This window comes from Helianthus annuus, chromosome 4, assembly GCF_002127325.2.
Source record: "Helianthus annuus cultivar XRQ/B chromosome 4, HanXRQr2.0-SUNRISE, whole genome shotgun sequence".
NCBI lineage: Eukaryota > Viridiplantae > Streptophyta > Magnoliopsida > Asterales > Asteraceae > Helianthus > Helianthus annuus.
This window is the reverse complement of record NC_035436.2, coordinates 44,135,826-44,207,914: the sequence shown is the minus strand read 5'-3', so window position 1 is coordinate 44,207,914 and position 72,089 is coordinate 44,135,826. Positions and strand designations below refer to the sequence as shown.

Below are 72,089 nucleotides of genomic sequence, written 5' to 3'. Positions count from 1 at the left end.
TTAAATGTCTTAAAATTTAAGATAAATTACAAGTCTACCCTAAATATGTAATTTAAATTTGTGTTTAGTTATAAAAATATAAACAGAATGTTGCTCTTTTGGAGAGCGCAATTTTATTTGACCTGTCTTAAACACTGGTTTGACCCGAACCCGTTTTGACTCAAACCAAAATAATCCTTTTTATGAGACTTGTTCTGGCACCACATGCTGTCCGACCTCACCTGAATGATAAATATTATTAAATAAGAAACCACTTAATTAAGTAGAAAAAATGAATAAAGAACTTTATAATACAAATATTAAATTAAAATAACTGATAAATATTAAACATTAAATATTACGAATTAAATAAAAACAAATAAAAATTATGTTAATTTCTTAATATTTAAATTTACATATAATGTTTGTATTTTTCATAACTAAATATTGTTTAAATTAACTGTTGTCTTATTTAAATCTTTAAATAAATACTAAATATTTACATGGTAACAACAACAACAACAACATCAAAAAAAAAAAAAAACAGTATTTAAGGCTGTGGCGGTTAAATTACGCTCTTCAAAAAAGCTACATTTATATTTTTAAAACTAATTTTATTTAAATTAAATTAAGTATTATCTTATTTAAATACTTAAGTATATAATTAGTAAACATTTAATGATAATAATAATAATAATAATAATAATAATAATCAAAATAACTAACAAATAATTTTTCAAAATAATTAACAAAAGGATTTTTTTTCTCTTGTGATATTAATGATTTATATACCTAAATAAGTTTATAATCTAAATAAGTTTATAATTAACAAATTCAAAAAATTAATGCAAGTCTAGAAAAATTATATACCTAAATAAGTTTATAATCTAAATAAGTTTATAATTAACAAATTCAAAAAATTAATGCAAGTCTAGAAAAATTATATACCTAAATAAGTTTATAATTAACAAATTCAAAAAACTTGATTTTGGACTGATCTAGCAACTTGAATCAAACCCCAGGGACGAATTTAGCAGTTTTACCCTTCATTAACGGAGGTTCTAACGGTGTTAATTTATTGGACTGAAATAGCAACAGAAACTAAGCTCAGGGACTGTTTTAACAAAAAAAGTTGATTTTGGACTGATCTAGCAACTTGAGTCAAACCACAGGGACGATTTTAGCAGTTTACTCTATATTTTATAGAAGTCATCAAATTTGTTAAAAAAATGATAAATTTATGGTTAATATTTAACAAGTCCTTTTATTTCCAAAAAAAAAATATATACTATAGAACATGAAATCTATAAAAATACATGTCATAATTATTTTATAGAAAATCAGAAAAATAATATACATGGGTTTATATATTGATGAATCTATTTTTAATATAATTTTTCCATAAATTAGAACCTGATCAAGAATTCATAACAAATTTATGAGACATCCAAAAATCCTCAAAAATTACAGAAACCCAACTAACATGATTATGAACAATACCCTAGATTCAATTTCATTAAAACATAATCATAAGTCAAAAGCCCCGATTTTCTAGAAACTAAGAACCCAAATATTAAAAGAGATCAAAAATAAGATTCATTTTCCCCTCTATCACGAAAATGGATAGTAGGGTCTTATAGAGCATGAAAAATTAGACGTGTTAGGCTTTGGAATTACCTGATTTGGTGAAGAAATAAAGAAGATATCAATTCACTAAGTTCCAAGCCCTTGCTTTGATCCTTGTCCAAATTCATTTGTTAGAGAGTGGATTAGCAAGTTGTAGATATGGAGATTCGTGAAATGTGAAATATGATAAGGGATGTTGTTTGGTTTTGTGTTTAGGCAAAGATGGACGAATTTGGTGTGATGTTTTGAGTTTTAGGAAGATGAAAATAGTATAATGATTTTGGTTTTCATAGCACCAATTATGTGTTGATTATGTGTAGTCATTAAATCCCACTTAATTGGGACAATAAAGATGCCATAAATTCGAGAATAAGAAGAGATGAGGACTCTTCAGTTACATATATTGCGATTTGGAAGAAGATGAACCGCAGACATATGTCGTTTGGTGAACCAAACGACATGGTATGCCGTTTAGGTTTTCTTGCAGACGACATAGGTTGTCGTTTAGAAAACCAAGTATGTCGTTTGGTTGAGATTTGCTTATCGTTAGGCCTAGGTTTCAAACGTGACAGGATATCATCTAAGCATAACTGGTGTTGTTTGGGAAGAGAGGTGATGGGTATCGTTTAAGGTAGGTGAGATGTGGTTTAGTTTATTATTAATTAACTAGATAACACAAAATTTCAAATATTAAATCTTAAACGAGCAATTATAGAAATTTGCATTTTCGTAATAGTTTATTACGATTAGAGTCTGATTTACAAACGGGTCGGGTTTCATTGATCCGTTTGGATGTTACAAAGGGGACACTAGTGTTTTAAGATTAGACGACCATGTTTAGGCCTAATGAAAGTGAGCCACGTGTTGATAGTGACAATATTTTTAGTAACACTAGCATATGTTGTCTTAACCGGGTCTACGCTAGAGAGCCCCCTCGCGCAATAGATCCCCAATTTAAACCTCTCAATGAGAAACCTCTGTCACCCATACTCGAACTTGAGACCTGGAGGGAAAACTCACCCGAGCACACCATAGGTGAAACTTAAATAACGTGAAACTTACGTGGCGCGATAAAACCACACACCATTTGGTCTTATACCAAAATCTTTTGACACCTAATCTCTTGGCAAAATCAAAAATTAGTTGTCAAAATACACATTATCCTTAGTGCAATTGACACAATTAGATTTTAGTGACATTAACATTTATCCTTCTTGATTGGTGTTTCACCAAGTCAGAATTATGTTACGTTTGGACGTCGCTAAGCATTACTAAATCATAAGTTTTGTTTTGTTCTTGGTTATAGTATATGATCACCGAATGCATGTAAAAAAGGTTTTTTTGTCAAACAAACAATAGATTATTGTTGATGATAACTTACATAACTTGTCCATAATTAATTTGAAATGATCAATGTTTACACACCCTGTAAACTCAATTTCACAAGAACATCCAAGACTTCTATGTTAACAGGATCTTCATTTTCTTCCAACACCTTGGCATTTTCTAGCATTAAATTGTGGTTTCCAAGAACGGATAATCCGTATACCCAACAACAGGATCGCGTGTATAAAAGGTTTACCTGTCATACTTGTTAAGAGGAGCATTAAGCTCAAATCGTTTTGGCAAGTCCGGATTAGCCAAAAACAACCGAACATAAGCAACAAGATCGGTTCTGTTTTCAGCCACAGCTTTGTTACCATCTTCCCTGCCATACCCACCAGCAGAAATAAAAGTCCCTTTGAATGCTTTTCTCATAGGGACAAGACTATCAAGGCAATCAACTTTTTCAAATACTGATTGTTGGTGCTCTTGTGTCTGTACTTTGTCTGTATTCGGTCACGATGTAAACGATGTCCTTGTCAGTCCTGTAAGTTGACCAAGTCAACCGTCCTCCTGGTTTGACTTGGCAACAGTTAGTAAATTTGATGTAAGTTGTCTGACTCGAAGGATGAGTGATCGAAGGATAATGTAGATCCTTCGATCACCTCGAAAGATATGCTTGATTGATAGACCTCGAAAGACCATCCTTCGAGGTCCTTGCTGATCCTTCGAAAGCATCGTATTCGAAAGATGATCCTTCGGACCATCTATCGGATCCTTCGGTCAGACCTGCTGTGTATGGGTATATATATACCCATGCAGTGTATGTTAGAAGGCAGATGCACACAGATAGAAAGATAGAGAGTTTGAGAGCATTCTATCCAAAAACACACACACACACTTGAGAGCTCGCAGAACAGATTTGTGAACATAGTGCTTGTAACCGAAACCTTTCATACGTATTAATACAGTGGTGTTAATCGGTGAACCTTGTGTGTTTGTGTTTGTGCTTGTTTCATCCCGGTTTGCTTGCTAGCTTGGATTCCGCACTCGCTAGTGGGTTAGTATAACAAGGTTTAGGTTCGTCATCCTCCGACAAGGGACCTACAAGTGGTATCAGAGCCAAGGCTCTTTACCTTGTTTAAAACCGGGTTTTATTCAAGTTCTTGGTGTGTTTGGACATTTGGTTTTGCACCCGTTTTTGTTGGTTTTACTGGATTTTTAAACTGAAAAACGTGTTCTAAACTAACCGGGAGTGTTCAAAGGCGGGTTGGGTAAATTAAAACTTGTTTTTAAGTGATTTGGTGTTTTCCGGCCAATTTCCGGTCATTATTCCGGTGACTGGTTGTTGTCCATTTTGGGTAAGTTTTGTTTGAAAATCTTGGGTTGGTAAGAAAGTACAGTCTGCCATACCCTTTTGCCGAAAGTTGACCTTACCTATCACATCACCTTTTCACCAACCTTTCACATCAGTGTCAGTGTGTCAGAGTCGCTCGAAAGATATCTCTCGACATCGAAAGACCATCTTTCGATCAAGGAAGGATCGACATATCATCATCTTTCGACCCATCCTTCGGAGTCCGAAACATATCTTTCGACCAGGGAATCTATTCGAAAGACATTTCATCGAAAGATAAGGATATATACTCGAAAGATAAGGATATTTCAAATAGTGAATCCTTCGAGCTTGTGAATCTTTCGAAATCATTGTTCGAGATACAACAGTGATCTTTCGAGCACTGTTGATCCTTCGAACAAGATTTGATCTTTCGATTGTGGTCTGTTGTTGTTAACAAGTTTCTGTGATTTTAGATCTTTCGAACAGGATCTTTCGGCTGTGTGATCTTTCGGAATATTCACTTAGCATTTATTTTGCTTATCAATCATGAATCCGAATTGGTGGAATCCGGCTCCAGATAGTGGTAAATATACAAGTTCAGGTGTCACTCCCTCATGGTGGGGTACACTGGCTCCAGACGATGGAAAATACACGAATACAAGGTCATCTCCTTCATGGGCCGCGTCTCCGGTATCGACATCTTCTCAGGGAAATCAATGGGCATTGGTATCGAATCAAACTCCGAGTATCCAAAGTATCTTACTGAGCGAAAGCGAAACAGGAAGTTTGAATCGACCTCCAAAGTTGATGCATTTGAATGAATATTCAGGATGGGTTGAGAGATTTAAAACATATGTTCTTGGTCAAAATACCAAACTGTGGATACGTTTCACTACAGATTTCGATCAAGCCATAGAGGTTGCTGCTTCAGATACTGCTACGTTTGCCGATCTTCCAGAAGATAAAAAGAAAACCTATGATCTGGAAAAGAAGGCATACGCCATTCTCACTCAGGCGTTAAGCAGGGATATCTACCACCAGTTTGTCAGCTTCAAGACAACAAAGAAGTTGTGGGACGGATTGAAAACCAGAGGAGTAGGAAATGCAGCAACACGTCAAATGCGTCATGATCTTCTCAAGAAAGAATTTGATGGTTTCACTTGTATGGATAAGGAGTCCTTGGGAGATATGACAAGCCGGTTTTATCATTTGCTTACGGAATTGGACAATTATGGTGTAACGACAACTCAAGCTGAAGTGGTGAAGAAGTTTGCTGATGCTTTGCCTCCTCAATGGAGTAGTTTCTTGGAAATCCTGAAGTACAACGGAGTGTTGAGAACCACTAATATCAACGACTTCGTGCAGCTTTTGGAAAACAAGGATCAGGAGGAAACATTAAAGGCAAAAAGAGTTCCAGTGGCGCAAAATCCAGAGATGTATTGTGGAACTTCCAATTCTTCGTCTGCAAGAACCGGCCCACATGCTCCACTTCAAACGGCGTTTGTTACTAGCACGGATATGTATGGCAACCCTGTGCAAGTTCCTGTTAAGCCACCTCCCACCACAGATATGTACGGAAATCCAATACAACCACCTCCTCCTCCTCCTCCTCCTCCTGCTCAACAACAACGTGCATGTTATGGAGGAACATCATCTGCTGGTCAACAATCAAAGTCAGGTACCGTACAGCTCGACACGTCAAGCTTCTCTAAAATCAGTGTAGAAGTAGCTAAGGAACACATGGAGCTGCTTAACACTATAGTGAGCGCGTACTGTGGGTTAATAGAAGGTCAGATTGGCAACATTAATCTGACACAAGAAGATTACAGGCAGATTGATAAAGAAGAGATGGACTTGATGGACATCAAGTGGGCCTTTGCTAGTGCTGTGAGAAGAGCAAAGGATTGGATGGAAAGTACTGGCAGAACCAGCTTGGAAAGTAAGCGAGACACCAAGTATGGGTTCGATAAGCAGGCTGTAAAGTGCTTCAACTGTGGTGAACGGGGTCACTTTAAACGGGAATGTACAAAGCCAGCACAGCACGGGAATCATAACCCCTTCAGAAACCAAGACAACCAGCAGAACAGAAACAATGATCGTACAATGGTACCCGTCAACAACCAAACCAACCGGGCACTTGCGGTTCAGGTGGATGAAGGTTGTGACTGGTCAATCCAGTTGGGTGGTGATGCTCCCGATGGAACAGCATGTTTTGCTCAGATTGTGAAAGAGTTAGTTCACACCAGTGGTGGAGAATCTTCTGCCAGTGGTGGTGAATCGTCTGAAGATGAAGACTCTTCTGGGTACAGCAGAAGTGTTGATGAAGAATCATCCAATTCTGGTGATGATCATGTGGGTGAGACATCGAATGCAGCAATCGATGCAGATATTGATGAACTTTTGGAGGAAGCTGCAGCAGAAACTCAAAGAAGATCTATTCTGGTGGATCAAGCTGCTTATACTTCGTCTTCTCTCCATTCAGCCTTTATGGCTAATGTCGACGGTTCATCAAGTCAGGTATGTGTCGATGAACCCACTGCTGTTAATTGTGATGAATGTGCTAGGTTGCATGCTAGATGTGCTGATATGGAGAAAAGTATGTCTGAGTTGCAAGGCAAACATGATGCTTTACAAGCTAGTTTGTTTGACTTGCAAGACAAACATACTACTGTGAATGAGAATTTGAGTGACTTGCAAAGTAAGCATGACGCTTTGCAAGAAAAGTATGATGTGACTTTTCTCCATAATCAGAAATTGACTGTGGACCTTTCCAAATGCACAGAAGCCAACATGTTTTACGAAAACCATGAAAAAGAATTTAAGTCAATGATTGAGACATTAAAGAAAGATAAAACTGAATTGACAAAATTGGTTTCAAGAAAACAGACGAACATCAATTTGTATATATCTCGTCTTGAGACAATGCAAAAAGAAATGGTGTGTGTAAAAACGGAAAGTGAGGCAATCCAACTCAAGCTAGATAGCTATTTGAGTTCTAGCTATGTGTTAGATCACATCATTGATGTCCAAAAGGAGAAAAGGGACATGACGTGCTTGGGATATAAGAAATGTCCACCTCCTGTGAGACACAATTATGATGCCATGCCAGATGAGGAGGACAGAGTGTTATTTGAACCTTCTGTGCCTCTTGATGTTAAGGAGTTTGCTGCAGGACTCGGATACCAAAAGGAAGTATCCTCAGATTCAGATGTGTCAGCAGATACATTTGTAAGTGCTGAACAGAATCAAGATCCTCCAGTTGTGATTGAGGATGCTGATTCTTCTGATGATGAGTCTGATGATGCTGTCCCAGCAAAGTCTGATGCGGTAGCCAAAAATGAGGACATACCTCTCGAGAATCACATTCTATGTGATCCCCCTGCAGAACCCGCTAAGACTGTTGCAATCGAGTCCTCATCTGAGAATGAGTCGGAGAGTGTGAACTTGCTGTACACTCTAGTTGGTGATGATAAAATTTACTCAGACAAAGATTTTCCCATTAAGAATGTTAATCAATCCTTAATCTGTAAAGTCTTTGAAAATTCGACAAGTAAGTTTTTGGGGAAGACAGGACCACGTGTTACAGTTACACAGTGTCCTCCTATTCCAAAGGCTGAAATTCGAAAACAATTTGGCAACAAGAAATTACCAACAGTGTCAAAACAGCAAAATCACACCAAGCCCAAAGCAAAATCACCGGCTCAAACTCAAAAGAAGCCGAATCAGAAGAAAAACAAGAATGTAAACTTTGTGAAATCGACGGGAACGGACAAAATTGAAATGTTTGAAAATAAATCTAACTTAGATTTTGTCAAGAAAGCTACTGTTTTGAAAAGAAATGAACAAGACAGTTCAAAGCCTAGTACCTCGGGTTCACAAAGTTCAACATCATCAGCTAGACGGACAGATGATACTTCGGGGTTTGTAGAACGAAGATCATGTTTTGAGTGTGGAACAATTGGACATATTATTCGAAATTGTCCATATCTTCATAAGCAAAAAGAAAAGGTTGATGTTCCCCGTGACAACAATGACCGTAAGCGATCTGTTTCTGTAAAACAAGATCCCCGACTTGTAAAAGAAAGGGAAAAGAAACAGAAACACCAACAGGTCAAGAAAATTGAAAAAGCAATTAAAACCGATGTGGTTAACAAAACAGCTGTTTCGGTAAAACCAGAAAATTCAAAAACTTCAGACAATCAAGAAGTTAAAATTTTAAAGAAAGACACTGGTAAAACAAAACAGACATGGAAACCTAAATCGGTTACTGAATCAGGGGGACCATCACAATTCACCAACCATCAAAGACAAGAAGTTATTGTCATTGATGAAAATGGAAGACCCAAGACCATAATGGCTTGGGTCCCCATCTCCAACTAATTCATTTGAGTTCATGTGCAGGGTGTTCCAGGAGGAACTGTCAGTAGTCATTAGATTGTTGATAGTGGGGCATCCAGGCACATGACAGGCGACATGAAGCTTCTCTACGACGTTAAATCTATTAGAGGAGGTTATGTTGCTTTTGCTGGAGATAAAGGTGGATATATAACGGGTGAAGGAATGATATCCAACGGGATTGTCAGCTTTGACAAGATCAACTTTGTGCAACAACTTGATCACAATCTTCTTAGTGTTTCTCAAATCTGTGACAAGCAGTTCTCAGTACACTTTGATGCTAATGGATGTTATGTGCTGAAACCCGGCTTCAAAATTCCAAAAGAATGGATTCTCTTATCGGCTCCAAGGATAAATGATTTGTACGTCCTTGATATGAGCCAAGCTATTACTACGTCCGCACAAGCAACTTGTTTCGTTTCCAAAGCCACTGAAAAAGACACTATCTCTTGGCACAGACGAATGGGTCACATTCACTTACGCAAAATGAATCACTTGGTTTCAAATGAATTGGTGAATGGTGTTCCCCTCAAAAATTTCCATCTTCAAGACGTCTGTGTTTCGTGCCAGAAAGGAAAGCAAACAAAGAAGAAGCACCCTACAAAGAAGATCAACACGGTGGCAGTTCCTCTTGAACGCTTGCATATGGATTTGTTCGGTCCTGTCAAGCACAAGAGTATTCGGGGTGATCAATACTGCCTCGTGATTACTGATGATTATTCAAGATTTTCTTGGGTGGCGTTCATGGCACACAAGAGTGAAACCTTTGGCATTATCAAAAACTTGATCATTCAGATTGAGAATTTGTATAAGTTGAAGGTTAGGCGGATACGTAGCGACAATGGTACTGAATTTAAAAATCATTCCATGACGGAGTTTTGCACTTCAAAAGGTATTCTTCATGAGTTTAGTGCAGCTTATACTCCTCAACAGAATGGTGTCGCTGAACGTAAGAACCGCACATTGATCGAGACTGCTAGGACAATGTTGGTAGAGTCACAGCTACCCATTCCATTCTGGACTGAAGCTGTGGCCTCTGCATGTTACACATTGAACCGAGTCCTTACAGTCAAAAGGCACAACGAGACCTGCTTTGAGCTTCTTCAAAAACGGAAACCAGATTTGTCTTATCTAGAACCGTTTGGAGCTCCATGCACAATTATCGATCCTAATGGAAAGTTTGGGGCAAAAGCAATTGATGGATACTTTCTTGGGTATGCCACCCCTAACTTACGAGTCTGGAATCTAGAGACTAAAAGGGTCGAGGAATGGTCTGAGGTCAGAGTACAAAGGCACACTTTGCCAGTCAAAAATCCGGGTCAACCTTGGATGTTTGAGTACGATGACTTCTTCAATTCGATCAATGTTGAAGCCGTTGAAGAAAATGCTGCGGCTAGGATTTTTTTCGAGAGTGACAATGCAACAGTTTCACCGGTGGTTCGTCCAATTCTTGTCAATCAAGAACCATCTTCTTCGGTGAACAATAATACTCTCAACAATGAGGATTTTCATGATGCAAACGAATTGAACGAATCTTCAGAGGATGATGAATTTCTAGATGCAGATCAAGAGGCCCCTACAACAGCAGTTCATGGTACTTCAGAGGGTACACCTCCAGTGGATGCCCATAGAACAGCTGAGGCTACTGCATCATCCTCTTCGTCAATTCCGGGCCTTGATTTGGTTGTTGATCTTAATCTCAACAACCTGGGTATAAATGTTCCAGTTCCAGATAATCCAGAAACAAGGATTCATATTACCCATCCTCAACAAAACATCATTGGAAATGTGCAAAGTGGCGTTCAAACAAGAAACATGTTGCGAAATAACAACAATGCAGGCTTGTATGCGGCTATTCGAGAATCCGGGCAACAAAACGATTGGTCCTTCGCTTGTTATGTCTCACAGGAAGAACCAAGAACGTGGAAAGAAGCCTTGAAAGACAACGCTTGGGTTGAAGCAATGCAGGAAGAACTGCAACAATTCCAGAAGCTGGGTGTCTGGAAACTCGTTGAGAAACCTGCTGGATACAAGAAGATTGGTACCCGTTGGGTTTTCAAATGCAAAAAGGATGACCGCGGAGTTGTTATCCGAAACAAAGCACGTTTAGTCGTTCAAGGTTTTCGTCAGATTGAAGGGATCGACTACAACGAAGTGTATGCACCAGTGGCACGTCTCGAAGCAATTCGAATCTTTCTAGCCTATGCGTCCTTCAAAGGATTCAAGGTTTATCAGATGGACGTGAAAAGTGCATTTTTACATGGTGTGGTTGAAGAAGAGGTGTACGTCGAACAGCCTCCAGGTTTTGAAGATCCTATCCATCCCGATCGGGTTTGGTTGCTCAACAAAGCTCTCTATGGTCTTCATCAAGCACCGCGAGCTTGGTATGCAACCTTATCACACTATCTGCTGGAGAACGGTTTTCGTAGAGGTCTTATCGACTGTACTCTTTTCATCAAAGAACAAGATGGAGATCTTCTTCTGGTACAGGTATACGTTGATGATATTATTTTTGGTTCTACTAATGATGTCTTGTGTAGGAATTTCGAGCGCATAATGCAGGATAAATTCGAGATGAGTGCTATGGGGGAAATGACTTTCTTCTTGGGCCTACAAGTACAACAAACAGAGTCTGGTATATTCATCCATCAGACTAAATATGTTGGTGACATCTTGAGCCGGTTCCAGATGTCTCATGCAACGCCCATTGGTACCCCATTGCCAACAAATCACGGAATTACTCCTGACTTGAAGGGAGAAGCTGTTAGCCCCTCAAACTATCGCGCAATGATCGGATCTCTTATGTACCTCACAGCATCAAGACCAGATATAATGTACCCAACGTGCCTGCTTGCCAGATATCAAGTTAACCCGAAGGCTTCACATCTTGCAGCTGTCAAAAGGATTTTTCGTTATTTGAAGGCGTACCCTGACACCGGTCTGTGGTACCCTAGGGATAATAACTTTGAATTGGTAGCATTCAGTGATTCTGATTTTGGCGGATGCAAAATCGACGGTAAATCCACAACGGCTGGATGTTAGTTTTTAGGAAATCGCCTAGTCACATGGCAATGCAAGAAGCAGACATGTGTCGCTACATCAACATGCGAAGCTGAATACATTGCTGCCTCAAGTTGTTACTCCCAAGTTCTTTGGATCCAACAACAAATGCGGGACTACGGTTTTGAATTCCTAACTACTCCTATTTACGTTGATAATTCTGCTGCTTTAGATATCACTAGAAATCCTGTGCAGCACTCAAAGACCAAACACATCGAAATCAAATATCACTTCATACGTGATTGCTTTGAGAAAAGGCTAATCGATGTTGTTAAGGTCCACACCGATGACCAACGTGCCGACTTATTTACCAAAGCATTTGACAAATCAAGATTTGACTTTTTATTATTGGTAAACGGCATTAAGGTCAAGCAAGAGTAAAACCAACATCGGAAAATCATTTTTGTAAATATCGTTGTGTTTTAAATTTGTCTTAGTTTATTGATTTTAGGGGGAGTAAATCCAAAAATCTGAAAATCCAAAAACATCGAAAAATTTCAAAAACACAAAAACAATAGAAAAACAAAAATGAGGTTCCTGGCGAGCAAAAGAGAAAATGATAGTACATCAGTGGTCTATCCAAACCTCTTTAAACCTTAAATGAAAAACGATAAAGCAGCTCTATATAAGATGTATCGGTAGGCTCATAATCATTTTAAAGTGTGCAGGGTGATATAAATCTTAATCGACTGAAGACCAGGTGGGAACCATTCATTGGCATATGGTCTTAGTACCGAAATTTCGTTTGATAGATTGCCGAGGTTCTGAGATATTCGGTCTTTATGCTGCTTATCATTTGGGTATCATGGTTGTATCTTTTACCGAAAAATAACGGGGACGCAAGTCTAGATCTTCCATGATACTATACATACGTGTACATATCTCATACTGCATTCGACCTCAATAAGTGATAAACAATCACATGTCCAAATCAAATAAGTGATAAAATATCACAATTATCCGGCTGTCAAGTTCGTCTCTCTGCTGTACGGAAGTACTGACCTGTTCACGAACTTGCACCTGTGCCCTCATGCATATGAAAATCAAGTTCCTCATCAATAAGTGATTATATCACACAGGGCTTGTTTTCAAATCAAAATAAGTGAGAATCTCACATCATATACGGTCAAACAGATGATAATCGGTATACTCACCGGTAAGATGAACTCTCGTGCATACCTTGATACGTGAATGTGTCGTGATGTGGATGAACACCGGTCGGTAAGTATAAATCATACCTTAACGTATCCCCTCGCCATGATTACATCTGATAAGTTGAGCTTAAGTGGACAACAATACCGATAATTGTTATAGGATGCTTATCTTAATGTTAACTAACTGAACAACAAGAGTGTTTTGGCATGACCGTGTACACTGATATGATTCTCTTACCCTCGAAACTCGCAAAAAGAATGTTTGTATATATTTATTTATTTACTGCTTAACTTTTATTGTTTTTCTTTTAAACAGTTTCGTCGTTTGGTGCATATCAGCACGACATTAGCGGTGATGTCGTTTGATAACACTCAAAGGATTTTAAATTGTTGTCTTTTAATTTCAAAAATACCAAAAAGATTTTAGGTGAGTTTTAATATAAACTTTATAAAAGCCAAAAAGATTTGATTTCTACTTTATTTTCAATCGTACGATGTTGGAGCTCGAGTCTTCGTTACCTGAAACCTGACTGAAAACCGAATTGACTAAATCTTCATAAACAGTCAAAATTTGCAGATTTTGAAAGTTAGAATTTAAAATTGATAAATTTATTAAACTTTCAAACTGTCGGACGGTGTTTGATAGTGACATGGTCATCAGTGTGTCATTTGTTTATGTTAACTATATTCCAAGCAGTTGTTCTCATTACGCGTTTAGATTTCTTGCATGTGCAGATTCTAAAGGCTAGGAGAACATGGTCGATGACAAGCTTCGGAATGAAGACACGACGAGAAGGCGCTCAAAAGATGAAGATGATCGAGTTGCCGCTGGCCATCATCAACACCACAAGGATCTCACTTCATAAAGATCAAGTCATTCACGAGCATAACTCGAGGGGGAGCTTATGTTAAGGGGGAGTTTGTCAACACACTTCCTACATGATAACGGGAAGTTTGTTGATACACTCTCTGCTTTCAAGACGTGAAGACTTTGAAGATCCTCCGACATTGAAGACTTGAAAGGACATCAGAGTTTTGAGAACTCGAAGACCAAAGACCATCGAAGTTCGAGACGAGTCTACAACTATAGAAGATAAAGACAAAGCTACAGCCAAGGGGGAGTTTGTTGGTGCTCTTGTGTCTGTACTTTGTCTGTATTCGGTCACGATGTAAACGATGTCCTTGTCAGTCCTGTAAGTTGACCAAGTCAACCGTCCTCCTGGTTTGACTTGGCAACAGTTAGTAAATTTGATGTAAGTTGTCTGACTCGAAGGATGAGTGATCGAAGGATAATGTAGATCCTTCGATCACCTCGAAAGATATGCTTCGATTGATAGACCTCGAAAGACCATCCTTCGAGGTCCTTGCTGATCCTTCGAAAGCATCGTATTCGAAAGATGATCCTTCGGACCATCTATCGGATCCTTCGGTCAGACCTGCTGTGTATGGGTATATATATACCCATGCAGTGTATGTTAGAAGGCAGATGCACACAGATAGAAAGATAGAGAGTTTGAGAGCATTCTGTCCAAAAACACACACACACTTGAGAGCTCGCAGAACAGATTTGTGAACATAGTGCTTGTAACCGAAACCTTTCATACGTATTAATACAGTGGTGTTAATCGGTGAACCTTGTGTGTTTGTGTTTGTGCTTGTTTCATCCCGGTTTGCTTGCTAGCTTGGATTTCGCACTCGCTAGTGGGTTAGTATAACAAGGTTTAGGTTCGTCATCCTCCGACAAGGGACCTACACTGATTTCATCCTAGGTTCCACCATATGGCAGTAAAGAATCTTGAACTCATTCAAAGATTCAGCCATGTAAAGACCTAAAGTTTCCGGATTTGAGTCACCTGATTCCGAGTAGTTTGCAAATGGGGATAATCTTATGCCAACTTTATCTCCTCCAATCTCCTTCACAACAGCATCAACTACTTCAAGAGCAAATCTACAACGGTTCTCTAGAGAACCACCGTATTCGTCTGTTCTGTCATTAATCTCATCTTTCAAAAATTGGTCGATTAGATAGCCATGAGCCCCATGAATCTCAACCCCATCAAAACCTGAAATATGGTAAATTGATCAATGAGATTGTGAAGGGATTCTAACTCTGATCAAAAACTTATGAGGAACTAACTGTTACCAGCTTCAATTGCATTTCTTGCAGCAACTCTGAAATCATCAACAACAAGCGTAATCTCTTGTGTTGTTAGCTTCTTCGGAGATCGTTGTTGATATGCTAGTTTTTTGTTTGAGGAAGACACAGGGGATTTCCCGTTTGGCACTAATTCAAAAGCATATATGAGAAAAGTATTTATGGTAATAGCTTACCTTTTTTTTGAACGGTGAGAATCTTTAAATGTTGAGAGAGAGAGAGTGAGATCTCACACCCTCCCAAACAGAGGGCCCCATCCCCACTCTGTCTAGACTATATTGTCTTAACCGGGGCCGCACTGCCTTGAGAGTTTGGCTAACTGCGTTCCCTGGAAACCATACCACCCACTGTAAACAACAATGAACAAACAGTATACCTGTATCTAAAACCCTTCCAACATGAATTAGCTGACAGAAAAACATTCCTCCTTTTGCATGAACCGCATCCACAATAGGTTTCCAGCCCTCTACTTGTTCTTTAGTCCATATGCCTGGCATCTCCGGAGACCTTGACAATGATAACATAAACAGATCTTGAGAACCAAAATCAATAAGCCACAATTCAGAAAATTTAGATGTGTCCTTACGTTTGGGAAATGTCAGAGACACCAGCAGCTTCAGCAATAAGAAACCCGCCTTTGGATGTTCTTTGTGAATAATATAAGATCATGGGTGGCTGAGGGACATAGCCCAAGCATCTTTGCCTTGTTAGGGGTGCCAAAACAACTCTGTTTGGCATTTTATAAAACAGTTCATAAACAAGTCATTATAAATAAAATCCAAGTAGTAATTCAGAAGAAAAGATACATGAGTGTGAGAAGATCAAACAGATTACCTGTGAGAAAGCTCAAATTTCCCCATTTTGTACGGGGTCAGAAGAGAGATTTCACCTTCTTTGTTCGCCATTGTTAAAACTTCTTGAAAGATTTTGAGATCAGAAATAAGACTGAAGTAAGTTCTTCTTAAAGATGCCTGATCCCGTAGGCGCACATGAATCACGTTCACAAGTAAAAGGACCTATTTATAACTATAATTTTAAATAGTAAAAAAATAATTACATTTGTGTATAACCAAAATAATTAATGTATGTCATAAATAATAAAAAAGAGCCAAGCTCAGGCTTTAGATTTGGAGCTTGACACAATTCCAGCTCGACCTTAAGCTTTGTTAAGTTATACTGAGTCAAGGATCCTTGTAGCTGATGACACAAAACCAATTTTCTACTAAAGGGGATGTTAACCGCTAATTATTGAATTAAAAGTACCTAGTGCCTATAAAGGTGGAAGGGCACGCTCGGGTACTACTTTCCTCGAGTGGTCACCACGTCGGTACACCGCCGTTGGTGCTAGGGGTGTTCAAGATCATCCGAATCCGAATCTAATTTATCCGATTTTCCAAATCCGAATTATCCTTCGGATAATCCGAATTTTCCGGATAGTGATTTCGGAAATTTTCGGATATTTCGGATATCCGATATCCGTTTTTTTTTTAAATATAATGTGAATGCTATATAAGTACCATTATAGAATTAAAACCTAACCCTAATCCTTTTTCTATCAGCCACTCATTCACTCACCCCCACGACTCACTTTCAATATCCAGGTCTGTGAGCAACTGAGCATCGAAAAATCAAGATCTGAACAAGATACGAATAATCAAAATACGAACACTGAAGGTCGAGATCTGAAAATCGAAGACCGAAGGTTTGTTTCCACTTTCCAATGTCGAATCTGATTTGTTATCTTGTTCCACCGAAAGCTTATATACGATTTCTTACAGTTTTTAGTTCAAATTTATACGATTTGTGTAACTTATATACAATTTGTTACAGTTTTTAGTTCAAATTTATACGAACATCAATGGTTTATTTTACTTATATACGATTTCTTACAGTTTCATCAGAGTTATATACGATTTCGATTTGTTTGGAGATGGGTTTATTTGGATTTGTTTGGCTCTCTTTCATCAGTTTATGTACGATTTCTGTTTTATTTATTGATGATTACAGTTTATATGTCCGAGTTGGGTTTTTATACATATGTCGTTTTAATATGTTCTTTTCTATTATGTCACAGGTATGAAAGAATTGGTGTTGGAACAACCCACAATTATTATTTTTGAAACGGTTGATGAAGGTAGTGAAACATCTGAAATTACTCAAGGTATCTATATTACATATGCCATTTTAATAACTTCATTGTTGATTCTAATATTCAATATATATTTTTAAGCTACCCATGGGCCAGGGCCATTGTTATAATTTGGAAATTTTAACTGTTGGTTTTAGACTTTAGGCCATGTAATAAGAGGTGGCTGTGTTAGGCCATTTAGGCATTTAGCCCATTTAATATAATATGTCATGTTTAATGTAGTGGCCAAAAAATAAACACTAGATAAATTTTAAAGCTATTGAAACCGAAACCTACTATTGATTTTTTAAGCCATTTAATATACTACTAGAAAAATGGTCCTTTTCTACAAAACTTTTTGGCAAATTTCCGACAACTTAATTTTGTCGCAAAGTTAACTATGTTTCATACAATGTTCACATAAAACTTTGTTTTTAATCATTTATTAACTTTTATTATTAGTTAGTGCAATTTATAAAACCAAATAACGTTGAAAAGAGTAGAATAGATGTGGCAACTTTTTGACAAATTTCCCACAAATTTTAGACAAATATTAAAAACCATAAATTTTCCCACAATATTTCGACAAGATTGTTACCAAACCTGTATTTATTCCAATTACATCGCAAAGTTAACAATGTTTCCAACAAGGTCGCCACAAAACTTTGTTTCTTTCTCATTTATTAACTTTTATTATTAGTTAGTGCAGTTTATAAAACTAAAAAAAATCAAAACAGTGGCAAATTTGTGGCAACTTGCAACGATTTTCCCACGAAATTTAATTATATTATTTATCAATTTTTGTTAACTATTTTTTTTCTTTAATGTCTTAATTTTTGTCAATGGGATTCGAACCCTCTTTCATATGAAAAGGTAAACCATTTTCCAACACTTTGATACAGCTAGGCCAAAGGCTCTTTGGATGTGAATTGTTAGTACCATAAAAATAAACATATTTAAAAACTAAAATATCAAAATATGTGGCAAAGTGGTCGTAGCTTGCCATATTTTTCCCACAAAACATTATTAACTTTTTATTTGATAACTCATGTTGTTTGTTCATACAATATAAGAAACAATTTTTCGGACTAAAAAAATCTAAAATAGCGGCAAAGTTGTCGAAACTTGCGACAATTTTTCCACAAAACATTATTTGGATTCTAATAATTCTAACTTTCACTCACTGGTCTAGATGAGTCTCAACTTAAAGAATTCCCTTTGACATTCCCAAATTGTACGAATTTGACCCCACGATCTTTTTTTCTAACGTGTCGTGTCACAAACCTAGTTATTGGCTGATGTGGTTAGTTATGTGGCACAAACCTAATTATTGGATTTTAATAATCCTAACTTTCACCACCACCACCACCACCACCACCATTAGCCACCACTTCCACCACCATCAGTCACCACCACCACCACCATCAACAACAACCACCACCATCAGCCGCCACCACCACCATCAACAATCACCACCATGGCGGCTCGTGGTGGTGGTTGTTGATGGTGGGGTGGTGGCGTGTGGTGTTGGTGGTTGTTGATAGTGGGGTGGTGGTGGCGGCTAACGGTGGTGATTGTTGATGGTGGTGGTGGCGGCTGATGGTGGTAGTGGTTGTTCATGGTGGTGGTGGACGGTTGTTGATGGTGGTGAAATTTAGAATTATTAAAATCCAATAACTAGGTTTATGCTATATAAGCATAAACATAAGCAGCCACATCAGCAAATAACTAGGTTTGTACCACGTAAGTTGCCACGTCAGGGAAAAACTAACTGCCAGTTAGAAATGGATCGATCACAGAGGTAATTTTTTAAGTTAGGATTAATGTCGTCCAATGGGGGAAGGTTAAGATTGATAAAATCCAATAACCTTCTTTTCGGTTTAATAACTCATGATATTTGCAAGTAAAAAATAAAAACGAATTAAAACTAATAAATCGAAAAGTGAGGCAAAGTTGCCACAATTTTACCACAAAACTTTATTTCTTTATTTATTTATTTATTTATTTATTAAATTTTGTTATATGTTAATACAATAAAATAAATAAATTTGAAAACTTAAAAAAATCAAAAGTTTTCACCACCTAGCAAGACAGGTGTTATAAAACACCCTCCAAGAAGATGAAGCAGGTTGGTAGGTAGGTGAGTCACCTTCCTGTTCATTGAGTTTACCTATTAACATATGGTAATTATGTTATTTGTTAGGTATAATTAAACAAACAATTTAAAATCTAAAAAAATCAAAAGTTGTGGCAAACTTGAAGCGTTATTTTTTATTTATTAAATTTTCTTTTTTTATTAGTATAATGATATAAACATTTTAAGAACAAAAAAAAAAAACTCAAAAGTTGTAGAAAACTTGCCGCAAGTTGCAACAAGTTTCTCACAATTAAGGGTATCAAAGCACCCAAAGTTAAAATCATTCCCTTGAATGACCTTCCAGCAGAGGTTATAACCTCTTGAAACGGAGGCTAAAAAAGGAAAGAAGAAAGAGAAGGTTAACACCTATTTTGTGATTTATGTGAAGATAAAAATCATGTCACCAAAAACTTTTTTCTTATAAAAGCATATAACATTAACAAAACAAATGTGATTGTGCATGCACCACATTACACAATTTGTGGAAAAACAACCACAAACCTCAAGAGTGTGTTTATCTCAAAACTTTTGAAGTCGAAAGAAAAGTGTATAAATCAAAAACACTAGAGAGTCCATAAAAATCAATATCAAAAAGTCAACAGACCTTTGTCCCTGTCAAAACATCTATTACAAAACAGCTAAATGCAACCTCTGTTAAAAAAGAAGTTCAAGTAACAGATGCACCACCTTCAAACCAATTCCCAATGGGATATGCTCATCCATTGTACCAAAAGGTCCCTCATGGTTATGAGGTCTACAAAAGGCTTCAAAACCAAAAATGAACAGGCATCCTTATGTTTACCATCATCTGACAGGAAATGATCCCCAGCAGATGTTTCAAAAATCTGCCAAAACCACTAACCGTTATCTTGGACTTGAGGATGACTTGTCTGTTACCCCATCCAAAGTCATCTTGGCTTTGGAAACTCACCAAAACTAATTTGTTACTTGATGTGCAGGGAGCTTCGGCATGCTTAGATAGTTTATGGTATATAGATAGTGGAGGCTCCTGGCACATGAAAGGATGTAGAGCCCCTACTCAAAGATTTCAAAAAAACATGGACGGGGTGATATATATTTTGGTAACAATTCTGTCACACCCCGACCACGTAAAACATCAAATCGTGGCGGAAACATCGGGGAGTGTTGTAACAGAATTATTGTTCCATAACCAAGGTAATTAAAATAAAATTTTATTCATCACCCAAGGGTGGAATACATTGTTCAAAACAAGAACCATCGTGTTACATTGTCTTAAAACTACTGAAATAAAGAGTGCATAACGTAATTAAACTAAGTCTAGCTCTGTTTTATGTCACTAAGGCCCAAGTCCACCCTAGCGTGTCACGATCATCATCCTATGCATTAGCTCCTGAAACACATGTGAAAATGGGTACGTCAGCATAAAAATGCCTGTGAGTAACATAGGTTTTATGAAAATAGGATTCATGACTTAGGTTTAAGAAAATGTTTAATGAAAACTTGTCATGAATCTAGTTTAAGTGTTTGCTTATAAAATGTTTGAAAAGCGATAACAAATCAGTTAATATGTATGTAAAAAAGAATGATGTATGGTTAAAGGAATAACCAAGTAAAAACAAGTTGTATGAAATAAATTGTTTTGTAAAACAAAGTCTTGTGAAAAATATGTTATTTGCAAAAAATGTATAAGTCAAAAATTGAATGATTTAAATAACGGTATGTCATGTAATACATTACAAGCACTTATATATAGGAAGTACGAGCGGCGTATCCACCATGCTTGTAACATACTACACACATATCGTTACTTAAGTCACTTAAACAAACCACCAAAGCATATAGTTCAAGTTCAAACCAATCATCAAATGTTCTTGTCTAAACCATTGTCAATGTTTAAAACCCAAAATGTAGTCATGTAGTTAAGTATGTGTAAACAAAAGTTATGTATGGTAAGTAACAAAATGAGAATACTTAACCATAAGTAAAAAGGAACAAAACAAAGTATTTTGAATAAATCAAAAAGTTATGTTTTGCCAAGTAAAAGCTTGTTTTATTGATACAAACATTTATGTGGTAAGTTAACGCATTACATTCAAGCCTTGAGACAGCAGGATAACCTTAGAGTAAAGGTTATCAAAGTAAAATGTTTTCGGATTCAGTCATTCCTTTCATCCAAACCAACCCAGGATGTCAGGAACGGGATTTGTCAAGTCTTATGGTACCATTACTTACTACCGAGCGGCGTAGCTAATGTTAATGAATGTAGTAAAGAACCGTTTATGCAAACCAAATGTCATACCAAATGTAAACAAGTTATGTGAAAACAATGTACTAAGTATGCTAAGTAAACATACAAAGCAGAAAAGTCATGTAAATCAATGTGCTAGTATGCTCAGTCAACATACATAGTAGAAAATGTAATGTAAAACAATGTGCTAATATGCCAAGTAAACATATGTAGCAAAGCAATGTAATGTAAATCAATGTGCTAGCATGCTAAGTAAACATACATAGCAAAACATAATGAAATCATGTACTAATAGTATACTCAAGAACATAGCAAGCATATGATGTGAAAACAAGAAAGCACGAAAGTAACAAGTAGGCACATGTGTTTCACCCCAAAATGTTTGAAAAACAGTAAAAGAGGGGCCTATGTACTCACTTAAGATTGCTTAGAAGTCGTAGGATAACCACCAAGCAATGCTAGAAGATCACGGAATCAAACGGCACCTATATAGGTATCTACATTAATAAACGGACCTATCGGAGGATCGGGTAGTACGAGGGTTCGTAAACCAAATAAGTATGGGAACTTATGTAATATGGTTTGACAAAGCCTACATACTAAAGCAAAACTTATCCTAAGTGCTTTTGACCCGTTACGACCCGTTTAGGTAGCTTATGCCACTTTAACGCGTCGCTCGCGTAAAACGCGTTCGGAATGCTTAACTAGTCCTATGACAAGCAAGTTATGCCTTAACATGCTTAATATTGTTGCTAAATCAGTTTAGATGTCAAAAAAAATTATGTTACATAGGCTTAAAATGAATTTTGGCGCAAAAAGGGTACTTTGGTAATTTACCTAAGGCATAAGAACTACTTATCATACAACTACTTAAACGTCGTGACCATAAGGTATAACCTCGCAAGGTTATTCCCTACACAACTATGGTCACCTAAAATGTTTGGTCGGATCCTAATGATCGACCAAATGGGTCGGGTTCGTAAGCATAAGCGATTGATTAGATCGCTTACCTTTACGACCCTAAACAAGCACAAATCTAAAAGCGACGAGCTAAACATGCTAGAACATGTTTAGTAAAGTTAGAAAACAGGTTTGGTGTTAAAACAAACGGTTTTAATACCCTAGAGTAGTTTGGTTACAAAATACGTGAGAAAACGCATTTTGGCCGAAACTACGACTCGTCACTGAGCCTAGATAACGTGGTAATCAGTAGGTATAGTCGCTAGGGACTATAACCATCGTGATTACGCTCACGTTATGAAGTTCAAACGAACTTCGCGTTGACCATAAACTGGTCAATGCAGAAAGTCAAACACAGTTTGACTTTAACGCTAAAACGAACGAAAAACGCGAAAGAATACTTACAGAAGGTCCCCGCAAGATTGATATTCCAAGTATTTCTCAGGTATGAAGTGTTCTACACTTCAACTTAGAGAAAATCTCAGAATTCAAGTGGGGAAAGAATGAAATGGGTGGGGGTATTTATAGTTTTCGCACAACCGTTAGGATCGTTTATCGAAAACCGAGCTTCAATCTTAGCCATACACCTCATGCCCACTGATTTGTGAAACCATGGGACCTTAAAACCAGCCCATAGGAACCTTAAAACCATTTGCAAAACCAAGGAGCAGCTGGGTTTTATTAAAAATGATTTCTGCTGAACTGGGACCTGCTTACGGACCGTATGGAGTAGGTCTTACGGTCCGTAAGGACCTTGCAGGTCTGATACTTTCCAGAAATTGCAAAATGGTCCCTGCACTTGAGAAACATGCATTTCGGCCCATTTTTGACACGTTTAAGCCCCGTTAACCCCATTTCAAAGCTCAAAAATGAAGTTAAAGTATAGGGAACTTAAAATGTGCTCAAAAATATCTCGGATGTCGGTTCGTTTGGCCGTACGATTGCGTTGTTCGGTTAATTACGACGGAAGTCGTAACGGACGCAAAAACGGTCCAAATTGCGCGACGAATGGATTTTTAACAAGCCAATCATTAAAACATAATATTTTAATGATTACATAAATTTTTGGATGTCCGGATGTATTCAGGACGTAAGTTTGAAATTGGAGTTTGAAATTGGATAAAAGTCAAAACATGAAAAACATCAAACACAAATAAACAAATATAGGGATCAAATAACTTTATTTCATTGATAACCGAACTGTTTACAATGATTACAAGCACAGATGTCACAAATTCCAAGGGGAAGTGTGTCTCAAATGAATGACAAGGGTTATGGGTCATTCTTCACTAAGGAAATTTGTAAGATTGGTGGGCAAGAAGTGGTTAAAAAGATTGAGGAAATCATAGCTGGCAGCAGAAAACAACTTGTTGCACAAATGAGTGGCAATGTGTATGTGGTTGATATGTTAAAGGATAATCCAATGACTGATGCATGTCTGTTCTCAGTTGCCTCTACCAAAAGACAGAACTTTGGCACAAGAGACTTGGACACACAAATCTTAGAACAATCACCACACTCTCAAAACAAGGCCTTGTCAGAGGCCTTCCACCAAAACTTTTTACTTGTGATGAACATTGTGTTTCTTTTTTAAAAGCTAAACAACATAAAAGCTCTTACAAGTCCATTGAAGAATCCGAAACAACCAAGTGTTTACAACTATTGCACATGGAATTGTTTGGTCCTATAAAAATCATGAGTCTGAAAAAGAAGAGATATTGTCTTGTTATTGTTGATGATTTTTCAAGGTTTACATGGACTTACTTTTTGCACTCCAAAGATGAGACTGTAGGTATTTTGCAGGACTTTGTAAAACAAGTTGAAAAGCAATTTGATATGCTAGTAAAAGTCTTTAGAAGTGACAATGGAACAGAGTTTTGAAACAAGTAGTTAGATGAGTTATGTGTGTCAAAAGAGATTGTAAGGCAGTACAACATCCCAAGAACACCCGAACAAAATGGGGTGGTTGAAAGAAAAAAACATAACACTGATTGAAGCTGCCAGAACCATGCTTGCGGATTAAAGTTTACCCTTAACCCTTTTGGCAAAGGCTGTAAACACTGCTTGCTCTGTTCAAGATTAAACCACTGATCTCATAGTTCAAAGTCTTTGGTTGCCCATGCTTCATTATAAATTTAAAAGATTCGAATTCAAAATTTGCAGCCAACGTGGATGGTGATTATTTTCTGGGATACTCAACTACTGCCAAGGCCTACAAAGTGTTTAACACAAGGCATATGACATAAACAAAAGAAGTGTAATTGAGGAGGGCATGTTTGTGACCCCATCTGACAGGAAATGGTCCCCAACAGATGTTATAAAAATCTGCCCAAACCACTGACCATTATCCTGGACTTGAGGATGGCATGTTTGTGATCCCATCCAAAGCCATCTTGGCTTTGGGATCTCACCTAAATTAATTTGTTACTTGATGTGTAGGGATGAGCATATGGTAATGGGTACCGGTGCCAAATTTCCTGTACCATATTTTTTTGGTAACAGTACCCACTTCTTGGAATTTTTGGTTCTGGTTCGGTACGGTACCTTACTTTACCAAATAATTCGGTACTGGTACCGGTACCCAGTTTTGACAAATTTCGATATTGGTTTTTTCAGTACCACCAGTTCGGTATGGTACCTGACCATGCTCATCCCTCCTATTGTATCATGCGTAAAAATGGTTTTTGGGTAAACATAAAGTTGGTGAATAGATCTAAATTTAAATAAAACGTTTTTGCTTTATTATTTATTAAAGTGTAATTTATGATTTTGGTCCCTGTGGTTATATCACTTTTACACTTTTAGCCCAAAATGAATCTTTTAACACCTGGCGCCCAATGTCTTTTTTTCTAACCCTTTTGGACCCTAACACAAACCCCATCCATTTACTTTTAGGGACCAAAAGGGTTAGAAAAAAAGACGTTGGGGGCCAAAAGTGTTAGAAAAAAAAGACGTCGGGGGCTCAGTTGCTAAAAAATTCCTTTTTGGGCTAAAAGGGTAAAAGTGACATAACCACAGGGGCCAAAATCGTAATTTACTCTTTATTAAAATAACATGAAACCTCAAGTGTAAATGATATATCTGTAACAAACCAACAATAACCACAGTCACCACAAGCAAAAATGATACGCGACATAAAGATAATGAAACAATAGACAGCGATGAGATTCAAGCCCCAAAGAGCGAATCTAAATTATGTTAGCGATACCTAGTTCAACCCATGGTCGTGGGAACTAGTCATCCATTGGATTCATATTAGAAACAATAGACACAAAGCGAGTAACATGTAGATACATGTATATCAAACAATATATACAAATACATGTTGCATGTTGATGATTTGAATAAGAAACATATGAAACATAAACACATGATATACCCCAAAAATGTTTAGTGACAAAAAGGGGAAAAAGAAATAGATCTACTCACAGTTTTGAATTTTGTTTGATCATTACGTAAACCGCATGTGTGTTGAGGGAAAAACTTCAAAAGACAATAGTTACCCTAAAGGAATTAATAACCAAAAATACTAAACAAGCAAAAACCAACAACTATAAAATAAATCCTATAACTTAGGTATTTTGTCTAACTTAAAACTATATAAAATAATACTAACATATCCATTAACTTAATGTTTGCAACAAAATAAATAATGTGACATATCTAAAATATTACCTTAATAATACTTATACCATTGCTTTTAAATTGTAACATGTACTAGGTCTAAATATACTTTAGCCACATATATTTATAACCTAGTCCCAACATATTCTATCCATGATGAAAAGTCTAAAAATTTTGACAATAAAATACCAAGACAAATTAGATAACAATTTAAGTTATTATAAGTTAAAAATATCAATTCAAACAATTTAGTAAAAAATCATCTTTCAATTTATATACATCCAAAAATCATATTTTATCTTATATTTTATAGAAATCATCAAATTGGTTAAAAAAATGATAAATTTATGGTTAATATTTAACAAGTCCTTTTCTTTCCAGATATATATATCTATACTACTTTAATAAACATATGTGAAGGACAAGATGGTAATTGAACAAGGTGTTGAAAAAACACTTAATGCACAATGTACAACTGTTAAGGCACAAGAAAACACAAACAATTTACCCTTCACCCGGATCATTATCAACCATCCATTTTTTTCACTTTTTCACATGGATCACCATCTGGACGGCTGATATTCATTTCACACGGATCAACCTTTCCATTCCCTTCTCTCTCACAATCTTCTCTCTCACAACTCACACATCTAACAAAACTTCATCAGACCTTCTCTCTCGGCGACTCAAGAATATCATGCCCTAGATCTGCCTCTGAATCGTTTATCTAACAACAAATCTCACATATTTTCGAGCTTTTTCTTTCTCAAACACAGTGGTGGTGATAACCCAGACGATAGAAGATGTCGGATATGGTGGTCGTGGGTGGAAACCTAGACGGCTGCGGAGGGTGCCTGTATTTTCTTTCAGCAATCTTCTGTGGAGTTTGGGTGGCTTTTTTGTCAAGATCGACTGGTTTGACCGCTCGGTATCTTTCTTTTTACAATATTTTTTTTTTGTTATTTGAATCGGATCTGTGTAATATTTCAGATCTGCCGTTGAGTTCTTCGTGTAGGGTGCACCGGAATAACCAGATGTGGTATGTGTTCTGTAGTTTAGGTTTTTTTTTTCTTTAAAGAAGTTTGTATCTTTAATTTGAAGTTGATTATTCTGTTTATCTTGCAAGTATCACCTGGAATGAACAAGCTGGATAACCAGTCGATCTCTAAAAATTTTCAGCAAGGTATTGTTCGAGCCCTAGCTTTTTTATTCTGCGAAATGTTTGTTTGTTTGTTTGTTTGTTTGTTTGTTATGTGGTATGTGTTCTATTGTTTAGGTTTTTTTTCTTTAAAAAAATTTGTATATTTAATTTGAAGTTGATTATCGTGTTTATCTTGCAAGTATCATCTTATCTTGCAAGTATCATTTGGAATGAACAAGCTGGACACCCAGTAGATCTCTACACAATTTCAACAAGGCATTGTTCGAGCCCTAGCTTTTTTATTCTGCAAAATGTTTGTTTTTTATTGGTGAGGAAATTATTATATTACAAACTACTAGGGGTGTGCACGGTTCGGTTCGTTTTTAGCATTAACCGAAACCGTAACTAACAAAAGTATTTGATTGCTGTTTCTATTCTTTAAAGTATTACTAAAAAATGCATGAGTTATAATAGCTGGATGGTTAATGATTTCGGTGGTTTGAAATCGCAACCATAATTTAACTTATTTTTTTAGTTTCAGTATATTTATCGTATTTGAGGTTTACTTTAATATTAATGTTTTTATGTTCTCTGGATAACTTTCATTGAATTGTTGATTGGGTATTTGCTTCTGGTCATCAAGCTGCAATTTTAATGTACCGGGAAACCTTGTGTTTGCTTACAGGATGTTTTACTAAATATGCCACACCGATTTCATTGAGGTAATTATTGTTTGGATATGTAAATATTAAATCCATACCATTTGTTTTGTTACAGGAGTTGAAGATGATGCAAGCTGCTGTTTTAGTTGGTGGTGGTTAGCAACGATAGAGATGGTGGTGGTCTGCGGCTTGTGGTCGTAATGGTTAGCGTCAACAGATTCTGGTGACCCAACCTAGGGTTTTCGACCAGATTCTGGTAGCCCTATCTAGGGTTCTGACCATAACACTAATCCGGTGAAAGTTGTAGATCTGGTCAGTAAGGGAATGACAACGAATTTCGTGTTGTGTGGTACTGTATCTCTCATTTCACTATTTTTTTAAATTTTAAGTTATAGCAAAAGATGAGGTTTTAATTTTAGCTAAGGTTCATAAAAACTTCATTAGAGATGATGGGGTTCCTTATTAAGTTCGTGTTCATCTTAATGCAGAAGAAGTGAAGTCCAAACATCCCAGAGTCACATATGCTGATCTCTATCAGGTGATTGTTTGAATACCAACTACAACTGGTCTGTAATCATGACTGCGTATCTTTATTATGGTTAAACTTCCACTGAAATTATGTTCAGCTTGCTGGCGTTGTTGCCGTTGAGGTGACGGAGGCCCAACTATTAAGTTTGTACCCGCAATAGCATCTCAGTAAGAAAATTCTTACGAGGTTGTACTTATTTTTCAAAATTTTCTTCACCAGGATTCAAACGTGTCGCCTAATGAAGGATGTCTTCCTGATGCCAAGCAAGGTCACACGGTCCCATGATTTATTTCAATTGATTTCAGTCGTTCGGATGAACAGATTTCTGAATTTTACTTTTGTGCAGGCCCATCCCATCTCCGTGAAAAAATGTCGTTAAGAATCATAGTCCAAGCTCTTTTCTTCGAGCAGTTGCAGCTCAGGACCTCTATCGCCGGCTGTTTCTTGGTCTCCAACAATCTTGCAGACGGGTCAAGACAGTTTAGAAGCGGGTTAGGTGCAGCATCACAGGAGGGCGGTTGGAACACGGTTGGAACGCAGCGTTGATACTACTGCTCCTACGTTTGCCACCACCGGTGTCATCTTCACGAATAGGTACCGAGACCACTTTCTTCTTCCTTACAAACTTTGTTTTGTAAGTGGGATATGGCTTTTGCAGCGATAAGCCCATTCTGGCAGTAGAAAACTTACCCATTTTGACCCATTACCCAACACTCTCGACATGCCCCTTTTGCCACCTCTAACCAAATTATTTATATGATAGTTTTACAGCTATTGACTTTTTTCTTATTTTTCATGTGGCTGTCACACCTGAGGCTTGAATGATGGATGAGGTTGTAAAAGATGATGTACCAATGTTATCAGCTACAAATTGGCCATCCGATAGACACGATTATAAACCAAATCAGAAATTCTCAAACACGAACAGAATTGTTTCGATATTCATTCCAGTGCCCTCCGTTTAAATGAGTTCTGGTTCAACAAATCGCATTGACCTTACCAGTCCCGTGCAGACTGAGAAAACAATGTTAGAAGTGCCTGTGGAACAAGAAAACGTTAAACATAATAAAAGACAAGGGGGAGGTAATTATCACGGAACAAAAAGCGAACACTTGTTGAGGTTGGACAGTTGGGTTGAGTGGGTTAGGAAACCAGTCATATGGGTAGCTATTGTTTGCCAAAACGTGTCATTTTTTCAAGAACCAAAATGGGTTGGCTGGTTTGGGAAAAAGCTGAACAATGTTTTGTCTAAAATTAGAAAGTTTCTAAATTATGATTAAAATAGTTATTTACTTTCAACAGTTGTAGTTTTTGAATAACATTACTATCAGTCTGTTTGACCCATTTGACTTGTTTTCTTTGAGGCTACTTTTGTTTGATGTTTGAATAACATTCTCAAATGGGTCCTCTTCAGGCCACTCGATCTGCATATAATTAATTTGGTATGGCTCTAAAATGACTTAATACAATTTCATTTGATGACTTATGATGACAGATGATTTGGGTTAGATTATATCGGGTTGGGCACACAAGTTTATTTATTTGTAAACTAAAACCAAAACTGGTCAAGTGGGTAGAATGGGTTAGACTTTACTCAAAGTGTATTTTTGTTGCATACTTTCTTTTTGTTATTGAAATAAGGTAATCTTTGTTATCATATTTGACACTTCTTATTTATACAAAGGTGAGAAAGTGGGTCCAGCAGGTACTTTAACCAATGTTTGCTTTGGGTTGACCCTACTCATTTTGACGCAAACCAAAAGTTACTCCTTTTGACCCATTACTCAACTTGTTCCTTTTGCCTACTGTCTTACTCAGTTTGCAACGCCGCAGCCAGCGCAAATGCAGCGAACGCAGCCCCATCGGCTCAGCGAGCACACCCGCAACAGTTCAGCGAGCGTAGCCGTAGCGAACGCAGCTGCAACAGCGCAACGAGCGCAACTGCAGCGAACGCAGCCGCATCTGTATCACCAAGCACAACCCCAGCGGGCCCGACGCAACGCCGCATCCAGCGCAACCGCAACGGCTCGGCGAGCGCAATCGCACTGAGCACAACCCCTAAGGTTAGCTATTATTTCATTTTATTGATAATCAACAACCATGGAGAAGTGGGTTATAGTAGTCTCTACTAATCATCTATTCATGTGTTTGTTTTAATTATTTTTTTATGTTCAAGGCGGAGAGACTGTTGAAAAAGTCAACGCAGTGACAAGGATTGTTGCAGCAGCCGAAGTGGTAGAGAACCTAGAAGAGGGAGATACGATGATGATGAGGGTCGAAGTTGGTCTCCTAACAGGTACACCTACACACACTTAGATATACACATTCATATTTGAGTGTATCTATGCATGTATCCTTTATTGATACTCTTGAGGATAAATAATGTTTGGTTCCATTGTTTTCTCAAGGTTTTTTATTTAATTGAGTTGACTTAAATTAGTTCTAATTTTAAAGCTTTGTGAAGATAAAACTATCTCATTGAAGAGAGATTTTCTTAGTAACTGCTTGATTTATTTCCTTTTACAAATTTTAGACCTGAGAGCCATCTATACTTTTTTTTAAACTGTAGTATTAAGAATATAGTTTTGACAAACTTTGACCCGTTTCCTATTAAGTTAATATCTTTATCAAATCCATAATTAGAACTTTTGACCCATTTACTTTTAAACTAAATTTATTATCTGTTCTATTAGGATGAATGGATGATAAATAACCCAAAACGACCACTTCAAAACTAAACTGGTCGAAATGTATTCACGTGTTTGTTTTAATTATTTTTTATGTTCTAGGCAGAGAGACTGTAGCAAAATTCAAGGCAGGGGGACAGGGATTGTTATAGCAGCTGAAGTTGTAGGTCCCTCTCGGAGGATCGAGAACAAACCTATACCTTGTTATACCAACCCACTAGCGAGTGCGGAATCCAAGCTAGTAGGCAAACCGGGATGAGACAAGTATAAACACAAACACACAAAGATTCACCGATTAACACTAGTCGTATTAATGCAAATGAAGGTTTCGGTTACAAGCACAATGTTTACAAATCTAACATGTAAACTCTCAAGTGTGTGTGTGTGAGTTCCGACAGAATGCTCTCAAAGAAACTTCTCTATCTCTCGGTGCAAAATGGCAGAACTTCAGAACTTACTCACACTCAACACATGCATGGGTATATATACCCAGCTCAGCAGGTCTGCTCGAAGGATTCGACAGATGGTCCGAAGGATCATCTGTCGACCACATGTTACACGAAAGATCAGCATGGACCTCGAAGGATCATCCTTCGAGGTCTAATGGTCGAACCATGGTCGAACCATATCTTTCGATCACCTCGAAGGATCAGGTGTATCCTTCGAGGCTATCCTTCGATCAGAACATCTTTCAACTGTTGTCCAAGTCAAACCGGAGGATGGTTGACTTGGTCAACTTACAACACAAATCAGGACATCGTTTATATCAGACCGAATACAGACAAAGTACAGACACAAGTGCACCAACAGAAGTAGCAGAGAACGTCGAAGAGGGAGATACGATGTTGATGAGGGTCGAAGTCGGGACAGGGACCTGCTAACCCACAAACCCGACCCGTTTATACTCCAATTTTAAAGTGTGTATCTTTTAGTCTTCCGCAAATCAAAATTTTTAAAGGGTGTATCTTAGTCTTCTTATCTTCCGTATATAACCAAACTTGATAACTTAAACTTTTAACACAATAATAATTGTTTTGATATTCAAGTTACATACACACACCATAACTCAACATTACGGAACATTTGAGTATTCATCGTACCACCAGCGGAAACACCCGATCATATCTATCTTCGTTGGGCGATAATATCTACACACTAACTCCAGAGAAAACCAATAAATCTTGGGAAAACTCTCCATGGTGAGAATCGAACCAAGAACCTAATAGTCCCTTAGTCTTATTCCAATCCTAAGATGCCACTAGCCTATTATTTAAACAAAATCTTAATGCATATCAATATTTATCTAAAAAATCATCTAATACAAAGACTCGGTTTTAGAGATGTTACAAAGGTGTAATTAATAAATTCATGATTATCTACGATTAAACTTTTGTAATCATAATGTCTAATCTAGACCATGTATACTTAAAACTGAATTTTTATTTTTAATTGACTGTGTAATATTTTCTTAATTCGTCTGTGTTGGGATTTTTATTTTTAAATTCCTATGTTTATAGTGATATATTCTTACTTTTCTGTGTTACAAGGACTGATTTTGGAACTTAATTAGTTGTAAGCAAGCAAACAGAAATTTATTAAGGTTAAAAGATACATGCTTATTTATCTTATTTTGAATATTATTAAACAATGAGTACACTAAGGGGCACCGATTGCATTATTGTCATTCTTATGACTATTCATTTAATATATTTGTTTACTCTTTTGTGTTGTTTGACTTTTGAGGTCCATCCTACAAAATCTTTTTTCTTTTTTTCAAATTCATCTTCATCCATTTAAATACACCACATTAAGAGCTTTATATATCTGTAAAGTAAATCTAACGGGTTGAGATTTAACTATTTGATGTGTATACAGATACGACATGTGATTATAATTTTTAGCAGCGATATTCGGGATAGAAAGGAATTTGAACTCTCTCTTCTTGAAACATGTGATGTATCCATGAGAACGCGGGCAAAGGTAGGATCCAAGATGAGAGTATGCTCCACATGTGCTGGCATAGGTCAAATTATAAGAATATAGGAAACGTCGTTTGGTATGTTCTCCAATGTTAAGAGGTTACTCTTTATTGTTGTGAGCATGTGGATTATGTTCTCCATGTTTGTTATTTTTTAAAAGCCTGTAAGGCTCATGGCATACGCCACACACAGATGCTACAAATAAGAAACTTAACAAACGTATAATACAATGTATCACGAGAAAATTGATAAACTCACAGTAAACGAATATCGCGCTGTAAATTGTCGTCCCGCCGCATCGCGCGGGTATACGTCTAGTATATATATATATATATATATATATATATATATATATATATATATATATATATATATATATATAGGGGATGGTTCAAATGAAAACCATTTTTATTGTGAAAACTCGAAAACTAACTAAAAAAAGCCTAAAAAACACACAATTTTTTTTTTTTCAATTTTTTTTATAAAAATCGCTAGTTTTTATATATAAAAAAAAAACTTTTTTAAAAAAAAAAAAAAATTTGTGTAGTGCACATGTGTAATAATACACATGTGTAGTATACATACATATGTGCAGTATTACACATGTGCACTACACAAAATTTTTTTTTTTTTTTTTTTGAAAATTTTTTTTTATATTAAAAAACCTGCGAAATTTTGATTGCAAAAAAAAAATTAAAAAAAAAAAAATTTTTGTATGTTTTTTTGGCTTTTTTTAATTAGTTTTCGAGTTTTCACAATAACTAGTGGTTTCATTTGAACCTTCCCCTATATGTATATATATATATATATATATATATATATATATATATATATATATACTATAGAACATGAACGACATGGTATGCCGTTTAGGTTTTCTTGCAGACAACATAGGTTGTCGTTTAGAAAACCAAGTATGTCGTTTGGTTGTGATTTGCTTATCGTTAGGCCTAGGTTTCAAACGTGACAGGATATCATCTAAGCATAACTGGTGTTGTTTGGGAAGAGAAGTGATGGGTATCGTTTAAGGGAGGTGAGATGTGGTTTAGTTTATTATTAATTAACTAGATAACAAAAAATTTCAAATAAGAAATCTTAAACGAGCAATTATAGAAATTTGCATTTTCGTAATATTTTATTACGATTAGAGTCTGATTTACAAACGGGTCGGGTTTCATTGATCCGTTTGGATGTTACAAAGGGGACACTAGTGTTTTAAGATTAGACGACCATGTTTAGGCCTAATGAAAGTGAGCCACGTGTTGAAAGTGACAATATTTTTAGTAATACTAGCATATGTTGTCTTAACCGGGTCTACGCTAGAGAGCCCCCTCGCGCAATAGATCCCCAATTTAAACCTCTCAATGAGAAACCCCTGTCCCCCAGACTCGAACTTGATACCTGAAAGGGGAAAACTCACCCGGGCACACCATAGGTGAAACTTAAATAACGTGAAACTTACGTGGCGCGATAAAACCACACACCATTTGGTCTTATACCGAAATCTTTTGACACCTAATCACTTGGCAAAATCAAAAATCAGTTGTCAAAATACACATTATCCTTTGCGCAATTGACACAATTAGATTTTAGTGACATTAACATTTATCCTTCTTGATTGGTGTTTCACCTAGTCAGAATTATGTTACGTTTGGACGTCGCTAAGCATTACTAAATCATAAGTTTTGTTTTGTTCTTGGTTATAGTATATGATCACCGAATGCATGTAAAAAAGGTTTTTTGTCAAACAAACAATAGATTATTGTTGATGATAACTTACATAACTTGTCCATAATTAATTTGAAATGATCAATGTTTACACACCCTGTAAACTCAATTTCACAAGAACATCCAAGACTTCTATGTTAACAGGATCTTCATTTTCTTCCAACTCCTTGGCATTTTCTAGCATTAAATTGTGGTTTCCAAGAACGGATAATCCGTATACCCAACAACAGGATCGCGTATATAAAAGGTTGACATGTCATACTTGTTAAGAGGAGCATTAAGCTCAAATCGTTTTGGCAAGTCCGGATTAGCTAAAAACAACCGACCATAAGTAACAAGATCGGTTCTGTTTTCAGCCACAGCTTTGTTACCATCTTCCCTGCCATACCCACCAGCAGAAATAAAAGTCCCTTTGAAAGCTTTTCTCATAGGGACAAGACTATCAAGGCAATCAACTTTTTCAAATACTGATTTCATCCTAGGTTCCACTATATGGCAGTAAAGAATCTTGAACTCATTCAAAGATTCAGCCATGTAAAGACCTAAAGTTTCCGGATTTGAGTCACCTGATTCCGAGTAGTTTGCAAATGGGGATAATCATATGCCAACTTTATCTCCTCCAATCTCCTTCACAACAGCATCAACTACTTCAAGAGCAAATCTGCAACGGTTCTCTAGAGAACCACCGTATTCGTCTGTTCTGTCATTAATCTCATCTTTCAAAAATTGGTCGATTAGATAGCCATGAGCCCCATGAATCTCAACTCCATCAAAACCTGAAATATGGTAAATTGATCAATGAGATAGTGAAGGGATTCTAACTCTGATCAAGAACTTATGAGGAACTAACTGTTACCAGCTTCAATTGCATTTCTTGCAGCAACTCGGAAATCATCAACAACAAGTGTAATCTCTTGTGTTGTTAGCTTCTTCGGAGATCGTTGTTGATATGCTAGTTTTTTGTTTGAGGAACACACAGGAGATTTCCCGTTTGACACTAATTCAAAAGCATATATGAGAAAAGTATTTATGGTAATAGCTCACCTTTTTTTTTGAATGGTGAGAGAGAGATCTCACAACCTCCCAAACAGAGGGCCCCAACCCCACTCTATCTAGACTATGTTGTCTTAATCGGGCCAGCACAGCCTTCAGAGTTTGGCTAACTACGTTAGCTGGGAAACATACCACCCACTGTAAACAACAATGAACAAACATAATACCAGTTTCTAAAACCCTTCCAACATGAATTAGCTGACAGAAAAAGATTCCTCCTTTGCATGAACCGCATCCACAATAGGTTTCCAGCCCTCTACTTGTTCTTTAGTCCATATGCCTGGCATCTCCGGAGACCTTGACAATGATAACATAAACAGATCTTGAGAACCAAAATCAATCAGTCAGAATTCAGAAAATTTAGATGTGTCCTTACGTTTGGGAAATGTCAGAGACACCAGCAGCTTCAGCAATAAGAAACCCGCCTTTGGATGTTCTTTGTGAATAATATAAGATCATGGGTGCCTGAGGGACATAGCCCAAGCATCTTTGCCTTGTTAGGGGTGCCAAAACAACTCTGTTTGGCATTTTATAAAACAGTTCATAAACAAGTCATTATAAATAAAATCCAAGTAGTAATTCAGAAGAAAAGATACATGAGTGTGAGAAGATCAAACAGATTACCTGTGAGAAAGCTCAAATTTCCCCATTTTGTACGGGGTCAGAAGAGAGATTTCACCTTCTTTGTTCGCCATTGTTAAAACTTCTTGAAAGATTTTGAGATCAGAAATAAGACTGAAGTAAGTTCTTCTTAAAGATGCCTGATCCCGTAGGCGCACATGAATCACGTTCACAAGTAAAAGGACCTATTTATAACTATAATTTTAAATAGTAAAAAAATAATTACATTTGTGTATAACCAAAATAATTAATGTATGTCATAAATAATAAAAAAGAGCCAAGCTCAGGCTTTAGATTTGGAGCTTGACACAATTCCAGCTCGACCTTAAGCTTTGTTAAGTTATACTGAGTCAAGGATCCTTGTAGCTGATGACACAAAACCAATTTTCTACTAAAGGGGATGTTAACCGCTAATTATTGAATTAAAAGTACTTAGTGCCTATAAAGGTGGAAGAGCACGCTCGGGTACTACTTTCCTCGGGTGGTCACCACGTCGGTACCCCGCCGTTGGTGCTAGGAGTGTTCAAGATCATCCGAATCCGAATCCAATTTATCCGATTATCCAAATCCGAATTATCCTTCGGATAATCCGAATTTTCCGGATAGTGATTTCGGGAATTATTTCGGATACCGTTTTTTAAAATATAATGTGAATGCTATATAAATACCATTATAGAATTAAAACCTAACCCTAATCCTTTTTCTATCAGCCACTCATTCACTCACCCCCACGACTCACTTTCAATATCCAGGTCTGTGAGCAACTGAGCATGGAAAAATCAAGATCTGAACAAGATACGAATAATCAAAATACGAACACTGAAGGTCGAGATCTGAAAATCAAAGATTGAAGGTTTGTTTCCACTTTCCAATATCGAATCTGATTTGTTATCTTGTTCCACCGAAAGCTTATATACGATTTCTTACAGTTTTTAGTTCAAATTTATACGATTTGTTTAACTTATATACAATTTGTTACAGTTTTTAGTTCAAATTTATACGTACATCAATGGTTTATTTTACTTATATACGATTTCTTACAGTTTCATCAGAGTTATATACGATTTCTATTTGTTTCGAGATGGGTTTATTTCGATTTGTTTGGCTCTGTTTCATCAGTTTATGTACGATTTCTGTTTTACTTTATTGATGATTACAGTTTATATGTCCGAGATGGGTTTTTATACATATGTCGTTTTAATATGTTCTTTTCTATTATGTCACAGGTATGAAAGAATTGGTGTTGGAACAACCCACAATTATTATTTTTGAAACGGTTGATGAAGGTAGTGAAACATCTGAAATTACTCAAGGTATCTTTATTACATATGCCATTTTAATAACTTCATTGTTGATTCTAATATTCAATATATATTTTTAAGCTACCCATGGGCCAGGGCCATTGTTATAATTTGGAAATTTTAACTGTTGGTTTTAGACTTTAGGCCATGTAATAAGAGCTGGATGTGTTAGGCCATTTAGGCATTTAGCCCATTTAATATAATAAGTCATGTTTAATATAGTGGCCAAAAAATAAACACTAGATAAATTTTAAAGCTATTGAAACCGAAACCTACTATTGATTTTTTAAGCCATCTAATATACTACTAGAAAAATGTTTCTTTACTACAAAACTTTTTGTCAAATTTCCGACAACTTAATTTTGAATTATAGACAAATATTAAAAACCATAAATTTCCCCACAATTTTTCGACAAGATAGTCACCAAACCTATATTTGTGGAAATTTTGTCGCAAAGTTAACTATGTTTCATACAATGTTCAGATAAAACTTTGTTTTTAATCATTTATTAACTTTTATTATTAGTTAGTGCAATTTATAAAACCAAATAAAGTTGAAAACAGTAGAATAGATGTGGCAACTTTTTGACAAATTTCCCACAAATTTTAGACAAATATTAAAAACCTTAAATTTTCCCACAATATTCCGACAAGATTGTTACCAAACCTGTATTTATTCCAATTACATCGCAAAGTTAACTATGTTTCCAACAAGGTCCCACAAAACTTTGTTTCTTTCTCATTTATTAACTTTTATTATTAGTTAGTGCAGTTTATAAAACTAAAAAAATCAAAACAGTGGCAAATTTGTGGCAACTTGCAACGATTTTCCCACGAAATTTAATTATATTATTGTTGGTGCACTTGTGTCTGTACTTTGTCTGTATTCGGTCTATATGTAAACGATGTCCTAGTTAGTCTGTAAGTTGACCGAGTCAACCATCCTCCGGATTGACTTGGTCAAACAGTTTGTTATATGGTTGTTCTTGTTCTGGCTCGAAGGATGATCATCGAAGGATAAGTGTTATCCTTCGATGAACTCGAAAGATGAACCTTCGATGGATGGTTCGATAGATCATCCTTCGAGGTTCATGCAGGTCCTTCGAAGACTTTGTAGTCGATAGATGATCCTTCGACCATCTATCGGATCCTTCGGACATGACAACCTAGGCTGGGTATATATGCATTGTATGTGAGAAGGCATATGCACACCAAGAGATAGAGAGAGTTGAGAGCATTCTGTCCGAAACACACACACACACACATAGTGAGAGTTTGCAATACAGATTTGTAAACATTGTGCTTGTAACCGGAACGTTCATACGTATTAATACAGTGGTGTTAATCGGTGAACTCTTGTGTGTTTGTTTCTCTACTTGCTTCATCCCGGTTTGCTTGCTAGCTTGGATTCCGCACTCGCTAGTGGGTTTGTATAACAAGGTTTAGGTTTGTCATCCTCTCCGACAAGGGACCTACAAGTGGTATCAGAGCCTTGGCTCTTTACCTTGTTTAAAACCGGGTTTGTTCAAGTTCTTGGTGTGTTTGGACACTAGGTTTAGCACCCGTTTTGGTGGTTTTTCTTGCATCTTAAAACTGAAAAACGAGTTCTAAACTTTCGGGAGTGTTCAAGGTTGGGTTGGGTAACTTGAAAACTTGTTTTTAAGTGACTTTGATTTTTCCGGCCAAGATTCCGGTTATCTCCGGTGACTGGACTTGTTGGATAAGATTTGCCTTTTTGGGAAATCTTGTTTGAAAGTCAAAAAGTTGGTAGAAAATCGTGTGCAGAACATCCCTTCTGCCGAAAGTTGGTACACCAACATGTCACCTTTTTCACCAACCTATCACCTTTTCAGTTGTGTCAGAGCTCTTCGAAAGACATCCTTCGACATCGAAAGATAATCTTTCGATCAAGGAGGCTCGATAGATACCCATCCTTCGAATATCCTTCGAAGCCTGTGTTCTATCTTTCGAGCCAAGGAATCTTGTCGTAGGATACATCCTTCGAGGTACTGTTACTCTACGAAAGATAAGGATCCTTCGTATTGGTGAATCTTTCGAGATCTGTGTTCGAAATAAAAGGAGAATCTTTCGAAATCATCTTTCAAAAGATAAGGATCCTTCGTGTGGTCAATCCTTCGAAGTCAATCTTTCGAAGTATTTGTTCGAAACTCAACAGTGATCCTTCGAACACTGTTGATCCTTCGAACAATCATTGATCTTTCGAACAAGGTTATATCTTTCATTTCGGGTCTGTTTACATTTAACAGTTTGTGTTGGTTTAGGTTATCTATTAATATTTGATCAAAATGAGTTGTACAAGTCCTTGGGATTGGAGTTTGAACTCACAATCTAGTCAAGAACTAACTTCTGCTGATGCTTGGGCAAAGAGTATGTTTCCTCCGCCATCAATCAGTCCAAGTCAATGGGCTTTGGTATCCAATCAAAGTCAAAGCATTCAAAACCTTTTGATCAGTGAAAGCGAAACGGGCAGCAACAATCGTCCACCGAAGCTGAACCATATGAACGATTTTCCATCATGGAAAAACCGTTTTCACACGTATGTCCAAGGGCAAAGCACCGATCTTTGGACGTGTTTCATCAATGCGTTCAATACTAATCTTGAAACTGCTGCGTCCACTTCAGAAGGTTATGCCAACATGCTGGAAAATGACAAGAAGGCTTATGAATTGGAGAAAAAGGCCTTTGCTACACTTACACAAGCACTCAGCAAAGATATCTATCATCAGTTCTCCTACTGCAAGACCACGAAAACGTTGTGGGATGCCTTAGTAGCTAGAGGAGAAGGCAATGCAGCTGCTCGAAAGTCTCGTCATGATTTGTTGAAGAAAGAGTTTGAATCGTTTCAGTTTTTGGAAAACGAAACTCTAAATGATATGACAACCCGTTTCTATCATCTGATCAGTGAAATGTGTGCTTATGGGGTTGTTTCTACTCAACAAGACATGGTGAACAGGTTTGCTGACGCTTTGCCTCCAAAATGGAGTTCATTTATTGAGTTGTTGAAGCACACTGGAACTCTAGACACGGTTAACATCTACGAGTTCATTCAGAAGCTAGAACATAAAAATGATGAAGAAATCAGGAAAGCAAGGCGTGCTCCAGCTCCTCAGAATACAGAAATGTACCTTCCAGGCTTCGATGCCTTGGCAAGATCCGCTGCAGCTCAGCAACAACAACCTAAGCTGCAGACTGCATTTGTGTCCAACACAAGTTCATTTCCGTTTCCTCAATCAACGGCTGCTCCACCACAACCTCAATTCGATCCGAGGTCTTACATTCCTGTTCCAACACAGCCACAAGTCCAATCTCAACAACAACAACAACAACAGGCTCATTATACAAGCAATCCTCAACCTCAAAATCCTCACACAATCCGAGTCGACAATTCAAACCTTTCACACCTTAGCATTGAAGTTGCTAAGGAGCACATGGAAATTATTAATACAATGGTCAGTGCTTACTGTGGATTGGTAGCAGGTCAGCTTGAAAACATCAACATGACCAATGAAGATTATCAGCAGATCGACAAGGAAGAAATGGAGTTGATGGATATTAAGTGGGCGTTTGCAAGTGCGGTTAGAAGGGCCAAAGACTTTATGGCTCGTACTGGTAGAACTTCGTTGGAAGGAAAGAAAGATACGAAGTATGGGTTTGATATCAACGCCGTTACATGCTTCAACTGTGGTAACAAAGGGCACTTCAAACGTGAGTGCACTCTACCAACAAAACATGGGAATCACAACCCTTTCAGAAATCAGACGAGTAATACAAATGTGAATGCCCAGCAAGAGAACCGTGAGAGGAGGATGGTGGCAGTGAATAACAATCAGGGCCAGCTTGGAACTTCAAATCCCAATCGGGCTCTGGCTGTACAAGCAGATGAGGGATGTGACTGGTCAGTGCAATTTGGTGATGATGATCAGAGAAATGGAACAGCTCTTTATGCAAAGATCATCGAGCAGGTTCATAAAGAAGAGTCTTCTGGAAGTGATGACAGTTCTGGTTATTCTGGAAGTTCTGATGAAGAAGGCTCTGTTTCTGGGGACAATCACTCAGAGCCTGATGTGAAGGAGGAAGAAGGTGATGATATTCAGGATCTACTGAATGAAGCTGATGAGCTTAAATGTCAGAAATCAATTCTGATTAGGAAGGCGGCTACTGCATCAAAGGAAATGGAGAAGTTATTTTCTAAAGATGGAGCTTTTTCTTTTCAAACTGCCTTTATGGCAAACGGTTCAGCCTCTTCCAGTCAGGTAAATTCTGAACCTCCTGCTCCTAGTGTTTGTAAATCATGTGCTGATATGAAGCTTGAATCAGAAAAGCTTCATAGTCATAACCAGAATTTGGTTATTGAACTGTCAAAATGCAAAGAGGCGAACATGGCTTTAACTCGGAATGAAAAGAAATTTAAATCTGTAATAGAAACATTAAAGAAAAATGTGTCCGAGGTTAACAAAGTAGTTTACCACAAGCAGGTAAGTATAAATGAATATATTAACATTGTGGAAGAAACTAAAAAGCAATTAGCCATTGCCCAATGTGAGCATGATGCGATCAAACAGAAATTGGATAGTTATTCTAACTCCCAATTTGTGCTTGATCACATCATTGACGTTCAACAACCAAAGGGAAATCAGAAAGGCATAGGGTACACGAAATGTTCGCCCCCTTTGATGAACAATTATACCAAGATGCCTGATGAAGAGGAAATGCCTCGGTATGAACCCAGTGTGCCTCTAGATGTTGAGGAGTTTGCTACTGGCCTAGGGTTCAAACCGGAAAATTCATCCTCTAAGCAACAAGAAACTTCATCATCCGTGAAGCAAAGTCCTCCAATTATCGAGGACTATGAGACATCGGATGATGAGTCAGAAGTGGAGGTAAGTGATCAGAATAAATCACTTAACAAGATGAAAGGAGTAGTTATTCCTCGCGAGAATCACATTCTTTGTGATCCTGATACTCCTGAGGTCTCATCTGTTAAGAAACAAGTGATTGATTGTGTCAAAGTTGATGAAACATGTGTGTCTACTGTTAAAAGCAGTAATGTGTTGTATACACTGGTTGGAGATAATAAAATCTACTCAGATCAAGTTTTTCCAATTAAAAATGTAAATCAATCTTTGATTGATAAAGTCTTTGAAGACAACACAAACAAGTTTTTGGGAAAAACACTTCCGGGAATTGTCGTAACACAATGTGATCCAATTCCTAAGGCTGAGATTAGAAAACAGTTTGGTAATCAAAAATCTCCAACCACTCAACAACCTACTGCTTCTAAGGGTAAACAACAACAACGAGCTCCAAAGCCAAAGGCTAAGGTTGAATCAAAAGGAGCTCGTTACAAGAAGAAGGCAAAAGATGTTAAATTTGTAGCATCAAAAGGTACAGATAAAATTGAGATTTTTGAAAACAAATCAAACACTGATTTTGTACAACAAGTCAAGATTTTGAAACGTAACAGTGATAACAATTACACCCAACACACAAACGGGTGTGATGAAAGAGCAAGTACCTCAGGTTCTACAGGTTCAACATCTGCTAGTCGATCAAGTTCTCCTAAGTCTGTTGAAAGGAGAACTTGCTTCAAATGTGGAGAAATTGGGCACATCATCAGAAACTGCCCAAATGCTCCAAAGAAGAAATTCGTTGAGAAAGTTCCACCTGAAACAGTTCACCCTCAACGTCGGTCAGTTTCACTTAAACATGATAAACGAACTGTAAAAGAACAAGAAACTAAACAACGACGTAAGAACATGAAAACTGTTGAAAAAGCTTTAAAACCTGAAGTTAAAACAGTTCAAAAGGAACCAAGTGTGTCACAACCTGTAAAACCAGAATCATCAAAAACTGGTAGGCAAAAACGAACTTGGTTACCTAAGTCGGGTGACAATTCAGGGGGAGCAGTTATTCTTGAAAACCATCAAGAGATTGATATCACATTTCGTGATGCTCAGGGACGACCCAAGACCACTAAGGCTTGGGTCCCCATTCTCAACTGATGTGTTTAAATGACATGTGCAGGATGTTCTAGGAGGAACTATTAATAGTCATTGGATTGTTGATAGTGGGGCATCCAGGCACATGACTGGCGACTTACGGCTCTTATACGACGTGAGAAATATTAGAGGAGGGTATGTTGCTTTTGCGGGTGACAAGGGCGGTTTTATCACTGGAGAGGGAAGTATCTCCAACGGCATCGTGTGCTTCGATAAGATCAATTATGTTAAGCAAATTGATCACAATCTTCTCAGTGTGTCGCAAATCTGCGATAAGAAATTCACCGTGCATTTTGATGATGCCGGCTGCTATGTGCTGAAACCTGGATTCAAAATTCCACAAGAATGGATTCTCTTATCGGCTCCGAGAGTTAACGATCTTTATATTCTCGACATGAGCCAAGCGATTACAACTTCTTCACAAGTCACTTGCTTTGTCTCAAAAGCCACGGAAAAGGAGTCTATATCTTGGCATAGAAGAATGGGACACATTCACTTGAGGAAGATGAACCATTTGGTGAAAAATAATCTTGTGAATGGTGTGCCTGTGAGAAGTTTTCATTTACAAGATATCTGTGTCTCGTGCCAAAAAGGGAAGCAAACAAAGAAGTCTCACCCTTTGAAGAAAATCAACACTGTCAGCATGCCTCTCGAACGTCTTCATATGGACCTTTCTGGACCTATGAAGCACAAGACAACGTTCGGTGATGCTTATTGTCTAGTTGTCACTGATGACTATTCTAGATTTTCTTGGGTATCCTTCATGGCACACAAGAGTGTGACTCCTGGCATCCTCAAGGATCTTCTTACAATGTTGGAGAATCTCTATTCGTTGAAAGTGAAGAGGATCCGAAGCGACAATGGAACTGAATTCAAGAATCAAGTTATGGATGAGTTTTGTACTTCTAAAGGCATTCTTCATGAGTACAGTTCTCGTTATACTCCACAACAAAATGGTGTCGCAGAGAGGAAGAATCGGACGATTATTGAAACTGCAAGAACAATGTTAGTAGAGTCGGAACTCCCTATTCAATTCTGGGGGGAGGCTGTCTCAGCTGCATGCTACACGTTAAACAGAGTTCTTACAGTAAAGAGACATGGCAAGACTTGCTTCGAACTCCTTCAAAAAAGGAAACCGGATCTTTCTTACCTTGAACCGTTTGGTGCTCCATGTACTATGATTGAGCCGGATGGAAAGTTTGGTGCAAGAGCTATCGAGGGTTTCTTCCTTGGATATGCTACTCCGAATTTTCGTGTTTGGAATCTAGCTACCAAAAAGATTGAGCTATGGAGTGAAGTTAGGGTTCAAAGGTACACGAGTCCTGTTAGGGCTCCGGGTGATCCGTGGATGTTCGATTATGATGGGCTATTTGACTCCTTCAATCTGCCAACCTTTGACGAAGAATCAGCAGCGGCTAGGATGTTGTTGGAAAGTGACAACGCTGCTGTCTCGCCCTTGGTTAGACCTATTGTTGTTGACCCTCAAGCTTCTTCGTCTGTCAACAATATGGTTCAAAATGAGGTTTATGAAGATGCTGCTGATTATAATGACTCTTCTGAAGATGATGAATATCATGATGCAGCCGAAGGATCTTCAGCTCCAGCTGCTCCTGTTCAAGGTGCCTCTGGTGATACACCTCATATGCAGAATGTAGACACTGCTGAAGGGAATGCATCCACTTCTACACACATTCCTGGTGTGGAGTTGGTTGTTGATCTTAATCTTACCAATTTGGGTATCAATGCTCGTGTGCCAGATAATCCTGAAATGAGGATTCATGATACCCACCCCCAGCAGAACATTATAGGAGATGTCCATCGCGGTGTGCAGACGCGTAATCAGCTGAGAAACAACCGGAATGCTGGTTTGTATTCAGCTATAAGAGAATCTGGCCAACAGAATGACTGGTCCTTCGCATGTTACGTGTCACAAGAAGAACCAAAATCGTGGAAAGAAGCATTGAAAGACAGTGCTTGGGTTGAAGCCATGCAGGAAGAATTGCAGCAATTTCACAAGCTTGGTGTTTGGAAGCTTGTTGAAAAACCTGAGAACTACAAGAAGATTGGCACTCGATGGGTCTTCAAATGCAAGAAAGACGACCGTGGAGTGGTTATTCGGAACAAAGCTCGTTTAGTCGTTCAAGGTTTTCGTCAGATAGAAGGAATCGACTACAACGAAGTCTATGCACCTGTTGCACGTCTGGAAGCTATTCGGATCTTTCTGGCTTATGCCTCATTCAAAGGATTCAAGGTTTACCAGATGGACGTGAAAAGTGCATTTTTACATGGTGTGGTTGAAGAAGAGGTATATGTCGAACAGCCTCCAGGTTTTGAAGATCCTGTCCATCCCGATCGGGTTTGGTTGCTAAACAAAGCTCTCTATGGTCTTCATCAAGCGCCACGAGCTTGGTATGCAACCTTATCTACATATCTGCTGGAGAACGGTTTTCGAAGAGGTCTTATCGATTGTACTCTCTTCATCAAAGAACAAGATGGAGATCTTCTTCTGGTTCAGGTATACGTTGATGATATTATTTTTGGTTCTACTAATGATGTTTTGTGTAGGAATTTCGAGCGCATTATGCAGGATAAGTTCGAGATGAGTGCTATGGGGGAAATGAATTTCTTCTTGGGCCTACAAGTGCAACAAACGGAGTCTGGGATTTTCATCCATCAGACTAAATATGTTGGTGACATCTTGAGCCGGTTCCAGATGTCCGATGCAACGCCCATTGGTACCCCATTGCCAACTAATCACGGAATTACTCCTGACTTGAAGGGTGAATCTGTTAGCCCCTCATACTATCGTGCAATGATCGGATCTCTTATGTACCTCACAGCTTCAAGGCCAGACATAATGTATCCAACGTGCCTGCTTGCCAGATATCAAGTTAACCCGAAGGCCTCACATCTTGCAGCTGTCAAAAGGATTTTTCGTTATTTGAAGGCGTACCCTGACACCGGTCTGTGGTACCCTAGGGATAATAACTTTGAATTGGTAGCTTTCAGTGATTCTGATTTTGGCGGATGCAAAATCGACGGCAAATCCACAACGGCTGGATGTCAGTTTTTAGGAAATCGCCTAGTCACATGGCAGTGCAAGAAGCAGACATGCGTCGCTACATCAACATGCGAAGCTGAATACATTGCTGCCTCAAGTTGTTGCTCCCAAGTTCTTTGGATCCAACAACAATTGCGGGACTACGGTTTTGAATTCCTAACTACTCCTATTTACGTTGATAATTCTGCTGCTTTAGATATCACTAAAAATCCTGTGCAGCATTCAAAAACCAAACACATCGAAATCAAATATCACTTCATACGTGATTGCTTTGAGAAAAGGCTAATCGATGTTGTTAAGGTCCACACCGATGACCAACGTGCCGACCTGTTTACCAAAGCTTGACAAATCTAGATTTGACTTCTTATTATTGGTAAACGGCATTAAGGTCAAGCAAGAGTAAAACCAACATCGGAAAATCATTTTTGTAAATACCTTTGTGTTTTTAAATTTGTCTTAGTTTATTGATTTTAGGGGGAGTAAATCCAATAATCGGAAAATCGAAAAACATCGAAAAATTTCAAAAACACAAAAACAATAGAAAAACAAAAAGGAGTTTCCTGGCGAGCAAAAGAGAAAATGATAGTACATCAGTGGTCTATCCAAACCTCTTTAAACCTTAAATGAAAAACGATAAGCAGCTCTATATAAGATGTATCGGTAGGCTCACAATCATTTTAAAGTGTGCAGGGTGATATAAATCTTAATCGACTGAAGATCAGGTGGGAACCATTCATTGGCATATGGTCTTAGTACCGAAATTTCGTTTGATAGATTGCCGAGGTTCTGAGATATTCGGTCTTTATGCTGCTTATCATCTGGGTATCATGGTTGTATCTTTTACCGAAAAATAACGGGGACGCAAGTCTAGATCTTCCATGATACTATACATACGTGTACATATTACATACTGCATTCGACCTCAATAAGTGATAAACAATCACATGTCCAAAACAAATAAGTGATAAAATATCACATTTATCCGGGTGTCAAGTTCGTCTCTCTGCTGTACGGAAGTACTGACCTATTCACAGACTTGCACCTGTGCCCTCATGCATATGAAAATCAAGTTCCTCATCAATAAGTGATTATATCACATAGGGCTTGTTTTCAAATCAAAATAAGTGAGTATCTCACAATTTATACGGTCAAACAGATGATAATCGGTATACTCACCGGTAAGATGAACTCTCGTGCATACCTTGATACGGGAATGTGTCGTGATGTGGATGAACACCGGTCGGTAAGTATAAATCATACCTTAACGTATCCCCTCGCCATGATTACATCTGATAAGTTGAGCTTTAGTGGACAACAATACCGATAATTGCTATAGGATGCTTATCTTAATGTTAACTAACTGAACAACAAGAGTGTTTTGGCATGACCGTACACTGATATGATTCTCTTACCCTCGAAACTCGCAAAAAGATTGTCTGTATATATTTATTTACTGCTTAACTTTTATTGTTTTCTTTTAAACAGTTTCGTCGTTTGGTGCATATCAGCACGACATTAGCGGTGATGTCGTTTGATAACATTCAAAGGATTTTAAATTGTTGTCTTTTAATTTCAAAAATACCAAAAAGATTTTAGGCGTGTTTTAATATAAACTTTGTAAAAGCCAAAAAGATTTTATTTCTACTTTATTTTCGATCGTACGATGTTGGAGCTCGAGTCTTCGTTACCTGAAACCTGAACGAAAACCGAACTGACTAAATCTTCATAAACGGTCGAAATTTGCATGTTTTGAAAGTTAAAGACTAAAATTTGACAAATTTATTAAACTTTCAAACTGTCGGACGGTGTTTGATTATGACATGGTCATACGTGTGTCATTTATTTATGTTTACTATATTCCAAGCAGTTGTTCTCATTACGCGTTTAGATTTCTTGCATGTGCAGATTCTGAAGGCTAGGAGAACATGGTCGATGACAAAGCTTCGGAATGAAGACACGACGTGAAGGCGCTTAAAAGATGAAGATGATCGAGTTGCCGCTGGCCATCATCAACACCACAAGGATCTCACTTCATAAAGATAAAGTCCTTTCACGAGCATAACTCAAGGGGGAGCTTATGTTAAGGGGGAGTTTGTCAACACACTTCCTACATGATACGGGTAGTTTGTTGATACACTCTCTGCTTTCAAGACGTGAAGACTTTGAAGATCCTCCGAAATTGAAGACTTGAAAGGACATCAAAATTTTGAGAACTCGAAGACCAAAGACCATCGAAGTTCGAGACGAGTCTACAACTATAGAAGATAAAGACAAAGCTACAGCCAAGGGGGAGTTTGTTGGTGCACTTGTGTCTGTACTTTGTTTGTATTCGGTCTATATGTAAACGATGTCCTAGTTAGTCTGTAAGTTGACCGAGTCAACCATCCTCCGGATTGACTTGGTCAAACAGTTTGTTATATGGTTGTTCTTGTTCTGGCTCGAAGGATGATCATCGAAGGATAAGTGTTATCCTTCGATTAACTCGAAAGATGAACCTTCGATGGATGGTTCGATAGATCATCCTTCGAGGTTCATGCAGATCCTTCGAAGACTTTGTAGTCGATAGATGATCCTTCGACCATCTATCGGATCCTTCGGACATGACAACCTAGGCTGGGTATATATATACCCATGCAGTGTATGTGAGAAGGCATATGCACACCAAGAGATAGAGAGAGTTGAGAGCATTCTGTCCGAAACACACACACACATAGTGAGAGTTTGCAATACAGATTTGTAAACATTGTGCTTGTAACCGGAACCTTCATACGTATTAATACAGTGGTGTTAATCGGTGAACTCTTGTGTGTTTGTTTCTCTACTTGCTTCATCCCGGTTTGCTTGCTAGCTTGGATTCCGCACTCGCTAGTGGGTTTGTATAACAAGGTTTAGGTTTGTCATCCTCTCCGACAAGGGACCTACAATTATTTATCAATTTTTCTTAACTATTTTTTTCTTTAATGACTTAACTTTTGTCAATGGGATTCGGACCCTCTTTCATATGAAAAGGTAAAACATTTTCCAACACTTTGATGTAGGTAGGCCAAAGGCTCTTTGGATGTGAATTGTTAGTACGATAAAAATAAACATATTTAAAAACTAAAATATCAAAATATGTGGCAAAGTGGTCGTAGCGTGCCACATTTTTCCCACAAAACATTATTAACTTTTTATTTGATAACTTATGTTATTTGTTCATACAATATAAGAAACAATTTCTCGGACTAAAAAAATCTAAAATAGCGGCAAAGTTGTCGAAACTTGCGACAATTTTTCCACCAAACATTATTTGGATTTTAATAATCCTAACTTTCACTACTCACTGGTCTACATGAGTCTCAACTTAAAGAATTCCCTCTGACATTCCCAAATTATATGAATTTGACCCCATCGACCTTTTTTTCTAACGTGTCGTGTCACAAACCTAGTTATTGGCTGATGTGGTTAGTTTTGTGGCGCAAACCTAATTATTAGATTTTATTAATCCTAACTTTCACCACCACCACCACCACCACCATTAGCCACCACTTCCACCACCATGACCCACCACCACCACCCACCACCATCAGTCACCACCAGCACCACCATCAACAACAACCACCACCATCAGCCACCACCATCATGGTGGCTCGTGGTGGTGGTTGTTGATGGTGGGGTGGTGGCGTGTGGTGTTGGTGGTTGTTGATGGTGGGGTGGTGGTGGCGGCTAACGGTGGTGATTGTTGATGGTGGTGGTGGCGGCTGATGGTGGTAGTGGTTGTTCATGGTGGTGGTGGGGGGTTGTTGATGGTGGTGAACGTTAGAATTATTAAAATCCAATAACTAGGTTTATGCTATATAAGCATAAACATAAGCTGCCACATCAGCAAATATAATAACTGGGTTTGTACCACGTCAGGGAAAAACTGACTACCAGTTAGAAATGGATTGATGAGGGCTAATTTCTTACACGTTTGCATTAACAGAGGGAATTTTTTAAGTTGGGATTAATGTGGTCAAATGGGGGAAAGTTAAGATTGATAAAATCCAATAACCTTTTTTCGGTTTAATAACTCCTGATATTTGCTAGTAAAAAATAAAAACCAATTAAAACTAATAATTCGAAAAGTGAGGCAAAGTTGCCAAAGTTGCCGCAACTTGCGACAATTTTACCACAAAACTCTATTTCTTTATTTATTTATTTATTAAATTTTGTTGTTAATACAATAAAATAAACAAATTTGAAAACTTAAAAAAATCAAAAGTTTTCACCACCTAGCAAGACAGGTGTTATAAAACACCCTCCAAGAAGATGAAGCAGGTTGGTAGGTAGGTGAGTCACCTTCGTGTTCATTGAGTTTACCTATAACATATGGTAATTATGTTATTTGTTAGGTATAATTAAACAAACAATTTAAAATCTAAAAAATCAAAAGTTGTGGCAAACTTGAAACGTTATTTTTTATTTATTAAATTTTCTTTTTTATTAGTATAATGATATAAACATTTAAAAAAAAAAAAAAAAAAAAAAAACTCAAAAGTTGTAGAAAACTTGCCGCAAGTTGCAACATGTTTCCCACAATTGAGGGTGTCAAAGCACCCAAAGTTAAAATCATTCCCTTGAAAGACCTTCCCGCAGAAGTTATAACCTCTATTGAAACGGAGGCTAAAAAATGAAAGAAGAAAGAGAAAGTTAAAAACATGTTTTGTGATTTATGTGAAAAGAAAAATCATGTCACCAAAAACTTTTTTCTTCTAAAAGCATATGACATTAACAAAACAAGTGTGATTATGCATGCACCTCATTACACAATCTGTGGGAAAAAGAACCACAAAACTCAAGAGTGTGTTTATCTCAATACCTTTGAAGTCAAAAGAAAAGAGTATAGGTCAAAAACAATAGAGAGTCCACAAAAATCAACATCAAAAAGTCAACAGACCTTTGTCCCTGTCAAAACATTTGTTACAAAACAGCTAAATGCAACCTCTGTTCACAAAGAAGATCAAGTAACAGATGCACCACCTGCAAACCAATTCCCAAGGGGATATGGTCAACCATTGTACCAAAAGGTCCCTCATGGTTATGAGGTCTACAAATGGCTTCAAAACCAAAAATGAACAGGCATCCTTATGTTTACCATCATCTGACAGGAAATGGTCCCCAGCAGATGTTACAAAAATCTGCCCAAACCACTGACCATTATCCTTGACTTGAGGATGACTTGTCTGCGACCCCATCCAAAGTCATCTTGGCTTTGAAAACTCACCAAAACTAATTTGTTACTTGATGTGCAGGGAGGTTCAGCATGTTTAGATAGTTTATGGTATGTAGATAGTGGAGGCTCCAGGCACATGAAAGGATGTGGAGCCCTACTCAAAGCTTTCAAAAAAACATGGACGAGGTGATATATATTTTGGTAACAATTCAAAAGGGAAGTGTGTCTCAAATGAGTGACATGGGCTATGGGTCATTCTTCACTAAGGAAACTTGTAAGATTGTTAGGCAGGAAGTGGTTAAAAAGATTGAGGAATCATAACTGGGAGCAAAACACAACTTGTTGTACAAAGGAGTGGCAATGTGCATGTGGTTGATATGTTAAAGGATAGTCCAATGATTGATGCATGTCTGTTCTCAGCTGCCTCTACCAAAAGACAGAACTTTGGCACATGAGACTTGGACACAAAAATCTTAGAACAATCACCACACTCTCAAAACAAGGCCTTGTAAGAGGCCTTCCACCAAAACTTTTTACTTGTGATGAACATTTTGTTTCCTGTTTAAAAGGAAAACAACATAAATGCTCATACAAGTCCATTTAAGAATCCGAAACAACCAAGTGTTTACAACTTTTGCACATGGAATTGTTTGGTCCTATAAAAATCATGAGTCAGAAAAAGAAGAGATATTGTCTTGTTATTGTTGATAATTTTTCAAGGTATACATGGACTTACTTTTTACAATCCAAAGATGAGACTGTAGGTATTTTGCAGGACTTTGTAAAACTAGTTGAAAAGCAATTTAGTCTTGAGGAATGACAATGGAATCGAGTTTTGAAACAAGGAGTTAGCTGAGTTCTGTGTGTCAAAAGGAATTGTAAGGCAGTACAACATCCCAAGAACACCGGAACAAAATAGGGTGGTTGAAAGGAAAACAAAGAACATTGATTGAAGCTGCCAGAACAATGCCTGCGGATTCAGGTTTACCCTTAACCTTTTGGGCAAAGGCTGTAAACACTGCTTGCTATGTGAAGAATAGAGTTTAAATCAACCCCAAACATCAAAAGACTGCCTATGAAACTCTGTTCAAGATCAAACCACTGATCTCATACTTCAAAGTCTTTATTTTAAATTTAAAAGATTCAATTTCAAAATTTGCAGCAAAAGTCGATTTTGGTTATTTTCTGGGATACTCAACTATTGCCAAGGCCTACAAAGTGTTTAACACAAGGCATATGACATTAACAAAAGAAGTGTGATTGTGCCTGCACCTCATTGCAAAATCTGTGGAAAAAAAGAACCACAAAACTCAAGAGTGTGTATATCTCAAAAATTTTGAAGTTAAAAGAAAAGAGTATATATCGGGAGAGTCCACAAAAATCAACATCAAAAAGTTAACAGACCTTTGTCCTTGTCAAAACATCTGTTATAAAACAGCTGAATGCAACCTCTGTTTACAAAGTGGTTCAAGTAACAAGTAACAGATGCACCACCTTCAAACCAATTCCTAAGGGGATATGGTCAACTACTGTACCAAAATGTCCCTCATGGTTACCATCATCTGACAGGAAATGGTCCCCAACAGATGTTACAAAAATCTGCCCAAACCACTGACCATTATCCTGGACTTGAGGATGGCATGTTTGTGACCCCATCCAAAGCCATCTTGGCATTGGGATCTCACCTAAATTAATTTGTTACTTGATGTGTAGGGATGAGCGTTTGGTAATGGGTACCGGTACCAGTGTTAAATTTCCTGTACCATATTTTTTTGGTAACAGTACCCACTTCTTGGCATTTTCGGTTCCGGTTCGGTTCGGTATGGTACCTTCAAATATCGGTACCTTACTTTACCAAATATTTTGGTACTGGTACTGGTACCTAGTTTTGACAAATTTCGATATTGGTATTTTCGGTACCACCAGTTCGGTATGGTATGGTATGGTACCGGACCATGCTCATCCCTATTGTATCATGGGTAAAAATGGTTTTTGGGTATACATAAAGTTGGTGAATAGATCTAAATTTAAATAAAACGTTTTTGCTTTATTATTTATTAAAGAGTAATTTATGATTTTGGCCCCTGTGGTTATATCACTTTTACCCTTTTAGCCCAAAATGAATCTTTTAACACCTGGCCCAGTGTCTTTTTTATTAACCCTTTTGGACCCTAACACAAACCCCATCCATTTACTTTTAGGGACCAAAAGGGTTAGAAAAAAAGACGTTGGGGGCCAAAAGTGTTAGAAAAAAAGACGTAGGGGGCTCAGATGCTAAATAATTCCTTTTTGGGCTAAAAGGATAAAAGTGATATAACCACAGGGGCCAAAATCGTAATTTACTCTTTATTAAAATAACATGAAACCTCAAGTGTAAATGATATATCTGTAACAAACCAACAATAACCACAATCACCACAACCAAAAATGATACGCGACATAAAGATAATGAAACAATAGACAGTGATGAGATTCAAGCCCCAAAGAGCGAATCTAAATGATGTTAGCGATACCTAGTTCAACCCATGGTTGTGGGAACCAGTCAGCCATTGGATCTATATTAGAAACAATAGACACAAAGCGATTATCATGTAGATACATGTATATGAAACAATATATACAAATATATGAAACAGGTGGCGACACATTGATGTTGCATGTTGATGATTTGAATAAGAAACATATGAAACATAAACACATGATATACCCCAAAAATTTTTAGTGACAAAAAGGGGAAAAAGAAATAGATCTACTCACAGTTTTGCATTCTGTTTGATCATTACGTAAACCGCATGTGTGTTGAGGGAAAAACTTCAAAAGACAATAGTTACCCTAAAGGAATTAATAACCAAAAATACTAAACAAGAAAAAACCAAAAACTATAAAATAAATCCTATAACTTAGGTATTTTGTCTAACTTAAAACTATAGAAAATAATACTAACATATCTATTAACTTAATGTTTGCAACAAAATAAATAATGTGACATATCTAAAATATTACCTAAATAATACATATATCATTGCTTTTATATTGTAACATGTACTAAATCTAAATATACTTTAGCCACATATATTTATAACCTAGTCCCAACATACTCTATCCATGATGAGAAGTCTAAAAATTTTGACAATAAAATACCAAGACAAATTAGATAACAATTTATGTTATTATAAGTTAAAAATATTTTATCTTATATTTTATAGAAATCATCAAATTCGTTAAAAAATGATAAATTTAGTGTTAATATTTAACAAGTCCTTTTATTTCCAAAAAAAAAAAAAAAAAAAAAAAACTATAGAACATGAAATCTATAAAAAATACATGTCATAATTATTTTATAGAAAATCAGAAAAATAATATACATGAGTTTATATATTGATGAATCTATTTTTAATATAATTTTTCCATAAATTAGAACCTGATCAAGAATTCATAACAAATCTATGAGACATCCAAAAATCCTCAAAAATTACAGAAACCCAACTAACATGATTATGAACAATACCCTAGATTCAATTTCATTAAAACATAATCATAAGTCAAAAGCCCCGATTTTCTAGAAACTAAGAACCCTAATATTAAAAGAGATCAAAATAAGATTCATTTCGTGTAAAAGTTTAATTGAAATTTCGTGTAAAAGTTTAATTGAAATTGAATTCAATTAGGATAAAAAAAACACATGAACTGTTAAAAAAATAAGATTCATTTTCCCTTCTATCCTAGAAATGGATAGTAGGGTCTTATAGAGCATGAAAAATTAGACGTGTTAGGCTTTGGAATTACCTGATTTGGTGAAGAAATAAAGAAGATATCAAATCACTAAGTTCCAAGCCCTTGCTTTGATCCTTGTCCAAATTCATGAGTTAGAGAGTGGATTAGCAAGTTGTAGATATGGAGATTCGTGAAATATGATAAGGGATGTTGTTTGGTTTTGTGTTTAGGCAAAGATGGACGAATTTGGTGTGATGTTATGAGTTTTAGGAAGATGAAAATGGTATAATGATTTTGGTTTTCATAGCACCAATTATGTGTTGATTATGTGTAGTCATTAAAACCCACTTAATTGGGACAATAAAGATGCCATAAAGTCGAGAATAAGAAGAGATGAGGAGTCTTCAGTTACATATATTGCGATTTGGAAGAAGATGATGAACCGCAGACATATGTCGTTTGGTGAACCAAACCACATGGTATGTCGTTTAGGTTTTCTTGCAGACAACATAGGTTGTCGTTTAGAAAACCAAGTATGTCGTTTGGTTGAGATTTGCTCATCGTTTGGCCTAGGTTTCAAACGTGACAGGATATCATTTAAGCATAACTGGTGTTGTTTGGGAAGAGAAGTGATGGGTATCGTTTAAGGGAGGTGAGATGTCGTTTAGTTTATTATTAATTACCTAGATAACACAAAATTTCAAATAATAAATCTTAAACGAGCAAATATAGAAATTTGCATTTTCGTAATAGTTTATTACGATTAGAGTCTGATTTACAAACGGGTCGGGTTTCATTGATCCGTTTGGATGTTACAAAGGGGACGCTAGTGTTTTAAGATTAGACGACCATGTTTAGGCCTAATGAAAGTGAGCCCTGACAATATTTTTAGTAACACTAGCATAAGTTGTCTTAACCGGGTCTGCGCTAGAGAGCCCTCTGGCGCAATAGATCCCCAATTTAAACCCCTCAATGAGAAACCCCTGTCACCCAGACTCGAACTTGAGACCTGGAGGGGAAAACTCACCCGGGCACACCAGAGGTGAAACTTAAATAACTTGAAACTTACGTGGCGCGCGATAAAACCACACACCATTTGGTCTTATACCAAAATCTTTTGACACCTAATCTCTTGGCAAAATCAAAAATCAGTTGTCAAAATACACATTATCCTTAGTGCAATTGACACAATTAGATTTTAGTGACATTAACACTTATCCTTCTTGATTGGTGTTTCACCTAGTCAGAATTATGTTACGTTTGGACGTCGCTAAGCATTACTAAATCGTAAATTTTGTTTTGTTCTTGGTTATAGTATATGATCACCGAATGCATGTAAAAGGGTTTTTATTCAAACAAACAATAGATTATTGTTGATGATAACTTACATAACTTGTCCATAACTAATTTGAAATGATCAATTTTTACACACCCTGTAAACTCAATTTCACAAGAACATCCAAGACTTCTATGTTAACAGGATCTTCATTTTCTTCCAACTCCTTGGCATTTTCTAGCATTAAATTGTGGTTTCCAAGAACGGATAATCCGTATACCCAACAACAGGATCGCGTGTATAAAAGGTTGACCTGTCATACTTGTTAAGAGGAGCATTAAGCTCAAATCGTTTTGGCAAATCCGGATTAGCCAAAAACAAACGACCATAAGCAACAAGATCGGTTCTGTTTTCAGCCACAGCTTTGTTACCATCTTCCCTGCCATACCCACCAGCAGAAATAAAAGTCCCACCACTCGGTTCTGTTTTCAGCCACAGCTTTTCTCATAGGGACAAGACTATCAAGGCAATCAACTTTTTCAAATACTGTTTCATCCTAGGTTCCACCACATGGCAGTAAAGAATCTTGAACTCATTCAAAGATTCAGCCAAGTAAAGAACTAAAGTTTCCGGATTTGAGTCACCTGATTCCGAGTAGTTTGCAAATGGGGATAATCTTATGCCAACTTTATCTCCTCCAATCTCCTTCACAACAGCATCAACTACTTCAAGAGCAAATCTGCAACGGTTCTCTAGAGAACCACCGTATTCGTCTGTTCTGTCATTAATCTCATCTTTCAAAAATTGGTCGATTAGATAGCCATGAGCCCCATGAATCTCAACTCCATCAAACCTGAAATATGGTAAATTGATCAGTGAGATAGTGAAGGGATTCTAACTCTGATCAAGAACTTATGAGGAACTAACTGTTACCAGCTTCAATTGCATTTCTTGCAGCAACTCGGAAATCATCAACAACAAGCGGAATCTCTTGTGTTGTTAGCTTCTTCGGAGATTGTTGTTGATATGCTAGTTTTTTGTTTGAGGAAGACACAGGGGATTTCCCGTTTGGCACTAATTCAAAAGCATATATGAGAAAAGTATTTATGGTAATAGCTCACCTTTTTTTGAACGGTGAGAATCTTTAAATGTTGAGAAAGAGAGAGAGATCTCACACCCTCCCAAACAGAGGGCCCCAACCCCACTCTGTCTAGACTATTTTGTCTTAATCTGGACCGCACAGCCTTCAGAGTTTGGCTAAGTGCGTTCCCTGGGAAACCATACCACCCACTGTAAACAACAATGAACAAACATTATACCAGTTTCTAAAACCCTTCCAACATGAACTAGCTGACAGAAAAAGATTCCTCCTTTTGCATGAACGCATCCACAAGAGGTTTCCAGCCCTCTACTTGTTCTTTCGTCCATATGCCTGGCATCTCCGGAGACCTTGACAATGACAACATAAACAGATCTTGAGAACCAAGATCAATCAGTCACAATTCAGAAAATTTAGGTGTGTCCTTACGTTTGGGAAATGTCAGAGACACCAGCAGCTTCAGCAATAAGAAACCCGCTTTTGGATGTTCTTTGTGAATAATATAAGATCATGGGTGGCTGAAGGACATAGCCCAAGCATCTTTGCCTTGTTAGGGGTGCCAAAACAACTCTGTTTGGCATTTTATAAAACAGTTCATGAACAAGTCATTATAAATGAAACCCAAGAAGTAATTCAGAACAAAAGATACATGAGTGTGAGAAGATCAAACAGATTACCTGTGAGAAAGCTCAAATTTCCCCATTTTGTACGGGGTCAGAAGAGAGATTTCACCTTCTTTGTTCGCCATTGTTAAAACTTCTTGAAAGATTTTGAGATCAGAAATAAGACTGAAGTAGGTTCTTCTTAAAGATGCCTGATCCCGTAGGCGCACATGAGTCACGTTCACCAGTAAAAGCACCTATTTATAACTATAATTTTAAATAGTAAAAAACTAATTACATTTGTGTATAATAAAATAATTAAGGTATGTCATAAATAATAAAAAAGAGCCAAGCTCAGGCTTTAGATTTGGAGCTTGACACAATTCGAGCTCGACCTTAAGCTTTGTTAAGTTATATTGAGTCAAGGATCCTTGTAGCTGATGATACAAAACCAATTTTCTACTAAAGGGGATGCTAACCGCTAATTATTGAATTAAAAGTACTTAGTCCCTATAAAGGTGGAAGAGCACGCTGGGGTACTACTTTCCTTGAGTGGTCACCACGTCGGTAAACCGCCATTGGTGCCAGGGGTGTTCAAGAGCATCCGAATCCGAATCCAATTTACCCGATTATCCAAATCCGAATTATCCTTTGGATAATCCGAATTTTCCGGATAGTGATTTCGGAAATTTTCGGATATTTCGGATATCCGATATCCGTTTTTTTTTAAATATAATGTGAATGCTATATAAATACCATTATAGAATTAAAACCTAACCCTAATCCTTTTTCTATCAGCCACTCATTCACTCACCCCCAAGACTCACTTTTAATATCCAGGTCTGTGAGCAACTGAGCATCGAAAAATCAAGATCTGAACAAGATACGAATAATCAAAATACGAACACTGAAGGTCGAGATCTGAAAATCAAAGACCGAAGGTTTGTTTCCACTTTCCAATATCGAATCTGATTTGTTATCTTGTTCCACCGAAAGCTTATATACGATTTCTTACAGTTTTTAGTTCAAATTTATACGATTTGTTTAACTTATATACAATTTGTTACAGTTTTTAGTTCAAATTAATACGAACATCAATGGTTTATTTTACTTATATACGACTTCTTACAGTTTCCTCAGAGTTATATACGATTTCGATTTGTTTCGAGATGGGTTTATTTCAATTTGTTTGGCTCTGTTCATCAGTTTATGTACGATTTCTGTTTTACTTTATTGATGATTACAGTTTATATGTCCGAGATGGGTTTTTATACATATGTCGTTTTAATATGTTCTTTTCTATTATGTCACAGGTATGAAAGAATTGGTGTTGGAACAACCCACAATTATTATTTTTGAAACGGTTGATGAAGGTTGTGACAACTCGAATTTCCAAGATTCTATTTCGCATTTATTGCACGTTCATGTATTGACTAGTCGTTTATTTGCACAATTGATTGCCTTGGAATTGTATATGTTTTGATTGTTTAATTATGCATGGTTGTTTGATAATTGTGAAATTGATAAATAAATGAACTTGGTGGTGAAATTATGAAATTGTTATGAGATGGTGTACTATTGTAAAATATAATACTTGAGGATGTAGAGGACAATTAGTGAAATTCTAGTAATACTTAACCCTAACCTCTCTCACTAATCATTCCCTAATCATCACAAGAATCAAAGCACGTACACCCACATTCCCTAATCCTCTCTACAACCACCTTCTCATCATTCTTGGATTCACAAGTTCTTTGCATCAAGTTTGATTGCCAATCCATCTAAAATCGAATCAAGGTAATTGTTTAATCATTGTTTGTGATTGTTTGATTGTCATTGATCCTTGATTATGAGATTCATGTTAAAAACCCTAATTTCTTATGATAGTTCTGTAATTATTGATTCATTCCAAGGATTGTGAAATGATGCTGTAAGTTGTGTGATTGCTACCTGATGATTTAGATACAAGAAATGTGGAATTGTGATTTAAAATTGAGTTTCAATGATCGCATTGTATGAAGTTAGGGTTCCTGTTCGTATGATAGAAAACGTAACTGATATAATTGCGATGGTGATTGTCTGAGGTTGAACTGATAAGTTATTCGGAGCGTTTAAATGAAATTGTGTCTGAGTTTATGTGATGAAAATATGAACCGAGTTTGTGTGTTATGTAGATGGTCCGAGTATAATGTTTACATATGGTCCGAGTTTAATGTCTACATATGGTCCGAATATAATGATTTACATATGGTCCGAGTATAATGTTTACATATGGTCCGAGTTTAATGAGTTACGTATGGTCCGAGTTTAATGATTTAAATGTTGGTCCGACTTTGGGTGATGAGTTAACTGGCCCGACTTTTGTACAAAACAAAAGACCGAGTTTCATAACAATTCATGTGGTCCGAGTTTGGCTCACTTGTCCGACTTTAAAACTTTTATGTGATCCGAGGTTGATGTTTAATGCATAGTGGCCGAGTTTATCAAATACATGAGTCCGACCTTAACAATTCATGTGGTCCGAGTTTCTCACCCTTTCCCTTGTCCGACTTTATTAACCCCCCCCCACACGCTAATGTCCGAATTTCTATTAAGGACATTTAAGTCCGAATTTGATTGATATAGAGATGTCCGACTTTCTACTTCTGTGGGGTAATAGACTTCATGTTAATCCTGAGACTCTGTTTGTTATTGCATATTGCATGTGCTAGCCCAACTACTGTATATTATACACATGATTCGACTTGTGAGCAAGTTATTAATCCTGTTAACCCTACTAGATAATAAACTGTGTCGGATGGTAAAACCAGTTAAACGTATTAACTTCGTTATGACTGGAAAGAAGTTAATTCAGGTAGACATGTAACATTTCTAGTGTGTGTATCTTGTTCAGTGTGATAACTTGATGAAGTATTTTAACCGCATGTTTATCTGTGAATCGTATGAAGATGATTAACTAGTTGTAGTATTTAATGTCAACGGTTATACACACTATGTGACGAACTTTGCATGCGAAACCCTACGAACATGAACTGACTATGTGAAAATGCATTACCATAGGCCTTGACTGATTGATTGATTGTTTACGAGCACGTAGATAGCATACCGAGCAAACCAAGGTGAGTTCACACCCTTACTAAGGCATGGGATTCCCAAGGGCTTGGGAATGGGATTGAAGAAATAAGGTTGAATAGATTCGTACTGACACTAATACTAGACTACCATACCACTGTCCTCGGTTGTGCAGGACACATACTTATACTTACTACTATCCTCGGTTGTGAAGGATACCTATACTTACTACTATCCTCGGTTGTGAAGGATACCTATACTTATTACTATCCTCGGATGTGAAGGATACTTATACCTACTACTATCCTCGGATGTGAAGGATACCTATACTTATTACTATCCTCGGATGTGAAGGATACTTATACTTATTACTATCCTCGGATGTGAAGGATACTTATGCTTATCACTATCCTCGGTTGTGAAGGATACTTATGGTTACGAGTAGTCTAGTGGTTATACAACATGGGAAGCCCCCACCAATAGAACGTACTAACGGCCCAGTAGAGCCACCTGTTACATACGAACTTACTATTACGCATTTACTTTCTGTGAACTCGCTCAACTAGTTGTTGATCCTTTGTTAGATGCCTTGCAGGTCGTTAGATACATGGAGCTTGCACAAGGAGGAGCTGGTCGTTGTGGGCTTGGATCGTGATTATCTTGTTAAACACTTTTGATACTCGATACTTTATTACGATGGGTTTTATTCATACGCTTCCGCTAAACAATAATAGCTTATGTTTTTGGAACACCTTTCATATGGATGGGGTTTGGTTTAATAGCAATTACTTTTACTATATATATTGTTCTATATGATTGGTGGCTTGATCCTGGTCAGTCACGCTCCCAAGCGGTGATACTCCGCAGGTGGACTTTGGGGGTGTGACAGATTGGTATCAGAGCCATTGGTTATAGAGAACTTGGTTTTAATATGGGAAGACGTTTTTATTAAAACCAGACTATAACCAGAACAGTGCTCTCAACGAACCACAACGACGCTTCGCTCCACGTGCAAGACTCAACATTCTAGGTAATAAGGTTTATGTTTATTGCCTACATGCTAGAATTGCATAGCACTTTGCTCGTAGTATGCTTACATTACTTTGCTCACTACTTGTTACTGCTTGAGAACACCTATACGCCTACACTTTTCTGTCATCACACTACTCGCGAACCATTCATACTTATGCTACCTTTACTGATCGATCATGTCTGGACGTGTTAACATGACTCAAGCCCGGTTGACGGCTCTCATTAACGAACAAGTTCCTGCGGCGCTTGCAGCCGCACAAGCAGGAGGTATAACCTGCTATTCCAGACCTGTCCTAGAATGTTAGATCCTACTCTCGTGACCCAACTCTCGCGCTTAACCTTGACCTACCTTTCTCGCGCAACGGGTCGGAACGCATAGCAACCTGGCTGCACATTCAAGAACTTCATGGACCGTCGTCCAAGCACATTCAGTGGCACAGAAGGAGCAGTGGGACTACTCCATTGGTTTGGGAAGCTCGAGTCAGTATTCGAGATGTGTGAATGCCCTGAGGCTCGCAGGGTCAAGTACGCCACTGGTACATTGGAAGGAATCGCGCTAACCTGGTGGAACGCGCAAGTACAGATACTAGGGTTGGCAGCTGCTAACGCCACCCCCTGGAACGAACTCAAAGAACGCATTAAAAGGGAATACTGCACGCGTGATGACATCCACAAGTTGGAAGTGGAGCTTTGCCATTTGAAAATGACGGGGTCAGCAATTGAAGCTTATACGAAACGGTCGAGCGAACTAGCCATCTTGTGTCCAACCATGGGGGACCCTTCAAGCAAGCGTATCGAATAGTACCTCAAAGGTCTAGCCTCAGAGATTCAGAGCCATGCTACAGCGGCTAACCTCGACAATACCCAAGACATTCAGCGTCTTGCTCATCGCCTCACGGGTCAGGCAGTGGAACAAAACAGGCTGCCTAGTTGTATCAGCGCTATTACTACCGCTACCACTTCTGCTACTCCCGCTACTCCTAGTGACAACAAGCGGAAATGGGATGGGTATTCCAGCAAGGGTTCAGCTACCGTTCGGTCTCAAGCACAGCAGCAGCACAAGAATAGTGATCGCCAGAGCACAGCAGAAGCTAAGGATTCAGGAACACACGGCTTGCAAATCGGAATCGCCAGCAGCAACAACAAGCAGAAATCCTATGCAAAGAAAAGATTGTTCGCAACCCCCGTTCTGGACAAGAACCTCTCGAAGTTCAAAGCGACAAAAGTGGTGCTGTGGTTGGCATCACCTCTTTCATGAAGGCTCAGAAATGTTTGCGGAAGGGCCACACCGCAAATTTTGGCTCTCGTTACCGACGCATCAGCGAAAGAAAGAAGTTGGAAGACCATCCAGTTGTACGCGAATTTCCTCAGGTGTTTCCTGAAGATTTACCTGGTCTACCGCCTCATCGTCAAGTTGTATTTCAAATCGAGCTCGCTCCAGGAGCAGCACCCATAGCTCGAGCACCGTATCGCTTAGCTCCACCAGAATCGGAAGAACTATCGACGCAGCTACAAGGAATCATGGATAACGGATTTATCCGACCTATCTCTTTGCCTTGGGGAGCTACAAGAACTATTGGATACAAATTATCGGTGAAAAAGAAGGATGGCACCTTCAGGATGTGAAATTGATTACCGTGAATTGAACGGGGTCAAAGTGAAGAACCGTTATCCTTTCCACGCATTGACGACTTATTCGACCAGTTGCAAAGGTCGAGTTACTACTCCAAGGTTGAGCTAAGGCCTGGTTATAATCAGCTGAGAGTCCAGGATGAGGACGTCTCCAAGACAGCATTCAGAACTCGCTGCGGCCATTACAAGTTTCTTGTCATACCATTCGGGCTTACGAACGCGCCTGCAGTCTTCATGGATCTTATGAACAGGGTGTGTAAACCCTATCTAGACAAGTTCGTTATCGTTTTCATCGACGACATTTTGATTTACTCCAAGAGTCAGGAGGAGCACGAGCAGCATTTGCGTCTTATTTTGGAACTTCTTCGAAAGGAGCAACTGTACGCCAAGTTTTCAAAATGCGACTTCTGGCTTCGTGAAGTCCACTTCTTAGGCCATGTGGTGAACAAGGATGGGATTCATGTCGATCCATCCAAGGTTGATTCGATCAGAAACTGGCCTGCACCGCGTACACCGACTGAAATACGCCAATTCTTGGGTTTGGCGGGTTACTACAGGCGATTTATCAAAGACTTCTCCAAGATCGCGCAGCCGCTAACTATGATGACACAGAAAGGTGTCACATACCGTTGGGGTGATTCCCAGGAAACCGCTTTTCAGTATTTGAAAGAGAGACTATGCAGCGCACCTATACTCTCATTGCCAGAAGGCGCAGATGACTTCGTGGTTTATTGTGACGCATCGATACAGGGGCTTGGTTGCGTATTGATGCAGCGCGATAAAGTTATTGCCTACGCTTCGCGGCAACTCAAGATTCATGAACAGAACTACACGACGCACGATTTAGAGCTGGGAGCTGTTGTTTTCGCGCTTAAGATATGGCGACACTACCTGTACGGTACCAGGTGCACGATTTACACCGATCACAGGAGTCTCGAGCATATTCTTAAGCAAAGGATTTGAATATGCGTCAACGGAGATGGGTTGAACTTCTGAACGACTACGAATGCGCCATCAAGTATCATCCAGGCAAGGCCCATGTTGTGGCTGACGCCCTCAGTCGGAAAGACACTCTACCTAAGCGCGTGCGAGCGCTACAACTTACTATTCAGTCCAGTCTTCCTGCACAGATACGAGCTCTCAGATAGAAGCACTAAAACCCGAAAACGTCAAGGCTGAAGCCTTACGTGGTTCAAGGCAACAAATGGAACAAAAGGAAGACGGCGCCTACTATGTAACGGGGCATATTTGGGTCCCACTTTATGGCGGTCTACGCGAACTTGTGATGGATGAAGCGCACAAGTCTCGCTACTCGGTACATCCAGGGTCGGATAAAATGTACCACGATATCAGAACAACTTATTGGTGGCCGAACATGAAAGCTCTTATTGCAACTTACGTCGGCAAGTGTTTGACTTGTGCAAGGGTTAAAATCGAGTATCAGAAACCATCAGGCCTACTTCAACAACCTGAGATACCACAATGGAAATGGGAGCAAATTTCCATGGATTTTGTTACTGGCCTACCTAGATCCCAGCGCGGGAATGACACCATCTGGGTGATCGTTGACCGACTCACGAAGTCTGCTCACTTCTTGGCTATCAAAGAAATGGATAAATTCTCTACCTTAGCAGACATCTACTTGAAAGAAGTTGTTTCGAGGCACGGAGTGCCAACCTCTATCATTTCGGATCGGGATGCACGATTCACGTCAGAACTATGGCAAGCGATGTACAAAGCGTTTGGCTCTCGTTTAGACATGAGCACAGCATATCATCCTCAGACGGATGGGCAGTCTGAGCGCACAATACAGACTCTTGAAGACATGCTTCGGGCATGTGTTATTGATTTCGGCAACGGCTGGGAAAAGCACCTTCCTTTGGTGGAGTTTTCGTACAATAACAGTTATCACACCAGCATACAAGCCGCTCCATTCGAGGCATTGTACGGACGTAAATGCCGGTCACCTCTCTGTTGGGCAGAGGTGGGAGATAGTCAGATCACGGGTCCAGAAATTGTAGTGGACGCCACAGAAAAGATAGCACAGATACGACAACGCATGGCGGCAGCTCGTGACCGTCAGAAAGCCTACGCGGACAAGCGTAGCAAGCCTTTGGAATTTCAGGTCGGGGACCGGGTTTTATTAAAAGTCTCACCCTGGAAGGGTGTGGTTAGATTTGGTAAACGAGGCAAACTCAATCCACGGTATGTTGGACCGTTCGAAATCACTGAAAGAATAGGCCCAGTAGCCTACAGACTGAACCTACCAGCTGAACTCGGTGCAGTTCACAATGTATTTCACGTGTCGAATCTGAAGAAGTGCCTGTCAGATGAGACCCTCATAGTTCCTTTTAAGGAACTCACTATCGACGAGCGGTTGCAGTTCGTCGAGGAACCAGTTGAAATCACGGACCGGGATGTTAAGGTCCTCAAACACAAGAGAATCCCTCTTGTTCGAGTTCGTTGGAACTCCCAACGTGGCCCAGAGTACACCTGGGAACGCGAAGACCAAATGAAAGAAAAGTACCCCCAGTTATTCGAAACCAATGTAACCACTACTGAGGCTGAAGCTACTACAACTGAATTTCGGGACGAAATTCCAAATCAACGGGGGGATGATGTGACACCCCAGGAAAACCAGTAAACAATACAGCTTATCTAGCTTCCTCAGTGAGTGCGTACCAAATTTCGGGACGAAATTTCTTTTAAGTTGGGGATAATGTGACAACTCGAATTTCCAAGATTCTATTTCGCATTTATTGCACGTTCATGTATTGACTAGTCGTTTATTTGCACAAATGATTGCCTTGGAATTGTATATGTTTTGATTGTTTAATTATGCATGGTTGTTTGATAATTGTGAAATTGATAAATAAATGAACTTGGTGGTGAAATTATGAAATTGTTATGAGATGGTGTACTATTGTAAAATATAATACTTGAGGATGTAGAGGACAATTAGTGAAATTCTAGTAATACTTAACCCTAACCTCTCTCACTAATCATTCCCTAATCATCACAAGAATCAAAGCACGTACACCCACATTCCCTAATCCTCTCTACAACCACCTTCTCATCATTCTTGGATTCACAAGTTCTTTGCATCAAGTTTGATTGCCAATCCATCTAAAATCGAATCAAGGTAATTGTTTAATCATTGTTTGTGATTGTTTGATTGTCATTGATCCTTGATTATGAGATTCATGTTAAAAACCCTAATTTCTTATGATAGTTCTGTAATTATTGATTCATTCCAAGGATTGTGAAATGATGCTGTAAGTTGTGTGATTGCTACCTGATGATTTAGATACAAGAAATGTGGAATTGTGATTTAAAATTGAGTTTCAATGATCGCATTGTATGAAGTTAGGGTTCCTGTTCGTATGATAGAAAACGTAACTGATATAATTGCGATGGTGATTGTCTGAGGTTGAACTGATAAGTTATTCCGAGCGTTTAAATGAAATTGTGTCTGAGTTTATGTGATGAAAATATGAACCGAGTTTGTGTGTTATGTAGATGGTCCGAGTATAATGTTTACATATGGTCCGAGTTTAATGTCTACATATGGTCCCAATATAATGATTTACATATGGTCCGAGTATAATGTTTACATATGGTCCGAGTTTAATGAGTTACATATGGTCCGAGTTTAATGATTTAAATGTTGGTCCGACTTTGGGTGATGAGTTAACTGGCCCGACTTTTGTACAAAACAAAGGACCGAGTTTCATAACAATTCATGTGGTCCGAGTTTGGCTCACTTGTCCGACTTTAAAACTTTTATGTGATCCGAGGTTGATGTTTAATGCATAGTGGCCGAGTTTATCAAATACATGAGTCCGACCTTAACAATTCATGTGGTCCGAGTTTCTCACCCTTTCCCTTGTCCGACTTTATTAACCCCCCCCACACGCTAATGTCCGAATTTCTATTAAGGACATTTAAGTCCGAATTTGATTGATATAGAGATGTCCGACTTTCTACTTCTGTGGGGTAATAGACTTCATGTTAATCCTGAGACTCTGTTTGTTATTGCATATTGCATGTGCTAGCCCAACTACTGTATATTATACACATGATTCGACTTGTGAGCAAGTTATTAATCCTGTTAACCCTACTAGATAATAAACTGTGTCGGATGGTAAAACCAGTTAAACATATTAACTTCGTTATGACTGGAAAGAAGTTAATTCAGGTAGACATGTAACATTTCTAGTGTGTGTATCTTGTTCAGTGTGATAACTTGATGAAGTATTTTAACCGCATGTTTATCTGTGAATCGTATGAAGATGATTAACTAGTTGTAGTATTTAATGTCAACGGTTATACACACTATGTGACGAACTTTGCATGCGAAACCCTACGAACATGAACTGACTATGTGAAAATGCATTACCATAGGCCTTGACTGATTGATTGATTGTTTACGAGCACGTAGATAGCATACCGAGCAAACCAAGGTGAGTTCACACCCTTACTAAGGCATGGGATTCCCAAGGGCTTGGGAATGGGATTGAAGAAATAAGGTTGAATAGATTCGTACTGACACTAATACTAGACTACCATACCACTGTCCTCGGTTGTGCAGGACACATACTTATACTTACTACTATCCTCGGTTGTGAAGGATACCTATACTTACTACTATCCTCGGTTGTGAAGGATACCTATACTTATTACTATCCTCGGATGTGAAGGATACTTATACCTACTACTATCCTCGGATGTGAAGGATACCTATACTTATTACTATCCTCGGATGTGAAGGATACTTATACTTATTACTATCCTCGGATGTGAAGGATACTTATGCTTATCACTATCCTCGGTTGTGAAGGATACTTATGGTTACGAGTAGTCTAGTGGTTATACAACATGGGAAGCCCCCACCAATAGAACGTACTAACGGCCCAGTAGAGCCACCTGTTACATACGAACTTACTATTACGCATTTACTTTCTGTGAACTCGCTCAACTAGTTGTTGATCCTTTGTTACATGCCTTGCAGGTCGTTAGATACATGGAGCTTACACAAGGAGGAGCTGGTCGTTGTGGGCTTGGATCGTGATTATCTTGTTAAACACTTTTGATACTCGATACTTTATTACGATGGGTTTTATTCATACGCTTCCGCTAAACAATAATAGCTTATGTTTTTGGAACACCTTTCATATGGATGGGGTTTGGTTTAATAGCAATTACTTTTACTATATATATTGTTCTATATGATTGGTGGCTTGATCCTGGTCAGTCACGCTCCCAAGCGGTGATACTCCGCAGGTGGACTTTGGGGGTGTGACAAAGGTAGTGAAACATCTGAAATTACTCAAGGTATCTTTATTACATATGCCATTTTAATAACTTCATTGTTGATTCTAATATTCAATATATATTTTTAAGCTACCCATGGGCCAGGGCCATTGTTATAATTTGGAAATTTTAACTGTTGGTTTTAGACTTTAGGCCATGTAATAAGAGCTGGCTGTGTTAGGCCATTTAGGCATTTAGCCCATTTAATATAATAAGTCATGTTTAATGTAGTGGCCAAAAAATAAACACTAGATAAATTTTAAAGCTATTGAAACCCAAACCTACTATTGATTTTTTAAGCCATCTAATATACTACTAGAAAAATGGTTCTTTACTATAAAACTTTTTGTCAAATTTCCGACAACTTAATTTTGAATTATAGACAAATATAAAAACCATAAATTTCCCAACAATCTTTCGACAAGATAGTCACCAAACCTATATTTGTGGCAATTTTGTCGCAAAGTTAACTATGTTCCTTCAATGTTCACATAAAAGTTTGTTTTTAATCATTTATTAACTTTTATTATTAGTTAGTGCAATTTATAAAACGAAATAAAGTTGAAAACAGTAGAACAGATGTGGCAACTTTTTGACAAATTTCCCACAAATTTTAGACAAATATTAAAAACCATAAATTTTCCCACAATATTTCGACAAGATAGTTACCAAACCTGTATTTATTCCAATTACATCGCAAAGTTAACTATGTTTCCAACAAGGTCCCCACAAAACTTTGTTTCTTTCTCATTTATTAACTTTTATTATTAGTTAGTGCAGTTTATAAAACTAAAAAAAATCAAAATAGTGTCAAATTTGTGGCAACATGCAACGATTGTTGGTGCATATGTCTATCGACTTCGTCTTGTATCGAGTCTTGTATCTAGATAGGATAAACCAGTGCTTAATAGGCTAGAAAACAGGAGTCTAGGATTGTTGGACCAGTTCACACGAACTGGCTGCCAGTTCGTAGTTTGTACGAAGTGATCACTTCGCACGAAGTGGGTCATGTCAGTTTCATGGGGACTGGATCATCTATAAATAGGAGCTCTTGACATTTCATTTGTAACATTGCTGATTTCGGAGCAGAGGTGCTACCGAAGTGTCAATTGGTCTGTAAAGCTTTCAAATCAATAAACAAGACAGTTAAAGTGAATCCTAGTGTGAATCAAGCTGTAATCAAGTCCGAATCACTGAATTCCGCCTTTGGTTTGGATTAGAACTCTTCTGATCGACTCGTTTAGGCAAATATCGATCCTACAAGTGGTATCAGAGCTCAGGAGGAAGAGTTCTTACCATTTCAGCTTTTTTTCACCGAAATTTCTGACTTCTACTCATTCTTCTTCACATTTTTCAAAATTAACTGAGATTTTACGGTTGAAATGGCCTGATTTTTACATATAACAAGCAAACTACTGTTTAAATCAATCCGTGATCATATTAGACCCTAATTCAACCTAAAAATTGATAAAATCACGGATTTTGGTCCGAAATCGCGTGAAAAACCCCCGGTTCATGTGAGATCTTGTTCAGTTCGTATGAAATGGTTCCAGTTGGCGTGGTTTGATGTCAGGTTATTTGAAATTGACCTCAGTTCGCGTGAAAGTTCATCAATTCGTACGAAGTGATCTGTCAGGTCGTTTGAGGGTCACCGGTTCGCACGAGTTAATCCAAATCGTTTGAAGAGTGTGAGATCGTTTAAACATTGTGATTATATACCATTTACATTGAAACATGGAAAAAGAGTTTTACAACGCCTTTGCTACTACTCCAGCTGCCCCAGTTACAGTTACCAAAACTGTTGAAATTGAAAATGAATCGGGAACTTTCCAGAAGCCTTCAAAGCTTATGTATATTGAGGATTTTAAAGGATGGCAAAATCGTTTTGAAAACTGGGTGCAAGGAAATAGGTTTGATGCATGGGTTTCGATAGAGAAAGAATATGTTAGACCGAAAGATAATCTTGACAATGAAAAACCATTAAGTGAATTTTCAGCGAATGAAAAATTAAGATACACGAGTGAAAAAATGATGATTAGTCTTCTCCAACAAGCAGTAAAAGAAGATATTTTCATTTTGCTTCAACATGAGGGAACTACTAGATCAATTTGGTTAGCGTTGATTCAAAAGTCTAAAGGAAGTGCTCACATGATAAAAAATAAACGTGCATTACTAAAGAACTCGTTTGATATGTTTACAGCTTTTGAAGGTGAAACAACAAGAACGACTATTGAGAGATAATGTCATCTGGTCCAGGAGATGA

At 37.8% G+C, this 72,089-nt stretch overlaps 1 protein-coding gene, 1 long non-coding RNA gene and 2 pseudogenes across 4 annotated transcripts; 1 reads left to right on the top strand and 3 right to left on the bottom strand.

Annotated features, from left to right (window-relative positions):
• Positions 1 to 14,625: 14,625 nt before the first annotated feature.
• LOC110937099 (putative 12-oxophytodienoate reductase 11) lies at positions 14,626 to 16,006 on the bottom strand. The gene is made up of 5 exons (XM_022179510.2): positions 15,866 to 16,006; positions 15,618 to 15,758; positions 15,408 to 15,538; positions 15,020 to 15,160; positions 14,626 to 14,939 (listed from the first exon to the last, which is right to left on the bottom strand). Exons 1-5 carry the CDS (start codon positions 15,934 to 15,936, stop codon positions 14,626 to 14,628), a joined length of 798 nt encoding a protein of 265 aa, XP_022035202.1. The 5' UTR covers positions 15,937 to 16,006.
• Positions 16,007 to 26,706: 10,700 nt separating this feature from the next.
• LOC110937100 lies at positions 26,707 to 31,399 on the top strand. Of its 3 annotated transcripts, XR_002590534.2 has the most exons (10): positions 26,707 to 27,025; positions 27,101 to 27,149; positions 27,237 to 27,293; positions 28,029 to 28,262; positions 28,402 to 28,451; positions 28,662 to 28,710; positions 28,789 to 29,525; positions 30,261 to 30,505; positions 30,619 to 30,738; positions 31,232 to 31,399. It is a non-coding gene; the product is annotated as an uncharacterized LOC110937100 (long non-coding RNA). The 3 variants fall into 3 exon arrangements; XR_004891821.1 differs by lacking the exons at positions 28,029 to 28,262; positions 28,402 to 28,451; positions 28,662 to 28,710; ... (2 more) ...; positions 30,619 to 30,738; positions 31,232 to 31,399 and adding an exon at positions 27,471 to 27,609 and having other exon boundaries at positions 26,717 to 27,025; XR_004891820.1 differs by lacking the exons at positions 28,029 to 28,262; positions 28,402 to 28,451; positions 28,662 to 28,710; ... (2 more) ...; positions 30,619 to 30,738; positions 31,232 to 31,399 and adding an exon at positions 27,452 to 27,606 and having other exon boundaries at positions 26,718 to 27,025.
• A 3,445-nt stretch (positions 31,400 to 34,844) lies between these two features.
• On the bottom strand, positions 34,845 to 36,654 carry LOC110934978 (annotated as a pseudogene).
• Positions 36,655 to 57,230: 20,576 nt separating this feature from the next.
• LOC110921169 lies at positions 57,231 to 58,963 on the bottom strand (annotated as a pseudogene).
• Between the last annotated feature and the right edge of the window lie 13,126 nt (positions 58,964 to 72,089).

What these genes read in the sequence shown, in the direction of transcription:
- LOC110937099 (XM_022179510.2), bottom strand. Translation starts at nt 15,936, where the DNA reads ATGGCGAACAAAGAAGGTGAAATCTCTCTTCTGACCCCGTACAAAATG. An exon ending in TGGAAGGGTTTTAGATACAG is followed by an intron (nt 15,161 to 15,407) that starts GTATACTGTTTG and finishes CTTTTGAATTAG; the next exon opens with TGCCAAACGGGAAATCCCCT. An exon ending in AAGAAATGCAATTGAAGCTG is followed by an intron (nt 14,940 to 15,019) that starts GTAACAGTTAGT and finishes ACCATATTTCAG; the next exon opens with GTTTTGATGGGGTTGAGATT.